Source organism: Cucurbita pepo, chromosome 10, assembly GCF_057944985.1.
Source record: "Cucurbita pepo subsp. pepo isolate OVF chromosome 10, ASM5794498v1, whole genome shotgun sequence".
Taxonomy (NCBI): Eukaryota; Viridiplantae; Streptophyta; class Magnoliopsida; order Cucurbitales; family Cucurbitaceae; genus Cucurbita; species Cucurbita pepo.
Window position 1 is genome coordinate 8327020 of NC_141807.1, and position 72089 is coordinate 8399108.

Below are 72089 nucleotides of genomic sequence, written 5' to 3' on the forward strand. Positions count from 1 at the left end.
CGCTGACCTCCGGACGTCGCTATAGATTAGCTTGACCAGAGGGTCTAGGGGGTGTGCGAGTGCCCTGGGGTCTCACACTCGCACGTGTGAGTCGTGTGTAGGGAAGTACTACACATCCAATTTGTCCGGGACTGGAGGCCACCCCTAAGATGATTAGAGATAGGTCCCTATTCATGATTGCATGTGTTTGCATTACCATGGCCCCTATACTGGGGTCACTTACTGAGTATTTCTTCGAAATACTCAGGCCGTGTGCCATATTGTCTTTCAGGTAAAGGCAAGGCTCCCATGTACGGTTGAGGGTGGCATCGTGATCAGAGACTGTGACGCGTGCATAGGATAGTTGCATATTTAAAATTCCTAGTCTTGGTTAGGATAGGGCGTTTGCATTTCATTCATTTATATTAATTAATTTGTAATCGTTTTATTTTGTCTTTTGAACTCCAGCACGATGTTTGAAACACGTAAGTCCGGCAGTGTTTTCAAATGTTTTAATGTATTCTGAAGTTTTAAATTTTTCTGCTAATAAAGGTGAGCATGCTTAGATTTTTATTCTGCATTAGAGATGAGCATGAGACGTTAGTGGTGACTCTAGATATGTGGAAATTTAGGGTCATTACAATAACTTACGGATGGTAAGGCCACCTACCTGATTAGCTTAGGCTGGTGTCCCCAATTTATCCTTAAGAAAGTTCGATTTGTCTTTTGTATTAAAGTCAACCTATATGATGCTGTAGTGTTAGATTTCATGGGAAAATTGAACGAGTAAGGTCTTGAAATGTCTATATATCAAAACTATTTAACACTTTCCTAATCTTACTTCGCTGTGTTTGTTACATATTTTTTTTTAATTACGTTAGCAATTAGCCAATTTAATCAATTCATCCTTTATGTTTCTTTTTTTTTTTTTAATTATGTTAGTTACTTTTGGCTAATTTAATCTATTCTATTTATTTTATTTTATTTTATTTTATTTTGGTATTGATGGACCTATCTTTCTAAAACATACTAAATAAAACTAAATAATTGGTTAAGAGAGGATATGAGATATAACTTAAGGTTAAATCTCTTTCCATATGAAAATAACTCATTCTCATGTCCATCTTTGCTACCATGTACTAAATTAAAGATTTTATTTCTCTTGGGTCAAAACCATCCTTAAAGCACAAAATTGAAGTTGTAGTTAGTCAATTATAATATTTGACGTGCTAGTTCTCAAACTACTTTAAATGGGTGTAAAGAGAGCATGAGAATAACTTAGTTTCACTAATCTGACACGTGTTGGGCATGTACTGAACACTTGTTAATACAATGGATACATTACAAATTTATAATCCATCGTATCAGACACTTGACTTTGAATATATTTTGAGAGTGAAACATACATTAAGCTTTTTTTTTAAGTATACAAATATATAAACTTATTTATATGAATTTATTTCAAATATAAAATTGATAAATTTTTTGAAATAATTCTTTTTAATTAATGTATCATTGTCACATCGGTGTCCTAGTTTTTTAATAATGACATGTTACTGTTAGTAACAGAAAAAGAAAACGGTAAGATCATGAAGAATTGGGAGAAATCTCTCATCCAATCGAAGAATGACTAAATCAAATCTAATTCAAATAACTAGATCAAATCTAATCCAAATAACTCAATAAAATCTAATCCTAACAATCCCTCCCTTAAACTGAACACGAATAGTAATCAGTTTATATCTACGACCTCATACCAAACTTCCACCAGGTAACTTCATCAATTCCCATGTGCCATTTCTGTTTATGGCTCTAGATCCCTGGCTTGTCTCCAGATCCCTGGCTTGCCTCCATTTCTCACTTTTCAATACTTCTCTAAAGTTTACAAAGTTTGCAGGTTTAGTAAGGGTAAACATCGCTGAGCTTCATCATCTTCTTTACAAAAAAAAAAACTTCTCCTATTGCATAGTCTCTCATCCAGACTGGTGGTCTCTTATTCCTTGCCTTATTCGAGCTAGGAGAGCTTGCTTCAGCCAAAGAGCCAGATGAAATATTTTCCTCTGCAGTATTTTCATCTGCCGCGTCTATATCATTATTTTCATCTGTCGCTTCTATATCCTTATTTTCATCTGCCGCTTCTATATCCTTATTTTCATCTGTCGTTTCTATATCATAGAGTCTGTAAGCTTTTAACTCTTCACTAACTCCCAGCATAACATAACTCAAACTCTTATCATCTACCTTAGTTCTCTGAGCTGCCTCCTCTTTTTGTCTCTGAATCAACTCGAGCTCACAATATTGTTCTTCTTCCTTCCGCTGCAGCTCCAGAACTAATCGTCTGTGCTTTTTCTACTCTTCTTCTATTCTCTTCCAGCATTTTATCTAGCTTTTCTCTCTCTTTTCGTGCTTGTTCTTCTTTTTGTCTTGTAGCAGTAAGAGCGGCTTCTTTCTCTTTCTCAAGCTGCACATCAACATCATCAAACAACTTCGTGCGACCTTCCTCTATTCGCCTCTGTATTTCTAATTTAGTCTCTTCAGAGTTTAGCCTTTCTCCAACATTCTTCTGAATTAGTTCTTCCATCCTCCTAGCTGCATCTTCTTCTAACTTCTTCAACTCTGTTTCACGCCTTTTCATCTCTTCTTCCTCTTTCTTATCTTCTCTATGGAATGATTCCGATCAGTGGATGCACGACTAGGACTGGAATTGGACGATTTGGGGAAAGGAGATAACGAGGAAGTCCTACTTCTGCGTTGGCGGCTGAGGGAACTTGAACAGCTGCTTCTCCTGGAATTGGTAGTGGAATGATAGAGGGAAGAACTTGGATCCCTTCTGCTTCTCTGACTATGGCGATAGGAATTGGAGCGGTGAGTGTACGATAGAGACCTTGAACCACTTTTCCCCATAAGTTTCAATTGAGTTTGAACGGTTGCTACAGGCTGAGATATAGCATGCAATACGAACATTCGATTCAATGACATCTTTGTCTCCATGATTAAGCCTCTCTCAAGATGAAACACCTTGCATGTTCCATTTTGAAACAAAAAGGTAACGCCTTTGCTTGCAATTTACCAATACTCAACAAATTGTTCCTCAGGTCTGGCACATAGAACACTCCTGTGATTATCATTATGATTCCATTCACTTCCAGCCGTACATTACCCTTTCCAGTTACAACCATGCTTTAGTTGTTGCCCAGCTTCACTGAATCTCTGAAACTTCCATCAAAATCTGAAAATATTCCTTCTAACCACACATATGATTGCTACATCCCGAGTCAAGGAACCACATATCTTCTCTATTGGCCTTATGCATATTCATGTAAGCCTCAGCGACATCTCTTTTTGACTCTCTGCATAGTTTGTCTCCTTCCCCTTGCTTTGACATTCCCATTAAAAATGTCCTAGCTTGTGACAGTTATAGCACTCCACTGTGGCCTTGTTGAAGGTTTGTCTGCCTCGTCTGGTATTGCTTTGACATTCCCATTGAAAATGTCCTAGCTTGTGACAGTTATAGCGCTCCACTATGGTCTTGTTGAAGGTTTGTCTGCCTCGTCCCCTTCCTCTGCCTCTAAAGCTTCCACGGTCTTGACTCCTTCCTCCAGCAGACTGCACAAGTGGACTCTCCATCGACATACTTTTATTATGACACACGTAGAAGACTGCTGCTTCTAGTTTTAACTAGTTTAGGGCATGACTCTAATACCAAAATGTTAGGAACAAAAAAAGAAAACTGGAAAGATCAGAAGAATCGGGAGAAATCTCTCATCCAATTGAAGAATGACTAAATCAAATCTAATTCAAATAGCTAGATAAAATCTAATCCAAATAACTTAATCAAATCTAATCCTTACAGTTATCATATCTATTTGGTATCATATTTATGTCTCGTATCTATATCTCATTTTTATTTTTGTGACTCTGAGATATTTTGCTTTTATAAATAGATATCTTCACGAAAATAAGTTTAATTTATGTTGAGATGGAAAATAAAAATTGACACTTAAGGACGTTGATACTTGGGACTTTGATTCCTCTTGGTGTGAAGCTTCCATCTTGCAATAACTTGGGTAGAGAATGTGTTTCACTTAAAATTCACTCAAGAGAAAATAATCAAATAACGAACCATATTTGAGAGATGATAACTTTTTTTTTTTTTAATCTTCGAGAAATAAGAAAGAATAAAAATTAAAACATGGCAGGAATGACATCTTTTTTAATGTTTGTTTTGTTATCCTAAATATATATAAAAAAAATAAAAATAAAAAATCTTATCTATTTTTAGATATAATTTAAGTACCTATTTTATAAAACTCTATCCAAACTTCTACTCATAAATTTAATTATTATTTGTTTATACTATTGGTAATACACTAGTCTCGGTTGTTTGACTAAAACAATGCAACCATTGTCCAAACTAAAGAATTTGATTCGAGGCTATCTCCTAATAGAGTGAGGCTCAATTAGACTTTGTTGTAAGATTCGACCATATCAATTTGAATAGCGTTCTCCAACTATAAATATTGAACTCCAAAGTATTCACGAGCAAAGTAAGTTTGTTGAAACTATCTATAAAAGTGTTCCAAGGTGAGTCGTGGAGAAGATTTGCCTTAAAATATAGTTCCAATTAAGGATGTCAATGATGAAGAAGTGCAAGCTGTTGGAAGGTTTGGCGTGAAAAACAGGGGTGGTAGATATAATTTAATTTACAAGCGTGTGGTGAATGGTCTTTTCAGTCCCATATAGGTCTTGATCCCAAATTTTATAGTATTGTGATAGAAGCTATAAATGACAATAATATAAATTGGTTAGATATTGCAATTGTGAAGAAGTTCCGTCATATGCATCGGACGCTACCGCCATCCTATAAGCTCTTATCTTTTAAGGAATTCATCAAATTCCCTCTTCACAAGTAGCAGTATAACTACTAGATTGCTTTCTTTACTTACAATAAGTCCTCTCTCTATATGTGCTTGTGGGACATTACTCTCTTTTATCTATAAAAATGGCATAGCCATAATGATATAATAATCCTTATATAAGTATCTTTCCTTTCTCTACATATGCTTGTGGGACATTACTCTCTTTTATCTATAAAAATGGCATAGCCATAATGGAAGTATCTTTCCTTTTATACAAAGCCATAATGATAAAATAATCCTTATATAAGTATCTTTCCTTTCTCTATATGTGCTTGTGGGACATTACTCTCTTTTATGTATAAAAATGGCATAGCCATAATGATATAATAATCCTTATATAAGTATCTTTCCTTTTGTACAAGTATCTTTCCTTTTATACAAGTATCTTTCCTTTCTCTATATGTGCTTGTGGGACATTACTCTCTTTTATCTATAAAAATGGCATAGCCATAATGATATAATAATCCTTATATAAGTATCTTTCCTTTTATTCAAGTATCTTTCCTTTTATTCAAGTATCTTTCCTTTCTCTCTATGTGCTTGTGGGACATTACTCTCTTTTATCTATAAAAATGGCATAGCCATAATGATATAATAATCCTTATATAAGTATCTTTCCTTACTCTCTTTTATGTATAAAAATGGCATAGCCATAATGATATAATAATCCTTATATAAGTATCTTTTCTTTTTCTCTCGTACACACGGATACATAACATGTTAAATTAACTCATACTTAAAAAAATATTTTTTCTCTTTTGGAGATGCGGGGTATCGATCCCCGTACCTCTTGCATGCTAAGCGAGCGCTCTACCATCTGAGCTACATCCCCACAATTTATACATCACAAAACCCTGAATTTCCCGTCATCAATAATAGTGAAAATGAAGAAATATTGCTACCCAACATGTCATGAATAAGGAAAAATTGAAAAGAAATAATATATTTAATAATAGATAGTCTTATTTTTGAAGGTGCGGGGTATCGATCCCCATACCTCTCAAATGCAAAGCGAGCGCTCTACCATCTGAGCTACATCCCCATGTTTTTTACATCATAAACCCTAAATGTCCCATCATCAATAATAGTGAAAATAAAAAAAATATCAAAATATTAATAACAAATAGTTTGGTTTGGTGATGCGTGGCATCGATAATTATGAAAATTAAAAAATATAATAACAAATTAAATACTTTATTTTGGAGATGCGGGTTATCAATCCCCGTACAACTCGCATGCAAAGCGAGCGTTCTACCATCTAAGCTACATCTCCACAATTTTTACGTCACAAAACCCTAAACGTCTCGTCATGAATAATAGTGAAAATGAAAAATATCGCTACTCATTATGTCATAAATAAGGAAATATTGAATAGAAATAAAATAGTAATAACGAATAGTTTCTTTTGGAGATGCGAGGTATCGATCCCCGTATCTCTCGCATAATACAATCCCACGATTTTACATAAAAAAACTCTAAACTTCCCGTCATGAATGATATTAAAAATGAAAAACTATCCCCGCTCATTATGTCATTAATAAGGAAAAATTTAAAAGAACTAATATATTTAGTAATCGTTTCCTTTGTTGATGCATGGTTTCAATCCCAGTAATTCTCACATGGGATGCAAACGCTCTACCATCTAAGCTATATCCTCAAGATTCTTACGTCACAAAATCCTAAACATCTCATCATCAATAATAGTGAAAATAAAAAAATAACGCTATTCATTATGTCATAAATAAGGAAAAATTGAATAGAAATAAAATAGTAATAACGAATAGTTTCTTTTGGAGATATGGGGTATCGATCCGATCCCCGTACCTCTTGCATGCTAAGCAAGCAATCTACCATCTAAGCTACATTCCCACAATACTTATATCAAAAAACCCTAAATGTCCCGTCATCAATTCTAGTGAAAATGAAAAAATATCTCCGCTAATTATGTCATAAATAAGGAAAGGTTGAATAGAAGTAAAATATTAATAACAAATAGTTTCTTTTGGAGATGGGAGATATCCCCCTACCTCTAACATGCTAAATGAGCTCTACCATCTAACCTACATCCCCACAATTCATGCATGATAAAACCCTAAATTTCCCATCATAAGCTACATCCCACGATTCCTCATCAATAATAGTGAAAATGAAGAAAATCTAGAGATGCACGGTATTGATCCCCATAACCTCTCGCATGCAAAGCGAGTGCTCTACCATTTAAGTTATATCCCCACAATTCTGATGTCACAAAGTCCTAAACATCTCGTCATCAGTAATAGTGAAAATGAAAAACTATCCCGGCTCATTATGTCCTAAATAAGAAAAAATTGAAAATAAATAATATATTTAGTGATCGATTCATTTGGAGATGCAAGGTATCGATCTCCGTACTTTCCACATCGGAAGCGAGCGCTCTACCATCTGAGCTACATCCCCACGATTCTTACATTAAAAAATCGTAAACCTCCCGTCATCGGTAATTGTGAAAATGAAAAATATCTCCACTCATTATTTCATAAATAAGGAAAGATGTAATAGAAATAAAAATTAGTGATTATTTATGTTTAAAGTATAATGAATTAGTGGAAATACCTACTTATGAATTTTCAATTTTAATATTAGCCTGGATAGCTCAGGGAGAGCGTCAATTTTAATATTAGCCTAGATAGCTCAGGGAGAGCGTCATATTGAAGATTTAAAGGTAACGCTTGATCCACGTTCACTGCATTAGCGATTATTTCTTTTTGAATTTTTAATTTTAATATTAGCGTGGATAGCTCAAGGAGAGCGTCATATTGAAGATTTAAAGGTAACGTTTGATCCACGTTCACTGCATTAGCAATTATTTTTTTTTAAAATCTCAATCTCAATGAATTTGCAGAAGATCAGATCGATTATTTCTTTTTAAAATCTCAATGAATTAGCAGAAGATCTGTCACGTTTTTTATCCAACTGGCATAACTTGACTAAGTTGCATAACTTTACTATGCAATCTAAAACATATGATTATTTATTTTTTATGTTATCTAGGATGGCTTAGTTGGGAGAGCATCAGATTGATTAGCGGAAGGTCTTGTGTTCAATCTGCATTCATTGCACCTTATAGTTTTATGAATTTTTATTTTTAATGTTAGCGGGGATAGATCAGTTGGGAGAGTATCAAACTAAAACCGCACCTGTTTCCATTTGCATAAGCTGACTATTCAATAAAAAATAAACTAGTTATTATTTATTTTTAAAATTTCAATGAATAATGAATTAGCGGAAATACCTTTACACATGAATTTTGATTTTTAATGTTAGCGGGGATAGCTTAGTTCGGACTGAATATCTGAAGGTTACATGTTTAATCCACGTTCACCGCACTTGGTTTACGTTGCATAAAAAATAAACTAGTTATTATTTATTTTTAAAATTTCAACGAATAATGAATTAGCAGAAATACCTTTACACATGAATTTTGATTTTTAGTGTTAGCGGGGATAGCTTAGTTCGGACTGAATATCTGAAGTTACATGTTTAATCCACGTTCACCGCACTTGGTTTACGTTGCATAAGTATATTAAGTTGCATAACTTTATTCAATCTAAAATTAGTGATTATTTCTTTTTAAAATATAATGAATTAGCGGAAATACCTTTACTTATGATTTTTTTTTCAAATATTAGCGAAGATAACTTAGTTTTGAGAGCGTTAGACTGAAAATGTGAGGGTCACGTGTTCGATCCACGTTCACCGCACCTGATTCAAGTCACATAACTTCACTCGTGACTATTCAATTTAAAATTAGTGATTATTTCCTTTTAAAATATCAATGAATTAACTAAATACTTTACTAATGAGTTTTCATTTTTAATGTTAGCCAGGATAACTTCGTTGGGAGAGCGTCACTAAAGATCTCAAGGTCACATGTTTGATCCACGTTCACTGCACCTGATTCAAGTTGACTAAGTTGCATAACCTCGCTATTCAATCTAAAATTAGTGATTATTTCTTTTTAAAATCTCAATGAAGTAGTGAAAATATCTTATTAACGGATGAATTTTTATTTTTAATGTTAGCGGGGATAACTCAGTTTGGAGAGCGTTCAAGTTGACTAAGTTGCATAAACTTTCTATTCAATCTAAAATTAGTGATTATTTCTTTTTAAAATCTCAATGAAGTAGTGAAAATATCTTAACCGATGAATTTTTATTTTTAATGTTAGCGGGGATAGCTCAGTTTGGAGAGCGTCACTGAAGATCTGAAAGTCACGTGAGAGCATCACTGAAGATCTGAAAGTCACATGTTTGATCCACGTTCACCGCACCTAATTCAAGTCGACTAACTTTCATAACCTAAATATTCAATCTAAAATTAGTGATTATTTCTTTTTAAAATTACTTGACTATTTAATCTAAATTTAGTGATTATTTCTTTTTAAAATTTCAGAACTTTCATTTTCAATGTTATAGGGGATAACTTAGTTGGGAGAGCTTAATATTGAAGATTTGAAGGTCAGGTGTTGTTCGAACAACACCTGATTCAAGTAATATAACATACTATCTTATCTAAATTTAGAGATGATTTCTTTTTAAAATTTCAATGAGTTAGCGTAAATAAGCTTAGGTGGGAGAGCTTAATATGGAAGATTTGAAGGTCAGGTGTTGTTCGACCTTCACCACACCTTATTCAAGTAATATAACTTACTATCTTATTTAAATTTAGAGATGATTTCTTTTTAAAATTTCAATGAGTTAGTGTAAATAATTTTACTGATGAATTTTCATTTTAATGTTAGCGTGGATAGCTCAATTGGGAGTGCGTTTGTAGATAGCGTGGATTCCTAATTCTTTATTTAACTATAAATGTTCTATAAGACATTTAGTAAAATGACTCATTTTATTGCATGGAACAATAAAATTGATCTTCCCTTAGAATTGTCAATACATTCTATATTGACAATTCTACTTTCAATGTTGCTAAGTTGAGTCCTTCTGATGTAGGTGATGATTTTTCTTATTTGAGGACGAATCCTAAAGAGGGGGATGATGATAAGAATCACAGTGTACATTCTACTTTCAATGTTGCTGAGTTTAGTCCTTTTGATGTAGGTGATGATTTTTCTGATTCGAGGACGAATCCTTTTGAAGAGGGGGATGATGATAAGAATCACGGTGTTCCAACTGGACCTATTACACAACCCAAGGCCAAGAAGATTCAACAAGCATTCATACTTCATCTACACAATTGGATAGGCTAGGTTCAACCATCATTTCATGTGTGACAAGTTGAGTCGTTTGAGTCAAGACCATTTGAAGATTCAAAAGTAAATATTTGCATGGTTGAAGTAGCGGATGAAGTTGCAAGCATCATTTCATGAGTGGTTAGAAAACTTTATTTCTTATTTTAATTTCATAAAGTTTGTAATGCTCAAATTGACTTCGTCTTATGTGGAGATCTAAAGGGATCGAGATTAAATCACTGCCACTAACTTCTTTTGTGGGGAGACTATAAATACCCACACATTATTATGTAAAAGCATATTTGTGATCAATGAAATTGATCTCTCAAGTTGAGATGATCCCTCGTGTAGAAATTCGAGCATATCTTTGTCATTTCTAAGTTTTATGCAATTCTTGTGGTAGATTGCATCTATGTCATTCAATCAAGCCTTGATCAAGTTCGATTGTGGAGTGACTCGATTTAGAAAAAGGTTCCATAATCTAATTCTAGCTTTATCTCTTGGTTGATCCAAATTTTGTATAAGAAGGAGCATCGATTGCATCGATTCCATCAACAGTCTTCCCATGAGTTTATGGTGCATGACCCATTTTTTAAACCATTCACCTTCTAGCGCCACCATAGTTTTGCATCGTCCATGAGATGCATTGCGACCAACGTAACTCTTAGGTCCTATGAGCAAGTTCAAGTAACCTTCAAGTATTGTTCTACGTCAAAAATAAAGCTTTTTAATTCCTTAGCATCCCGGTTTCCATTTAAGGGGTTGTGTTCTTAGATTTTAAGTTTGTTAAGCCCACATGAACGTGGCTTGAGGTGTGGTTCTCTACAGCCCAACTTGTCAAACTCACTCGGGTGCTCATCAACCATGATGTCGTTCAACAAGAGAGACCTTGAAAACGACTAGATTATCGCATTAACCATTTGAATCACCTGCTCATCTCAACCATGACGTCGTTCAACAAGAGAGACCTTGAAAATGACTGGATTATCGCATTAACCATTTTAATTACCTGCTCATCTCAACCATGATGTCGTTCAACAAGAGAGACCTCGAAAACGACTGGATTATCGCATTAACCATTTGAAATTGAACAAAATATTTATAACATAACTCTAACAAAGGTACGAAGTTCATAAAAGTCTTTTTAGTCTAAGATAGAAACTGTAAAATAAAATGAAATAAGAAAATAATATTCCATTGCCGGGAATCGAACCCGGGTCTCCTGGGTGAAAGCCAGATATCCTTACCGCTGGACGACAATGGATTTTTGGTCTAGATGTCCTGAAGTCTTTTGTTAGATCGCTGAAGAGTTTTAGCATGATCTTTTGCTTAATGTCTAACTCTTCGACACGTCCTTCCCTGTGTGTGTTAGAGTTCTCATAGCTACCGCGACGTTTCAAGCAGTTCGATTGTGTGGCTCTTTCTTCAAAAGAGTCAATATAAAATGTTAGGTCTTTGATTGGCAACCCATCCAGGGGAGTGTCGATTGCATCGATTCCATCAACGATCATCCCATGAGTTTATGGTTCATGACCCATTTTTTATACTATTCACCTTCGAGAACTACCATAGTTTTGCATCATCCATGAGATGCATTGCGGCTAACGTAACTCTCAGGTCGTATGAGAAAGTTCCTGTAGCCCTCAACTCTCAGGTCGTATGATAGAGTTCTTAGAGCTACTGCGACATTTCGAGGTGTTCGATCGTGTGGCTTTTTCTTCAAAAGAGTCAACATCAAACATCAGGTCTTTAATTGGCAACCCATCAAGGGGAGCGTTGATTGCATCGATTCTATCAACGGTCTTCCCATGAGTTTATGGTGCATGACCCATTTTTTATATCATCCACCTTCGAGCGCCACCGTCCATGAGATGCATTGTGGCCAACGTAACTCTTAGGTTCTATGAGCAAGTTCCTGTAACCTTCAAGTATTGTTCTACGTCAAAAATAAAGCTTTTTAATTCCTTAGCATCCTGGTTCCCATTTAAGGGTTTGTGTTTTTGGATTTTCAGTTTGTTAAGCCCAATATGAGCTTGGCTTGGGATGTGGTTCTCTACGACCCCCTTGTCAAACTCACTCTGGTGCTCATCTCAGTCATCTCAGCCATGATGGCGTTCAACAAAAGAGACCTTGAAAATGACCGGATTATCACATTAACCATTTGAATGACCTCAACCTCACTTGTTTAAATTGAACAAAATATCTATGACATAACACTATTAAAGGTTCAAAGTTAATAAAAGTCTTTTTAATCTAAGATACTATTGAACTTGACCATTATAGTGCCTCTCAAACCAAGTTCATAAAAGTTTTTTGAATTTAAGATACTATTGAACTCATCCATTATAGTGCTTCTCAAACCTAGGTAAAGTTTAAATATAATTGGTGACAAAGATGAAACTATAAAATAAACGAAATAAGAACATAAAATTTCATTTTCGAGAATCAAACTCGGGTCTCCTCGATGAAAGTCAGATCTTCTGTGTAATGTCTAACTCTTCGACACATTTTTTTTTATGTGTGTGATAGTGTTCTCAGAGATACCGCCACGTTTCTTGTTGTTTGATCATGTGGCTCTTTATTCAAAAGAGTCAACATCAAACATTAGGTCTTTGATTGGAAACCCATACAGGGGAGCATCGATTGCTTCAATTCCATCAATGGTCTTCCCATGATTTTTTGGTGCATGACCAGTTTTTTATACAATTCACCTTCAAGCGCCACCATAGTTTTGCATCGTCCATGAGATGCATTGTAGGCCAATGTAACTCTCATGTCCTCTGAGCAAGTTCCTATACTCTTGAAGTATAATATCAAAACATATTAGTGTATTTGATATGTTAAATATTAAAATAATTGATGTGTATCATAAACATTAAATAAAAATATATATTTGAAATTTGAATGAGATTCATATTAATTAAACATATATTATGATATTCTACGACATTTTAATATTATTGAAATAAGATATTATATCTTAATGTATTAGGTATTCAAATATATAATTTGACAAAAATTATCACAAGTTCACTTTAAATAGAACCCTAGGGTTAAGTCAAAAAGCATCGAACACTAAATACTGTGACATTTTAGGTGATATTTTGCAGAGGAAGCTCATAAGGTCTTCAAAGAGCATGTGGTCATGTCTGGCATTTTAGGTTAACAACATGGTGAAAAGAAATCAGAAATTTTGATACTGGTAATTAACTACAAACCTCTGAATAAGGTTTTAGAATAAATAAGATATCCAATCCAAAACAAAAATGATTTGATAAAAAGAATTTAGAGTCAAATGTTTTTATAAAATTCGACATGAAATTGTGATTTCAGAAAATTCTAGTTTCCTAAAAGGACAAATATAAAATAGCATTTAATGTCCAATTTAGAAAATATGAGAGGAACGTCATGCCATTTAGGCTAAATAACGCTCCATCCGAATTTCAGAAGATTATGAATGATATTTTCAATCCTTTCAAAAAAATTCGATAGTTTATATCGATGATGTGTTGATATTTTCTAAAACCATTAAGATCAACACTTTAAACATCTACATACATTCATTAATGTAATCAAAAGAAATCAGCTAGTTGTGTCCATACCCAAAATCAAATAATATCAAACTCAGATACGTTTTCTTGGATTTTAAATTTATTTGAGCCTCATTAAAACCCATCCAATGGTCTTTGTCTCAAACTTTGGTGATGACGTATCCTAGAAAAGCAAACTTCAAAAAAAATTTAGGTTCTCTCAATTACGTGTCTTATATCCTTCAAGGTATCAGGCACATTTACAAATGTCTTGATGAGTGTCTTCAAAATAATACAAAGTCTTGATTTGTAAGGGATATCTCTACAACCCAAAAAAATCAATTCATTAGTCAAATAAACTCCCTGCTTACGTCTTATTGACCCAATGGCAGATCTCATAATGAAACGTGACGCATCAAATATCGGATATGGAGGTAACTAAAATTGTCAAAGAGGACAGAGAATCAATTATCATATTTCATTCAAAAGCCTCCAATAATACCCTACAAATTAAAAAAGTAAAATATATATATATATTATTTCCATTGTACTATGTGTACAAAAAATTTAAAGAAAATTTAATTAACAAAACTATTAAAATCTATTCGAGAGTAAAATTTAGTTTTAGAAAAAGAAGGGAAAATTTTTGTTTCAAACAAAAAAATAATTTTTCTAGATAGAAGTAATTTTGTTGTGGTTTGATTTTAAAATTCGACCTATATAAAAGAAGTTGAAAACACTTTGGGGGATTACCTATGGGAGAATTTCTAACAAAGTCTCTCTTCTCTCCTCTGTCTTCTTAAACTGATACTAATCCAACCAATCATTTAAATGGACTCAAAAGTTCAATTACCTATAAAAGAAGTTGAAAACACCTTGTGAAAGTATCTAAGGATACTACGACCTCTAGCTTTGCAAAATTCAGCGTTGCTGGCGCTTATCAAAATCGCTGCCAAAATAAAGTTTAACAAGTGGTTCTATGGTGTAGTGGTTAACACTTTCGACTTTGAATCTAATGACCTGTGTTTAATTCCCGATAGGTAATCCACCAATTTATACAAAATTGGTCCATAGCTGATTCGGTAGGGTCACTTTTGGACCGATAATCTGTAGAAGGGGTCACTAAGGTTGAGATCATACAAAATGGGACCATAGCTCAATGTTAGAGCATTTGATTGCAGATCAAGAGGTCACCAATTCAAACCTAGTTGGGCCCTGTTAGCTTATGGAGCCTGCTGCTCATTTATAGCTTGGTCAACGGTTATATCCGGTAAAGCTATATTTGGTAAAGCTATATCCGGTAAAACTATATTTGGTAAAGATATATCTTATATATGAAATAGCTATATATAGTAGATGGTTAAATCGGGTAAAGCTATATATAGTAAATGATATTTGGTAAAGCTATCCGGTAAAATTATATTTTGTAAAGATATATCTTATATATGAAATAGCTATATATAGTAGATGGTTAAATCGGGTAAAGCTATATATAGTAAATGACTATATATAGTAGATGGTTAAATCTGGTAAACCTATATATAGTAAACTTAACTATATATATATATACCCTCCACTAAAGCTTTGAAAAGTACTTTCTATTCTCTGTAATTCTCTCTTACTGTACATACGTGAAGTCATCAATAGACAAATCCTTTTAGCCAGAGTTCTCCTTGCACTTTTCTCTATCCTGTTTTTTGTGTTCATCTAGATCGAGCGTGTGCGTTGTTGTGCGGTCCCAACAACTGGTATTAGAGCTAGGCGAAATTCACCACGATCTGTGAAGATGGAAAGTTCAAAGATTGGAATTGAGAAGTTCGATGGATTCGATTTCGGTTTCTTGATGATGCAGATTGAAGATGATCTGTACCAGAAAGATCTTCACGAACCTCTGTTGGGAGTGAAGTCGGAATCCATGACCATGGAACAGTTGAAGCTCAAGGATCGACAAGCCTTGGGGCTGATTCGGTTGACGCTATCCAGAAACGTGGCGTTCAACATTATCAAGTAGAAGACAACGTCAGATCTATTGAAGGCGCTGTCAAATATGTATGAAAAACCATCGGCTATGAACAAGGTGTATTTGATGTGGAGATTGTTTAATCTACAGATGTCTGAAGGTGGACCTGTTGCTGATCATATAAATGAATTCAATATGATCATAAGTCAACTGAGTTCGGTGGAAATTAATTTCGAAGATGAAATGAAAGCGTTGATTTTGATGTCATCCTTACCCGAGTCATGGGATATTGTTGTTGCCACAATCAGCAGTTCCCGAGGATCTGATAAACTGAAGTTTTGTGAAATTCGAGATGTAGTTCTCAGCGAAAGTATTCGCAAACGGGAAACTGGAGATTCACCAGGCAATGCTCTCAGTGTTGATCGAAGGGGAAGGAGTAAACCGAAGGGCCCAAACAAAGGGCGTTCAAAATTAAAGAACCGAGAAAAATCTCCAAATAGACCAAACGTAACGTGTTGGAATTGTGGAGAAAAAGGTCACTTTCGGACAGGTTGTACAAGACAAAAGAGAAAGCAGAATCACAAATCTGGAGATGTGATGATTCTATAAATTCAGCAGAAGACATTGGGGATGCTCTAATCCTCAGCGTGGATAGTTCGATTGAATCCTGGATTTTGGATTCAGGTGCATCTTTTCATTCATCTCCAAATAAAGAGTTGTTCTGGAATTTCAAGTCTGAAAATTTCGAGAAGGTGTATCTTGCCGACAACAAAGATTTGGAGATTAAAGAAAAAGGAGATGTCCGCATAAAAACTCCAGCAGAAAATCAGTGGACATTAAAGGATGTCAGATATATTTCTGGTCTCTGAAGGAACCTGATCTCTATTGGTCAGTTGGACAGCACAGGTTATGCAACAAAGTTAGGGAAGAGTTCGTGGAAAATTATGAAGGGTGCTACGGCGGTAGCACGTGGCTCAAAATCTGGAACCTTATACACCACTGCAGGGTGTATGAACATAACTGCTGCTGCTGAGAGTGCTTCAAATTCAAGTCTACAGCACAATAGACTTGAACCTATGAGCGCGAAAGAAATGAAGAGGCTGGCTGCGAAAGGAGTTTTAGAAGATCTGAAATCTGTTGATATGGGTCGTTGTGAGAACTACGTTCTGAGCAAGCAGAAATGAGTTAGCTTCACAAGGACCGCCAGAGAATTGAAGAAAGTGCGATTGGAAATGGAACCAGATGTGGAGCACGGTTCCAAGACCACGAAGACAGTGGGAGTTGAACTTGAGTTGCAGGGAAACTCACCTAGTGATGTTGTAGCAGATACTCAAGAAACTCCTGAGACTACTGCTAAGGAACCAGATGTGGAGCAAGGTTCCAAGACAACAAAGCAAGTGGGAGTGGAGGTTGAGTTGCGGAGAAAATCACCAAGTGATCTTGTAGAAGATACTCAACAAACTCCTGAGGTTGTTGCGGAGGAATCAGCAGTGGAGCAACTGACACCTGAACTGGTGTTGAGAAGATCATCCTGTACTATCAGAGTACCAGATATGTATGTACCTTCATTACACTATCTGTTGCTGATGAAAGGGAACCACAACCCTTTGATGAGACCCTACAGTTGGAGGATACAACCAAGTAGGAGCAAGCCATGGATGATGGGACGTCTAGGCTTCAAAAATGCGTTGTACTGATATTGAGTACGTGGCAATAGTTGAAGCTGGAAAGAAGACGATATGGATGACTGACTATCTGGAAGAATGGGCAAGAAGCAGCACGAAGATTCTTAACAGAAATAGTCATAGTGTCATACAGTTGGCGAAGGAACCCGGTCTATCATTTAAAGAGAAAACACATAAGACGATACCATTTCATTTGCAGGTTAGTGAAAGATGGTGATGTGTTTGGAGAAGATAGAGGGTGCAAAGAATCCAGCAAACATGTTGACAAAATGTGTTGATGTTGGAATATTGAGGTTGTGCAAAGCCTCAATTGATATGGTGCCATGAAGACCATGAAGATGCTCATGGTCGTTTGAGAATGAAATTCTTGGTTGACTAGATCAGTCTCCAAGTGGGAGAATTGTTAGGTTATGGAGCTTGCGGCTTATTTATAGCTTGGTCAACGGTTATATCCGGTAAAACTATATTTGGTAAAGCTATATTTGGTAAAGCTATATTTGGTAAAGCTATATTTGGTAAAGTTATATTCGGTAAAGTTATATTCGGTACAGCTATATTTGGTAAAACTATATCCCGTAAACCTATATATGGTAAATAGATATATATAGTAGATGGTTAAATCGGGCAAAGCTATATATAGTAAATGGCTATATATAGTAGATGATTAAATCTGATAAACCTATTTATAGTAAACTGAACTATATATATATCCCGTCCGCTAGAGTTTTGAAAAGTACTTTCTATTCTCTGTAATTATCTCTTACTGTAAAGTCATCAGTAGAAAAATCCTTTTAGCCAGAGTTCTCCTTGCACTTTTCTCTATCTTGTTCTTTGTGTTCATCTAGATCGAGCGTGTGCGTTGTTGTGCGATCCTAACAGGCCCTTCTATCTTGGATAGAAATTTGTTACACTTTTTGGACCGACACTATGTCTAAGGGGTCACTAAGGTTAAAATCCTACAAAATGGATCTATGGCTCAGTGGTAGAGAATTTGACCAGTCAACGTTTGAACTTGGTTGGGCCCTTTTATTTTGGAGAGACACTTTTTACACTTTTACACTGACACTCTGTAGAAGGGGTCATTAAGGTTGAAATCATGCAAAATGGGTCCATAGCTCAGTGGTAAAGCATTTGACGGCAGATCAAGAGGTCACCCATTCGAATTTGGTTGGTTCCTTTTATCATTTTACTTTGTTTTCAACCTCTTTTAACTTGCAATCCGTGCTTGGAGAACCCACCGAAATGTGAGTTTGTAACCCATCCGTTAGGGTTCTTGGAATGATTCTCTAGATTATCCCTTCCATGTTGGGAGTCGGGCCATGGGTCTTGGGTGAAGGAACCGTTGGTTTACCGCCCCTAAGAGTCAAGGAAGCATCTTGAGGCTAGTTTCACATAGTATCATTGTCTTTCAGATAACAATTCTTTTCTATTTTATATAAATTTTTTAAATATGGGTTTATTTCCAAATGCATGCTAACACCCTTATTGTTGAATAAATGACATGAAACTAGTTTCACATAGTAACGTTGCCTTTTTCTCCTATTGGTGGAAGGATAATAGGTCGATTATACCTATAGGGTAGTTTCAAGCATGACAACGAGACTAATTTTTTTTTTTTTAGTTAAAAATTAGAATTAAACAATCTGCCTAAAACCCTCAGACTAATTTTGCTTCATTTCTAAATGCAAGCAGACAAAGTAGAAAAATGAAAACATGTAAATTGTAAACTCAAACATTTCAAAGAAATAAACAAGTTTTGATGGTACCAATGCTAACCAGAAAACAATCAACCAAATTGATTTCGAACATAGAAAACTTCATGTCTCCATCTTGTAAAGCCAATAAACCAAAGGGCCTAATATAGTAGAGAAATGAAAAAATGTTACCTTCATATGTGTTGTGTTGTGTCATAAGTGATCAATGGATGTTGACTTTGACCAATTCCTACTATTTTTTTTTTCTATATTTTGAAACTATTTTAAACACTTTTTTCTTGTACTCCTTATAATTTTACCTTTTAAGGTTGTAAATATTTGTGCACGGGTGACTATTATGATTATTAGTCAACTGAGTTAAGTGGAAATAAATTTTGAAGATGAAATTAAAGTATTAATTTTGATGTAATCTTTACCTGAGTTTTGGGATATTGTTATTAATGAGATTCAATCTAATGCCATTAGTAATTCACAATGATAATATTCAAAATACTTGACAAAAAAGAATGGTCAACGTAAGATATTTGAAACAAATAAATATTTTGTCCTCTATGATATATCAAATAACTCATTTGAAATTCCTTAATAACAAACCTGAAGTCTTACATTTTTTATAGTGAAAAGTTTCTTAAATAGAAGTCTTATTAGATACTTCTAAGCATTTAGTGATCAACTAGACACAAAGCTAAACATTCTAAAAAAAATTAGGGGTTAAACTTTTAAGTTAACTTAATTTAAGAAACTTATGATTTTTATATTATCAAGAGTTTAATTGAGCTACGTCAATTCAATCTAGTGGACCCAAGAATTGAACCAAACCAAACCAAACCAAACCAACTAGTTAGTAACATGATTTAGTGGAAGCATTTTCACGCAAAGTAGAAGCAATAATGGAGGGTTTGAAATAATATAGTTTTTACCCCATGTTTCTCGAGTGAATATTGAAATAATATAGTTTTCATGTTAAGTTTTGCACAGAAGAAAGAAAGACGGGGATGTAAAGTATTATTTCAATTTGTTTGTAATATACAACATTATATAAATTAACTATAAGAAATATATAAAATTACATGTTCTCCAAGAGCTTCAATCAACACCGGAGGGTTACTTCTGCAACCACTCTAAAGATGCTCAAGATCACAACGAGTTAGATAAAACAGCTCTAGAACTTTGAATCCAATAACTTGAGTTTGACTCATGATAGGATCTCCCTTCTTGTGGAATCTGCATAAAATAGGAAACCCACTCCAAAATAAATTTTTACAAGGGGTTCTATTGTGTAGTGGTTAGCACTTTGGACTTTGAATCCAACGACTTGGGTTCTACTCCCGGTAGGACCTTTGACAACACAAGACATTTTAAAACAAAACGGTGTTACCACTTCTCCCATGAGTGCATAGGTGGCGTTGTCATAATCGTGGCATCCTGCTAACAAATCGTGGTGCAGGCTCCTCATGGTACATAGGAGGTAAAGTCATATGGATCGTGATGAGCATTTTCTCCCATATCTTGGTTTCGCTAACTAAAGTTTTCCAATAACTCCCAAACTTCATTACCTTATATAACCTCTCGGGAAAAGGATTCATAGGATTCATACAACATCTCATAAAATAAGATCTACTAAGAAAACCCGAGAAAAGGTCAAATTTTGAGTTGACTTGGACAGTTCAGTTTGAACTGGCCGTATCATCGTTTTCTTCCTCTGAAGAGAAATAAGATGCACATTTTTTTCATCACCGCCATCTGAAACTCGGTCTGTACAGCCACATTGACAGTGTTTCTCTCCTCGATTTCTTCGTGAAACTTAAAGATGGATATTACAAGAAAGGGCTTGGGATTTATTTGATAACTTCTCGTGGATCGTAGCCTAAGATATTCGCTACCAAAGTTCATCCAAAATCTGATTTATAGCTAGAGATAAAACAAAGGATTTCTTATTGGGTAGTCGATTCTAGGGGTTTCAAGGCTCTATTTCTTCATTAAACCTCTTCCATATCCTATCTTCAGGCTAAAGGAATTGGTTTGGAGGAACGTTTTTTAGTGTAGGACCTTAATTTCCAGAAATCGTTCTCGGTATGCAACTCACTCGAAATGCCAGATTTTTAATCTCATGGGTAGCTTATTCTACGACGTTTTAGCTCTGGATTCCTTCATCAAGTTTACTCAACTTCTTCCTCTGAAGCTAGAGGAATCCTTAATCTGAAGGAAAAGAGATTGGATATAGGAATTTTGACTCTTATCCCCAATTTAATTTTGAAACCTATTTCCTTCAATTTGGCACGCTCTCGAGGTTATTTTTCTTCGTGGTCTTTTATGGAAGCATTCCTTGGAGGTACAGAAACTGATTGGAATCATTCTTTCTCGACGAGTCATCATGTATCCTCGGGTTGGATTTTCAAGTTTTTCTTGAAGTTCTTCAATGGCGGATTGAATTGGGGGAATGGTTTCTAGGCACTTTCAGCACTCTATTTCTTCATAGAACTTGTGGGTAATCTTGTTGAGAAACGGTAGGAATAAGTTTGAAGAGAAATGGTGGAGGATTGCTCTCGAATTTGGAAGAAATCTGAGAGTAGGAGACCCATAATCTAAACGCCTATTGCCTTCGATATTGTTGCTCCTACTTTAGACTTTATAGGAGGAGCTTAAACCGACATTGAGAGATCCAGATTATTCGTTATTTAGAAGTCTGAAGAGAAATGGTGGAGGATTGCTCTCGAATTTGGAAGAAATCTGAAAGTAGGAGAAACACAATCTAAACGTTTATTGCCTTCAATTGGGGGATCGACCTTTCTCGATTTTTATTCCGTATTGTTGCTCCTACTTCCGACTTTATAGGAGGAGCTTGAACCGACATTGAGAGCTCCAGAATCTTCGTTATTTAGAGATCGATCTTTCTAGATAATTTTTTGGTGATATCAACTCCGATCATGGCCTTTCGACCTTGGCTTTGCATACTAGTCGTTGGATGTGATGATCCGTGCGTGTTCGTTCTAGATCATATCAAATTTTGGAGGACATCCAACGGTTGAGATTTGAGTTCGAAAGATTTTGCTCGGATGGTCACGGTAGATGCTCTGATTCTAATTAGAGTGGCATTTCTGTAATTATCCATTCTTCTAGGGTTTTTTTTTGGTAATTTACCACTTTCCGAATATTTTATTATTTTTTTTCTTGAAAAATCCAAAATTTTTCTACAAATTTCTCATCTCTTTTTTTATCATTTTTTCCTTTTTTTTTTAATCTTGAGATTCCTTCTAGATAAGGAATTACAAATCGGGAAAGATTTTTGATAATTGATAAAATGACTTTTTTGCCCTTTTGATTTACTTTTTCGTTTCCAATCCTTTTCAAAAGGCCTTTAACTCCGTGAAATCACTTGTTAGGGTACACGAGTGACTTGACTAAGTCATTTGTTCTTGCTTAATCCTTTAATTTTTTTCCTTTCTATCCATTGGGTCTTTCATGAGTGGCTTATTCTTATTGGAGATAATTTCCTTCATTTTTTGGGTGTTACATATACATACTCGTTACAAACACAAAATAAGAAGCAGACTTAAAAGAAGAACAAAAAATACTAGATTAAAAACAGAGGTTAGTCCATGGCCCACACTCCAAAGTCCACTCTCATCCACGACCAACTCTTAGTTACTTGAAAAAAAATGATAAACATGGAGTGAGTAAAACTTAGTAAGTAGTCTACTAGTAGGTTCTTAATGGCGACCTTAAGCTAGGATATTACTCCTTGTTATGTTTTCAGGATCTTATACTGATCTTGAAAACCTTCTCCTAAAATAACCTTCAATTTTCTCTCCCTGAACACAATTTTCTCCCCCATCAATCTTTTTTTAAACACTTTTGAAAGTTAACGAGTAGTTTTGAAGCTTTTTTTTTTTTTTTTTTTTTTTTTTTTTTGAAAATTCAACTGTATTTTTAAAAAAAAACAAATTAATAGTTTTTATAGATTTTTTTTTTTCAAAGATTAAGTGTAATATTGAAACTTCTAAAAAAATTATGATATTTTTTTTAGATAAAGTGCAAAGTTCAATGGTATTTTTATTAATTTAGCTTATAATTTTTAAAAAAATACAAATTTTTGTTGATTAAGTTAATATTGATTTTATTAAAATACATAACACCACATCAAAATTAATTTATTAGGAATAAAATTAAAACTAAAAAATCAATTTATTTTAAACTAAAAAATTAATTTATTTTAAAACTAAAAAGTATACTTAATTTGACTAAAACATCCCTTATCCCAACTATAAAGAATTTAATTCCAAGCTCTCTTCTTATAGACAAACGATTTATTAACATCTGTTGTAAAATTTCACTTCATCAATTTAAGTAGCGTTCAACTATAAATATCGAATTTTAAAGTATTCCTCGGCAAAGTAAATCTGTTGAAACTATCTATCATAGGTGTTCCAGAATGAGTTGTGGAGAAGCGTTTCCTTCAATTCTAATTTCAATTAAGGATGTCAATGACAAAAATGTGCAAGAGGCTAGAAGGTTTGTAGTGGAAGAAAATAACAAGAGTCATGGACATCGTTTTGTTTACAAGCTGTATCCTGTGTCTTATACATGGTTACTTAAATCTCGTTGAATTGGTGCGCCTTTCACATCAGAGACATTTGTTGAATTGGTGCGCCTTTCACATCAGAGACATTTGTGCCTTAAACCGAGCTCTTTGCAATAGCAAACTTATTAAAAACTCTTTGCTTGCTACAACATTTGCTTAACATAATTGGACCAAAGGACGTTATGGACGACCATAGCTCACTGTATTGGTCTCCAATCATGAAGTGTGACATTGGATCTTTGTGCATACCATATTCATTAACTATAACATGGCAAGAAATTTTTTATGTTTTGACTGGGCATGCCATATTCTGTTGTTCTTATATATATTTAGTTACGTGTGATTAAAGCAAAGAAGTATAGACATGGTTTCCAACCAACCCTTCCTTTATAGTTAGTTCGACGAATGGGTTTTTGTTATCATTTTATCGTTAACCCTTCCGCTCGATTTTGTGTTATGATATCATACAGGGAATGAGAAGCGACCTTACTTGGACAAAATTATATACCGTTTGATAATTATTGTTAATAACAAAGATATATTGAATTATAAGCATTTTAAGTTCAAAAGTAACAAATTACTTGTACATCTTTTACTTATAATCTTCATATTCTTTATATAGTGATAAGGAAGGGAGGGATAGAAAAGATACTCATAATATCATTATGACTATGCCATATTTCATTAATAAAAGAGAGTAATACATCCACAAACACATACATATATATTTCGAGAGAGAGAGGGCTTTATTATAAGTAGAGATAGCATTCTAGTAGTTGTATGCTACTTGGGGACAAGGAACTCGAGAACTTCTTTAAAAGTTCTGCACCTTTGTAATAAAAGACCAAGGAATATCATCGTTATTTATAACTTCTATCACAATAATATAAATTCTGCGAGGACGACGTTCTCTAGTCATACCAACCAGACCGTTCACCACACGCTTGTAAATGAAACGATGTCCACTATTCTCGTTATTCTTTTCAACTCCGAACCTTCCTGCATTCTGCCCTACTAGGATATTGACATCCTTAATTGGTACTAAAGCATCTAAAGGCAACCCTTCCACACGGCTCATTCTAACACCTTTGGTAAATAGTTCCAAGAGACATTGTTAGGCCGATTTTGTTCATGAATACTTAAGAATTTGATATTTATAGTTGTAGTTGAACGCTACTTAAATTGATGAAGTGAAATCTTACAATAGAATCTAATAAAGCGTTTGTCCATTAGAATAGGTTGGAATTAAATTTTTTATAGTTCGAGATAATAGTTGTATTCTTTAAGTCATTGAGACTAGTGTTACTAGTACTTGTTAGTATATTTGAGTATAAATATTAAAATGATTAGTTATTAAATATTGTTTGAATTGAAGCGTTTATAATTCAAATGATCTTCATAACCTAATTCATAAAAAAAAAAATAATAATAATTAGGAAGCATTTGTGTGCTAGATCAAAATAAGATGCATAAAAAGAACTTGCCGTAATTACTTTATTCATGGACCTTTAATCTTAAAAGTAACTTAAAATATTGCAATATTGTGATTCAATAGCAAAATTAGGCACGTACTAAAAAAATAATATTTTTAAAAGATGAAAAAATTCGTGAGCCACCCAAAATATGTATTTAAAGATGAATAATTCACAACAACAATCACAAACAATATTAATTAGCATCTTGTCTTTTGGTTTGTCACATTTTCAAACATGAACAAACCTCAATTTCGAGTCGGTGAGTATTATGGATCATAATCAACAGTACTTTGCAAGTAGCTTTGAGCATTCACAAAAGGTCGAAAGTTGAATTTCTTTAGAATGGTAACCAAATAACCGATGATTATTGTTGAATTTCCAAAAAATACACCACAAATTTCATTTATAGATATAAATGGAATCATTGATATAAAACCCTGATTATATAATTGCATCATCACTAACAAACCCACCTCGGAGTGATCATCTTCACCAGAGGCTACAAATTAAGAAGCCTTCCAGGATTACTCAAAAGTGAACTTTTAAGACAAATGAAGCTATATTTGAGCAAGAAAAATCATGTTACATGTGTCTGGGATACCACGGAGACACCAATGCAAGCAATCGCTACCACCCGAAGTTTCTTTGATATTGTAGTTGGACCTTTGAGACTCATCCCTAAGATGTGAAAGAGTAGTTATATCCAACATTCTTAATTGTGTGCCTCTTACAGTACTCTCAACAAATGGATCGCTTGATCTATTCTACTCTACTTTACTTCCTCTTGATAACGGTGTGGTATTGACACAACTCATATTGCTGATAATCATCACTTACATCGAAAACAAGAGTTTATCGGTCAACTATCATCAAGGACCCATTCACCATTTCCATTCCTACCGACGGAAAAGTTTTATTACATTCATTTCTTTCTCCTTTCTAACTTCTTCATTCTCACATTAAACTTTTTTTTATTTAAAAAAAAAAATAAACGTAAAAAGGGAGAAAGAAGGAAGAAGAAAAGAGAAAACCCTTCATTTTGAAAGCTTATCAAATACTCTTTGACCGATGTAAAGAAAGCTCGAGAATAATTTATTCTCACGTCCCTCTTAGACACTTGTTGGATATATATCCGTCCTTCACATGTCGTATCATAATCATATCATGTCGTAAAAACTTTGTGATTATATCCTTCCCTAATTTATCATAGCCTTAACGTCCTTAGACGTATCATAATTGTGTCGTTACCTGAACGTACCTTAGTCTTAACGTTACAGGAACGTATCCTAACGCTATCGTTCTATCAATCTATCATAATCCTATCCCTTTCTACCCATAACCTAATCGTATTGTTTTATGAATCCATCGTGACCATATCGTTGTTATCAATCTGTCATACCCATAACACTTCGATACGTAACCAAACCATAACGTTTCATGAACATGTCTTACTCCTATCGTTACATTACGTTTAGTGCATCCTTCTCGTATCCTATCTCAAATATGCCATTGAACATATGGTACCGTAAGTATTATCATACAATTCACATATTATAACATATCATAAGCATATCGATTCACAAACATTTCACACATATAAATATATATGACACTTGCAGAACCACGAGCACAGTCAACATCAAATATAACCATATGGATGGTAAGGCAACCTACCTGATTAGCTTAGGCTGGTGTCCCCAATTTATCCTTAACAAAGTTCGATTTGTCTTTTGTATTAAAGTCAACCTATATGAACATGACATCAATTTCAATCATCTCTAAATTTTATGATGCTCTAGTGTTAGATTTCATGGGAAAATTGCACGAATAAGGTCTTGAAATGTCTATATATCAAAACTGTTTAACACTTTCCAAATCTTGATTTTTTGGCTGTTTGTGTGTGTTTTTTTTTTTTTTTTTTACATGTGTTCCTAATCTTACTTCGGTGTGTTTGTTACATTTTTTTTTTAATTATGTTAGCAATTAGCCAATTTAATCAATTCATCCTTTATGTTTTTTTTTTTTATAATTATGTTAGTGGCTTATTTAATCTATTCTATTTATTTTATTTTTTTTGCTATGGATGGACCTATCTTTCTAAAACATACTAAATAAAACTAAATAATTGGTTACGAGAGGATATGAGATATAACTTAAGGTTAAATCTGTTTCCTATGAGAATAACTCATTCTCATGTCCATCTTTGCTACCATGTACTAAATTAAGGATTTTATTTCTCTTGGGTCAAAACCATCCTTAAAGCACAAAATTGAGGTTGTAGTTAGTCAATTATAATATTTGACGTGCTAGTTTTCAAACTACTTTAAATGGGTGTAAAGAGAGCATGAGAATAACTTAGTTTCACTAATCTGACACGTGTTGGGCATGTACTGAACACTTGTTAATACAATGGATACATTACAAATTTATAATCCATCGTATCAGACACTTGACTTTGAATATATTTTGAGAGTGAAACATACATTAAGCTTTTTTTTTAAGTATACAAATATATATACTTATTTATATGAATTTATTTCTAATATAAAATTGATAAATTTTTTGAAATAATTCTTTTTAATTAATGTATCATTGTCACATCCGTATCCTAGTTTTTTAAGAATGACATGTTACTGTTAGTAACAGAAAAAGAAAACGGTAAGATCAGAAGAATCGGGAGAAATCTCTCATCCAATTGAAGAATGACTAAATCAAATCTAATTTAAATAACTAGATCAAATCTAATCCAAATAACTCAATCAAATCTAATCCTAACAATCCCTCCCTTAAACTGAACACGAATAGTAATCAGTTTATATCTACGACCTCATACCAAACTTCCACCAGGTAACTTCATCAAATCCCATGTGCCATTTCTGTTTATAACTCCAGATCCCTAGCTTGCCTCCATTTCTCACTCTTCAATACTTCTCTAAAGTTTACAAAGTTTGCAGGTTCAGTAGGGGTAAACATGGCTGAGCTTCATCATCTTCTTTACAAAAAAAAAAAACTTATCCTATTGCATAGTCTCTCATCCAGACTGGTGGTCTCTTATTCTTTGCCTTATTCGAGCTAGGAGAGCTTGCTTCAGCCAAAAAGCCAGATGAAATATTTTCCTCTGCAGTATTTTCATCTGCCGCTTTTATATCATTATTTTCATTTGCCGCTTCTATATCCTTATTTTCATCTGCCGTTTCTATATCATAGAGTCTGTAAGCTTTTGACTCTTCACTAACTCCCAGCAAAACATAACTCAAACTCTTATCATCTAGCTTAGTTCTCTAAGCTGCCTTCTCTTTTTATCTCTGAATCAACTAAAGCTCACAATATTGTTCTTCTTCCTTCCGCTGCAGCTCCAGAACTAATCGTCGCTGTGCTTTTTCTACCCTTCTTCTATTCTCTTCCAGCATTTTATCTAGCTCTTCTCTCTCTTTTCGTGCTTGTTCTTCTTTTTGTCTTGTAGCAGTAAGAGCGGCTTCTTTCTCTTTCTCAAGCTGCACATCAACATCATCAAACAACTTCGTGCGACCTTCCTCTATTCGCCTCTGTATTTCTAATTTAGTCTCTTTAGAGTTTAGCCTTTCTTCAACATTCTTCTGAATTAGTTCTTCCATCCTCCTAGTTGCATCTTCTTCTAACTTCTTCAACTCTGTTTCACGTCTTTTCTTCTCTTCTTCCTCTTTCTTAAGCTTCTCTATGGAATGATTCCGATCAGTGGATGCACGACTAGGACTGGAACTGGACGATTTGGGGAAGGGAGATAACGAGAAAGACCTACTTCTGCGTTGGCGGCTGAGGGAACTTGAACGGCTGCTTCTCCTGGAATTGGTAGTGGAATGATAGGGGGAAGAACTTGGGTCCCTTCTGCTTCTCTGACTATGGCGATAGGAATTGGAGCGGTGAGTGTACGACAGAGACCTTGAACCACTTTTCCCCATAAGTTTCAATTGAGTTTGAACGGCTGCTACAGGCTGAGATATAGCATGCAATACGAACATTCGATTCAAAGACATCTTTGTCTCCATGATTAAGCCTCTCTCAGGATGAAACACCTTGCATGTTCCATTTTGAAACAAAAAGGTAACCCCTTTGCTTGCAATTTACCAATACTCAACAAATTGTTCCTCAGGTCTGGCACATAGAACACTCCTGTGATTATCATTATGATTCCATTCACTTCCAGCAGTACATTACCCTTTCCAGTTACAACCATGCTTGTGTTGTTGCCCAGCTTCACTGAATCTCTGAAACTTCCATCAAAATCTGAAAAATATTCCTTCTTCCCACACTTATGATTGCTACATCTCGAGTCAAGAAACCACATATCTTCTCTATTGGCCTTATTCATATTCACGTAAGCCCCATCGACATCTCTTCTTGACTCTCTGCATAGTTTGTCTCCTTCTCCTTGCTTTGACATTCTCATTGAAAATGTCCAAGCTTGTGACAGTTATAGCACTCCACTGTGGTCTTGTTGAAGGTTTGTCTACCTCGTCTGGTATTGCTTTGACATTCCCATTGAAAATGTCCTAGCCTGTGACAGTTATAGCACTCCACTATGGCCTTGTTGAAGGTTTGTCTGCCTCGTCCCCTTCCTATGCCTCTAAAGCTTCCACGACCTTGACTCCTTCCTCCAGTAGACTGCACAAGTGGACTCTCCATCGACATACTTTTATTATGACACACGTAGAAGACTGCTGCTTCTAGTTTTAACTAGTTTAGGGCATGACTCTGATACCAAAATGTTAGGAACAAAAAAAGAAAACTGGAAAGATCAGAAGAATCGGGAGAAATCTCTCATCCAATTGAAGAATGACTAAATCAAATCTAATTCAAATAACTAGATAAAATCTAATCCAAATAACTCGATCAAATCTAATCCTTACAGTTATCATATCTATTTGGTATAATATTTATGTCTCGTATCTATATCTCATTTTTATTTTTGTGACTCTGAGATATTTTGCTTTTATAAATAGATATCTTCACGAAAATAAGTTTAATTTATGTTGAGATGGAGAATAAAAATTGACACTTAAGGACGTTGATACTTGGGACTTTGATTCCTCTTGGTGTGAAGCTTGCATCTTGCAATTACTTGTGTAGAGAATGTGTTTCACTTAAAATTCACTCAAGAGAAAATAATCAAATAACGAACCATATTTGAGAGAGGATAACTTTTTTTTTTTAATCTTCGAGAAATAAGAAACAATAAAAATTAAAACATGGCCGGAATGACCTCTTCTTGAATCTTTGTTTTGTTCTCGTAAATGTATATAAAAAAAATAAAAAATAAAAATCTTATATATTTTTATATATAATTTAAGTACCTATTTAATAAAACTCCATCCAAACTTCTACTCATAAATTTAATTATTATTTGTATACAATTGTTAATATGTAAGAAAATACACGTACAAAATGTCTATACTATTGGTAATACACTAGTCTCGGTTGTTTGACTAAAACAATGCAACGATTGCCCAAACTAAAGAATTTGATTCGAGGCTATCTCCTAATAGAGTGAGGCTCAATTAGACTTTGTTGTAAGATTCGACCATATCAATTTGAATAGCGTTCTCCAACTATAAATATTGAACTCCAAAGTATTCATTGGTCAGATATTGCAATTGTGAAGAAGTTCCGTCATATGCAATTACCGCCATCCTATAAGCTCTTATCTTTTGAGGAATTCATCAAATTTCGTCTTCACAAGTAGCAGTATAACTACTAGATTGCTTTCTTTACTTACAATAAGTCCTCTCTCTATATGTCCTTGTGGGACATTACTCTCTTTTATCTATAAAAATGGCATAGTCATAATGATATAATAATCCTTATGTAAGTATCTTTCCTTTCTCTATATGTGCTTGTGGGACATTACTCTCTTTTATCTATAAAAATGGCATAGCCATAATGATATAATAATCCTTATATATAAGTATCTTTTCTTTTTCTCTCGTACCCACGGATACATAACATGTTAAATTAACTCATACTTAAAAAAATAATTTCTCTCTTTTGGAGATGCGGGGTATCGATCCCTATACCTCTCGCATGCTAAGCGAGCGCTCTACCATCTGAGCTACATCCCCACAATTTTTGCATCACAAAACCCTGAATTTCCCGTCATCAATAATAGTGAAAATCAATAATAGTGAAAATGAAGAAATATTGCTACCCAACATGTCATGAATAAGGAAAAATTGAAAAGAAATAATATATTTAATAATAGATAGTCCTATTTTTGGAGGTGCGAGGTATCGATCCCCGTACCTCTCGCATGCGAAGCGAGCGCTCTACCATCTGAGCAACATCCCCATGATTTTTATATCATAAACCCTAAATGTCCCATCATCAATAATAGTGAAAATAAAAAAAATATCAAAATATTAATAACAAATAGTTTGGATTGGTGATGCGGGGATCGATAATTGTGAAAATGAAAAAATATAATAACAAATTAAATACTTTCTTTTGGAGATGCGGGTTATCAATCCCCGTACAACTCGCATGCAAAGCGAGCACTCTACCATCTAAGCTACATCTCCACAATTTTTACGTCACAAAACCCTAAACGTCTCGTCATGAATAATAGTGAAAATGAAAAATATCGCTATTCATTATGTCATAAATAAGGAAATATTGAATAGAAATAAAATAGTAATAACGAATAGTTTCTTTTGGAGATGCGAGGTATCGATCCCCGTATCTCTCGCATGCTACAATCCCATGATTTTACATTTTACATAAAAAAACTCTAAACTTCCCGTCATCAATGATATTGAAAATGAAAAACTATCCCCGCTCATTATGTCATTAATATGGAAAAATTTAAAAGAACTAATATATTTAGTAATCGTTTCCTTTGTTGATGCATGGTATCGATCCGAGTAATTGTCACATGGGATGCAAACACTCTACCATCTAAGCTATATCCTCAAGATTCTTACGTCACAAAATCCTAAACATCTCGTCATCAATAATAGTGAAAATAAAAAAATAACGCTATTCATTATGTCATAAATAAGGAAAAATTGAATAGAAATAAAATAGTAATAACGAATAGTTTCTTTTGGAGATATGGGGTATCGATCCGATCCCCGTACCTCTTGCATGCTAAGCAAGCAATCTACCATCTAAGCTACATTCCCACAATACTTATATCAAAAAACCCTAAATGTCCCGTCATCAATTCCAGTGAAAATGAAAAAATATCTCCGCTAATTATGTCATAAATAAGGAAAGGTTGAATAGAAGTAAAATATTAACCATCTAAGCTACATTCCCACAATACTTATATCAAAAAACCCTAAATGTCCCGTCATCAATTCCAGTGAAAATGAAAAAATATCTCCGCTAATTATGTCATAAATAAGGAAAGGTTGAATAGAAGTAAAATATTAACCATCTAAGCTACATTCCCACAATACTTATATCAAAAAACCCTAAATGTCCCGTCATCAATTCCAGTGAAAATGAAAAAATATCTCCGCTAATTATGTCATAAATAAGGAAAGGTTGAATAGAAGTAAAATATTAATAACGTATTTCCCATCATAAGCTACATCCCCACAATTGTTGCATCATAAAACCCTCAAATTCCCATCATCAATAATAGTGAAAATGAAGAAAATCTAGAGATGCAGGGTATCAATCCCCATACCTCTCGCATGCAAAGCGAGTGCTCTACCATCTAAGCTATATCCTCCAATTCTTATGTCACAAAGTCCTAAACATCTCATCATCAGTAATAGTGAAAATGAAAAATTATCCAAACTCATTATGTCCTAAATAAGAAAAAATTGAAAAGAAATAATATATTTAGTAATGGATTCAACTGGAGATGCAAGGTATTGATCCCCGTACTTTCCACATGGGAAATGAACGCTCTACCATTTGAACTACATCCCTACGATTCTTACATCAGAAAACCCTAAACGTCCATTCATCAATAATTTTGAAAATGAAAAAGTATCTCTGCATATTATGTCATAAATAAGGAAATATTGAATAGAAATAAAATATTAATAATAAATAGTTTCTTTTGGAGATGCGATGTATCGATCCTCGTACCTCTCGTATGCTAAGTCGTACCTCTCTTATGCTAAGCGCAGCTACATCCCCACAATTCTTGCATCACAAAACCCTAAATTTTTCATCATCAATAATAGTGAAAATGAAGAAATATCGCTACTCAACCTGTCATGAATAAGGAAAATTTGAAAAGAAATAATTTTCAATAATATATTTAATAATAGATAGTTTTATTTTGGAGATGCATGGTATCTATCCCCGTCCCTTTCGCATGCAAAGCAAGCGGTCTACCATTTGAGCTACATCCCCACGATTCTCACGTCACAAAATCCTAAACGTCTCGTCATCAATAATAGTGAAAATGAAAAACTATCCTGGCTCATTATGTCCTAAATAAGAAAAAATTGAAAAGAAATAATATATTTAGTGATCGATTCATTTGGAGATGCAAGGTATCGATCTCCGTACTTTCCACATCCGAAGCGTGCGCTCTACCATCTGAGCTACATCCCCACGATTCTTACATTAAAAAATCCTAAACCTCCCGTCATCAGTAATTGTGAAAATGAAAAATATCTCCGCTCATTATTTCATAAATAAGGAAAGATGTAATAGAAATAAAATACTAATAACATAGTTTACATATGTGTCACTTGTGTTATTTTAATGTATTTATTTACTTGGTAAATGTCTTTCATACTACGATCTCTTGAAGGGGCATTTTGAGAAATAGCACTAGACCAAATGCCCTCCATATGTGTCACTTGTGTTATTTTAATGTATTTATTTACTTGGTAAATGTCTTTCATACTACAATCTCTTGAAGGGGCATTTTGAGAAATAGCACTAGACCAAATGCCCTCCTTGTTGTTATACCACTTGAAACGTATGTATGAAGCCTTAGGCCTAGGTATTAAGGTCGTATTGCAGGAAACACATGAAGTCCTCAGATGTAGAATTTGTCTTGGAGAATAAAGTCTTGGGATGGGATGTAAAGAAAGACTATGAGTATTAAGAGCATGATGGTAAGTGTAAAATGTCGAATATGAAGTCTTTAGATAAGAAAAGATTTAGACATAGGGGCATTTCAAGAATTGAACTCACAACCTCTTGCACCCCAAGTGAGAATCATACCACTAAATCAAATGCCTTTTCTTAAATACCCAATATTTTTAGCTTCTACTCAAATATATTTTTCTCTTAGTAGTTGGAGGGCTATAAAACGAAAAGTTGAATCGTTATAATATACAAGGGTTATCAAATAAACCAACAACCCAACAAAAGAAACAAACTAATCAAGTTTGGTTGGATTGATTCGGTTCAGTTCATTAGTTTGTTTGATTTAATTTTTCTATTTTGCCTCGTATGACAAGAAAATAAAGTTGTATTGAATGCACCTTAGTTTCATTTATGACAAACTCACAGTTGGAGTCTATAAGCATTTCATGAATTTAGGATTGACTAATTCGACACGAATTCATGGATTTAGGGAAATTTTTGTGTAATTATCAACTACAACTTATGTTTTCAAATTTTTAGGACATAATTTAGGTAGTTGTTTTTATGAGTCGTAAACTTGTTTCTTTGCATAATATGGATTTAGTTGAACTATTATTATCGAAAAGATGGAGAAAGAAATTGTCTTTGAATTGACTAATAGACCTAGGTTCATCGTTGTTGTCTTTTAACTTGTGATTTTGCAAAAAGCTTAACTAATATGAACTGTCATATCACAAGAATATACCCTACACATCATTCAAGATGGCAATAAAATGGAGTTAAATTGAACGCACTTTAGTTTCATATCTGGCGTGTTCAAGATAAAACATAATTGTATTAATGATATTGAGCCTGGAGTCTATAAGAATTTAATGATCTTAAGAGAAATTCCTGTTTTACTAGAGGATACCAACTTTATTTATGGTACTAGGAGTTCAAGAATCTAGATTTGAATCTAGTTAAGTAATAGTAAGATTTAAAAGTTTTGAATTCTAGACCAAATTTGTACCTAATTATTTCTTTTTATGACTAATTATAAATTAAGAGAAAAATATTTTTGTAAAGATAGATTTATCTCTAAAGCTTTCGTGACGAAACCATGTTCAGACTAGCAGTTTAAAGTTAGGAGATGCAGTCACAGGTGTGATTATTTTGGATGGGTTCGTAATAGAACTTACCGTTGAGATGAGGGAGCCTTCAAAGGTTGTGCACTCACAGATGGTGTTGTTATGTAGCGTTAGTCTGTCTTTGTGTTTGAGTTTTTTTGTATTTTTTTTTTTTTTTTTTTTTTGTAATTGTATCCCAAACACTTTTTTTTTTTGTTTGGATAAACTTGATCAACAACATCTTATAATTTAATTTAATTTTATATTTAATGTTGTGTTGTTTTCTCAATCTCATTTTAATTTTACAATATTTTCTTATTTTATATTAATTTACTTTTATTTTTATTTGTTTTCACTCTCAATTTTAGTTTCTATTTGAATTTTGAACCCTTAAAAGTTGGGTTGTGACAGATTGGTATCAGCCAGATTTTAAATTATATAGATTTTTTCTTAGGATAAAGAGTCGTATATCTCTATGACTCAGCTCGATGACACGTCTCTCCACGACCAAGTAAGCAGTATATGATATGTTGTAAAACTTGTATGAATTTATTGTATGTTTTGATTTTCGTGGTAGTTATAAAATGTCTTCGGACGTTAAAGAGTGAACGTTAACTATATAAGACAATACTGGATCAACGTTATAGTGTCTAGATATGGTGAGGAGGAAAAGAGTGGTCATGAGATATCTGACTAGCCTAACGAAAACAGAGAGTTGTCGTTGCAAGGGCGAGACCTCTAATCCATGAAATTTTGGTACTAGAAATGAAGAAACTGGAGATGGTCCCCAAACGTCTGTATGGACCATTTCCAATCGCACTTTCTTTGGTTCCCTGGCAGCGTCAACCAGATTAACCCTACGGCGTGACAATCCTTGAGCTTCCACTCCTCCGTGGTCATGGTATCCAGCTTCACCCCCAAAATGGGTTCCTGAATATCTTTCTCGTACAGATAATCTTCAATCTGCATCTTCTAGAAACTGATATCGAATCCATCAAACTTTTCAATTCCAGTCTTTGAACTTTCCATCTTCACAGATCGTGGTGAATCTCTCCTCGCTCTGATACCAGTTATTAGAATCACACAACAATGCACACACTTGATCTAAATGAACACAAAGAACGTGATAGAGAAAACATAAGAAGAAATATTGACTAATGGTTTTGTATTAATGACTTCTGGTATGCAAAGAGAGGATATGGAGAATGAGAAATGTACATTTAGGAAGCACTGACTAATGGGTATACATATGATTTCAGTTTATTATATATAGCTTCACTACATGTAACCGCCTCCTATATATAATTATTTAGTATATATATCTCTATCAGATTTTTACTATAAATAGTCAGCCTTCATATCCAACCTTCTAGAGCCCAAATAGTCAGGGATTGACATCCTGCTAGAACACAAAGTCATGTACATGCCCCTAGAAAAATGCCTAGTAGTAACGGAGTCTAACCCAACGATCATTCAGACAAACATCCATCAACCAAGAGGGGTGAAAATGATGACGATAGTACAGTTGAGAAAGAATCTTAGCCATGATGAATCTACACTTGCTGCCATTGTTGTATTTGAAAAGGGGAGCTCAAGTGTGCCAACCTCAACAAAAACTTTATTGCCACTACATGAACACCACGACCCAAAACAAGAAGGTCAGATATTGGGTTTTAACCTCACCAAGAGAGATAAATCACAAGATTAGTTTTATGTCGCCTACCACAAATAGATGTCATGTGGCTCAGCCTGAGCTAGTTGAATTCTACAAATAGCAAAATGTCATGTTCACAGTCAGGTTTATTTGACCTGCAAACGCTCTTGTCAGTGATCACTCAAATGCTTGGCAAAGCCACCAAGCCAACACCTCTACTAAAGAAGGGAGACAAAAACAAACCACTAAAGCAACACATGTTCATGCAAAAATACCATCCAAACGGATGTAGAGAAGGGTCGACCACGATAATTTCAAAGCAAATAGAGAGTTATGATAAGTTAAGGTCAGATCAACTTTGAGTTCAAAGCAACAAGAACCAAAGACTGGTGCGAAAATTCTATGGACTAGTCGAAGTTATCCACAAGATTAGGAAGACATCATAAAGGATTCAATTGCTTCTATCGATACAGACTAACCCTGTTGTCTACGTCAGTAACTTGAAACGTTATTATTCCGACCAAGAAAACATCAAGTAAAAGAAGGTGGTATGACATCATGCAAAGAAGAAATTGTTTCAAGCGAAGAAAGTAGGATAAACACCAACAGAGAAGACTTGATGAGTTAACAAACCGAGAAGTGATTTTCAATAGCTCCTAGTAGGTTGGAAAAGACTCCTCAATACTGAGATCAGCTAGAAGTGCGTCGGGAGACCTAAAGTCAGCCTCATCCTACAACGTTGAGTTTATGAAGAGCCGGTTGATAGAGATATTGACAAATTGTGTAAGGGCAGATGTCGCGGTCATGATTGGCCGAGGCATGTTGCCTGTGGCTGCATGTTAGATGTCTCAGCTATTCTTGTAAACGATTTGTGATTCATGGTGGCATGCTCATTCCAAACACCTTTTACTTGCTTTCATCTTAGATAGGCTTTTACTATTATTGTTGTGCCAATACGGGGTGTATGATTAGCCTTCAAAATCATATCTACACCCATCAGGACTAAAATGTCCCAAAATGTACTATAGGAGAACGTGACCAGTTGTTGTTTCTTCACTTTTAGCTTATAACATTGCTTTATTTGAAATTGTTTTTAGCATATTTCCTTGCTCACGTTTTCTAAAATATTTCTTCTAAATGTGATTCGAGCATACACTGCTATTGTTTGTTCAGTCTAAATTTTGCATGGTTGACTTGTTCATTGGATTAGAACAAATGTCACATAATCATTGTCTCACTACTGCAAGAGTGCGATTGTGACACTTGTCTTCCGTTCAGTTGTGGGCCGCATCTTCTGACTAGTTACGTGAGTTTGGCCTGGAGCATACGTGTAGGTTGAAAAAGAAATGATTGGATGCGGATTGCAAATGGGGGTTGGGCCACGGAAGGTTTTTTTTCTTACCACATATCGACTTTGGGCTAGTGAGTCTTGAATTTGGGTTTGTTTGAAAAAATTTGGTTAGTTTTTTAGTTCAAACGAACCCAAATTAAACCTACTAGTTCCTTCTTCATTGCACGACTCACTCCTATTCTCTGTTCTGCCTCTTCTTGCTCTCTGAAACTTCTTTAAAGGCTATTGTTCACCGATTATTTGGGAGCATCTTCCTTAAAAGGATTGTGACCACAGATGACCTATGTAGAAAATTTATACCCCCTTTCTTAAAACCTTTAGCGGACAACATACCCAAAACAGATGCGCTGACCAGACTGCGCTACACCTCGTCTCACCACCCCCCCGGAGCAAATGGATCCACCCAATCGATGAACACTCAAACCAAACTCGCCCATCCTTTTTAGCATAGGGACGCGAGAACCAATCTGAGTAATCTATAGTGGGGAGACCCCTTAAAGCAACAAGCGAGAATGGCTAGGTTGATAGCAGGGTTAAAGAAAAGGCGAGTATGAAAAGACGTATCGCATAACCGTCCCTGTAAGCAGCTTCATTCTTTCTTGATCTATGAACCGACTTTATGAAAAAAATCAGTCTCTCGGTTGAAAGTGTGACTGTTGGGTATAGATAAGCAGGACCTCTTGGTTCGAGGGAAACCGGAGATGTTGGTTAAGAAAGCTAAGCAAGCAAGTACAGGACGTTCAAAATGCACATACAAATTGATTGACATGATCCCTCTCCCTCTCTCTTTGGCTAGTTGGCTAGTTGCACGATAAGCGGAAAAGCATACCAGGTAGGGAAAGAAAGGCTGCTCGATCTCCTGTAAGGCACACCCTCAACGGCGAGCTCACCAGGCAATGCTATAAGTTCGATAGAAGTCCAAGATTTCATCTACTACGGACAAGGAAGCTCTTGGAGGAGCTAACATGAAATGAGAAATACATTCGATTACGGCAACTAATAGATAGCGAACTTTTTGGTAGAAACTGAATGATCCCTTGGCTCGGGCAAGAAAAGAAAAAGGTAGTCGTACTCCTACCTTCCGTCGGACGATAGAAAAGTTTGAGCTGAAAGATTGAATCACACCTGGTAAGAAAGGCGCGCTTAGTAGGTTTCTCCAAACGTATAAACAAAAAGAGGAAGCAACCGGTCCTAAAGAGGTCAACGCATACGTGCTTTTTCCTTTCGTTTAGCGAGATAGCTTACCAGCTCTTTCGGCTCATAGCAGTAGTATGAAAAGCGAAATACTCATCCTGAGTTGAGTCCGCATTGCCATACGAATCAATATCGGCCAAACCAAGAGCTACTATTTTTTCTTTAACGAAAGCGGATCTAACAGTTTCGATAAAACCAACCTCTTTTAAAGAAGGAGTCGCTCTGCCTTGATCACCGTGGATATATGCAGCTCCCGCTTTACCTTTGCCTATCGTGAAAAGGAAAGTTCCCTCACGATAGGCCCTCCCAGCTCCCGAACGTCTTTCTATCAATCGAGAGAGGTATAGAATAGTACAACAAACCAACAAGACAAGAATGGACTCATAAGATGGGCGGTCACGGAAACGATTTCATTTGTGTTATCCGCCAAGGAAATGATCAAGGAATTCTCTATACACGGCTGAGAGATGACCGTATTGTTGCACATCCTGAATAAAGTACCGTAGGCAAGCGAAGCTTTTGAAAATGAAAGCGTGTAGAACTCAGATCCACTTTCTCTTCGATTCGTAAACTTTGGATCTGATCATAATTTCGTCTCCGGGTGACTTAGAGAGAATTTAGGCCTAGCGTGCATCTGATTCGGTCAACAATAAGGTACAAAGAGGATTGATAAAATGGGCTTGAAGTTCCATTGTCGTTAGGTCGAAGATCTCTACTAGGTTTAGTGCACTTTGGTAGTTGCGAATGTTGCCGTAATCGAATGTCTTTCTCATTCGACATTCTCTCTTACCAAGCACTCATACTCGCCAGGGTTGAGGAGACAGTCCCTGAGCTAATTGGGTTTCGAGATTGCGTATACGCAAAAAGAGCTCGCTTTCAACTTTCTCCTCGGTGTTTTATGCTCGGTTCTAGTTCAGGAAAGGGTCTCATCTCTTTCATTGGAGCACATTGATGCCAAAGGAGTCTTCGGAACCGGTGGAGAGGCTATGATGACTTCAAGCTATTCAAATAGCATGGCTGATACCACAAAGAAAGGGTATCTAAGTCATACTACTGGAATAGATTTTTCATAATAATTATCTCGATATATGATACCAAAAACCTGCCTGGTGACTGATAAGGTAAGGGGTTTCAAAAGACAAAAGAATGACAATTCTACGTGTGATAGAAAAGAAGATCTTTTTTTTTTTAGTGTGCGTGGTTCGCCTGCCTTCCTGACCACAGATAGGCTTTGGGGATTTGCACTTCGGCCCCTTAGAATACCACATCAAGGTGACAGGATTCAAACCTATGGCTCTCTGAAACTTCTTCATCGGTTATTTGGGCGCATCTTTCTTAAAAGGATTGTAACGACAGCGGACAACATGATGGGGCTTTGCACTTCGGCCCCTGAGAATATAGCACATCAAGGTGACAGGATTCGAACCTATGGCTCTCTCAAACTTCTTTATCGGTTATTTGGGCGCATCTTCCTTAAAAGGATTGTAACGACAGCGGACAACATGACGGGGCTTTGCACTTCGGCCCCTGAGAATATACCACATCAAGGTGACAGGATTCGAACCTATGTCTCTCTCAAACTTCTTTATCGGTTATTTGGGCACATCTTCCTTAAAAGGATTGTGACACAACAGATGATCTATTTGAGTATTCTCATCTTCTTGGTTCAATGTTTAAAAACTACATTTTAAATCATATTATCTTCATAATTCATTTTGATATAATTTTGTTGGGGGCATTTTGAGAATCGAATGAGAATCGAACTTGCAACCTCTCACACCCAAAACGATAACCATACCACTTAGACCAAATGCCTTTATAGTAGATTTATAATTCTTAGTTGCTAGTCTATATATTTTTCATGCCTCAATATATGAAAAATTTATAGATGTTGAAGATGCATTGCCACGCATTCCTGTGGGTCAGGCCACATTGATAACTATTTTGTTTTTTTGTTATTTTTTTCTTTCAAAATTGTGCTTTTTTTCTTTTGGAGTGGCATTTTGAGAATCCAACTCGAGACCTCTTGCACCCAAAGCAAGAATCATACCACTAGACCAAATGCCCTTATTAATGACTATATATTAAGTTGTTTATGGAATGTATCATCATTATTTCATTTATTTTCTTTGTTAATGAAATCCATGAGCAATTATTATTATATCTTTTAGATCTTTTAGATCTAGACCGCTGTTAAATTATTTACATAGGGTTTATGATAATTACTGTAGAGAGAAGAAAAAAGAATAGAAGTTATTTAAAGAATAGAAGTTAATTACTGTAGAGAAGTTAATTAAAGAATAGAAGTTAATTATTGTAGAGAGAAGAAAAAATAATAGAATTACTATAGAGAGAAGAAAAAAGAATAGAAGTTATTTTTATTTTTTAGAAGTTAATTACGGTAGGGATAGAAGAAAAAAGAATAAGAAAAAAGAATAGAATTACTGTAGAGAAGAAAAATGAATAGAAGTTATTTTGGAGTTCTTATTTTTTATTTTTTATTTTTTCGTGTAAGTTTTAGTTTGATAGTTACATTTGAGACATATATTACACAAGTAAATGATATTAAGAGCTATATCATTAAATGATAATATACTTGGTTGAGACATATATCGTAGAGTACACAAATAAATGATATTAAAAGAGCATTATCATTAAATGATAATATACTTGGTTGAGACATATATCGTGGAGTACACAAGTAAATGATATTAAAAAAGAGAATTATCATTAAATGATAATACACTAGGTTGGCTCATCTTTTGATGACACGAACATAGGGGCATTCCGAGAATTGAACTCGGGACCTCTCACACCCTAAGCGAGAATCATACCACTAGACCAAATGCCCTGCAACATTTTTAGCTCCTACTCAATATATTTTTTTCCCTCAAGTTTGAAATCTATTTTCTTGAGAAAAGTTGATGGTCTAGTATTTTACTTGTAAGTAAGGCTTGTAATATTGAATGGTTCTAATATGCAAGTGTTATCAAATAAACTACAACCCAACAAATGAATCAAACTAATCAGTTTGGGTTGGGTTGGATTTATTCGGCTCAGTTCATCAGTTTGTTTGATTTAATTCTTCTATTTTGCTTCGTATGACAAGAAAATGAAGTTGTATTGAATGTACCATAGTTTGATTTATGACAAATTCATATGAAATATAATTGCATTAATAGTACTAAGAGTTGGAGTCTATAAACATTTCATGAACTTAAGTGCAACTCATGCTTCACTAAAGACGAGATAAACTTTAGTTAACTAACTGGAACTTTAAATTACTCATGTTAGCTCCTATCTTTAGGATTTACTAATTGGACAGAGTTCTTGGATTTAGGAGATTGTTTTATGTAATTTTCAACTACAACTTATGTTTTCAAATTTTTAGGTCATAATTTAGGTAGTGGTTGTATATTATGGATAAACACTAGAGTTTCTATCCCGTTCACCACAACTATTATAGTTTTTGTTTGAAGGCTATAATTGTCATCTATGTTGTATGGCAATAAAATTTGTTTAGATGAAATTTTAGTTAAAGTTGCATATTTTACTTCTTGCGAGTAAAAAATTTGTTTCTTCGCATAATATGAATTTAGTTACAAAGTTTTTAGGAATAAGATGGAGAAAGAAATTTTCTTTAAAATAATAATTAGACCCAAGTTCATCTTTAGAAATTTTCTTTAAAATAATAAATAGACCCAAGTTCATCTTTGTTGTTGTCTAATTGTGATTTTGCAAAAAGCTTAACTAATATGAAATATCGAGGTAAATAAAGAATATATCCTACACGTCATTCAAGATGACAATAAAATTGAGTTAAATTGAACGCAGTTTTAGTTTCATGTTTAGTAGGTTCAAGATGAAGCATAATTGTATTAATGATATTAAAGAGAAATTCGTGTTTTATTAGAAGAGACCAACTTCATTTAAGGTACTAGGAGTTTAAACTACTTCCATTGTAATTTCAATCACTCCACAATGATTACAAATTTAGGGTTGGCTAATTGGACGTCAATTATCAACATTAGGTTATAATTTAGGTAGTAGCCATTATAATATTGATAACTCTGTAAGAGTAGAGTTATATCAAGTCTTTTTATAGTTAATATTGCACCCTTATTCACAATTTTCTCATTTATTACCCATTTATTCTACTTAGTGAGCATGAAATCGTTTATTGCGGTCTAACATGAAAAAAAAAATGATTTGGCATAAATCGATCTTAATTGTATATTTAGTTGAATTATATGGTAAACTTTCAGACATTTATGCTAAACCATGTGGGAGTAGCAAATTTGGAAACAAATGGGGGATGACATGAAAATTTTAAATCCACATCATCAGTCCAAGTGGGTCATTGACTACCCAATCAGGAACATCCTATGTGGACTAGTTATTCCTTTTAAGCCCTAAAGGGGAACCCATGCTCAATATAAAAGGAAAAGGAAGACCAAGAGGAGAGAAGCCACATTTTGGGGGAGAAAATCGAATTACAAAGCAGCATCCTCTGCTGTGAAACCAGAGAAGAAGAAGAAAACACTAATTCAGCAGCTGTTGACAGCAGAAAGAAAAGGAGACCAACAAGAATTGATTAGGGCAAAGAGGTGGACGTGAGAGCTCAAGAGAAGGGAACTTCCATTGACGAACGGCAACAAACCGAGATAACTCTCTATTTTCTTATTCCATCAATTTTACATGATGAAGATGCGGATTCCTCTGTTTAATTCAGTTTGTATGGAGAGCTAAACTTAATAGGGGAGGCGAGAGAGTTTTATATAGTTTAAGTATGTTGACGATATGATTTTAGTTTATTAAAGAGTTGTTGTTAATAGCCCTAAGCAATGCTCCTAACGTTCTATTAACCACCTTAGTTTGCTCGTTAATCTGAAGATGACATGTAGTTGAAAACAATAATTTGTTACCCAATTTATGACTTAATATTCTTATAAATAATAGCCCTAAGCAATGCTCGTAATATTTTGTTACCCAATTTATGAATTAGTATTCCAAAAGTGACTTAAAAATTTAATATCCCTATCTTTTTTTGTGCAGCAAACATTGGCAACATTGACTACAAAACTTATAAACATCGTGCTTCATGGCAAAGGTCATATGGATCGTGATGAGCATTTTCTCCCATATCTTGGTTTCGCTAACTAAAGTTTTCCAATAACTCCCAAACTTCATTACCTTATATAACCTCTTGGGATAAGGATTCATATAACATTTCATAAAATAAGATCTACCGATGAATTTCATAGCATTTGAAGGTCATCTAGGTCATGAACCGAAGGTAAATTACCTTAGGGGCACTATGGTCATTTTACACTGTTTCTTGGTTTACCTACTTATCCTTATCCAATGACCACCAAATTTCATATCTGACCTCAACATACTATAATATGCTCAGTATTAAAATTTGATAGGCAGCGGAGCTCATATAGTGGGTTATTTTAACGTTACTTAAATCTCGAGCTATTTGATCGGTTCAGGGTCTTAACTCACGGTTCTATGGGTTTTTCTTTCATATATCCTTAACTCATACTTGGTTTAGGGTTCATATGAAAATCCAAGCGATTTCTACAAGTATTTCTTAACAAAAAGTCCAAGGTAGCTACTTGCCTCGTCGTGGACGTTTGGGACGTCCATTCTTGAGCTTCCAGTATCTAAATTACTTCAAAATTTCCTTCCACGTACTCCTTACTGTGTCTAGTTTCTGAAACCATAAGATTTTCTATGCGAATCGGTCTGGAATGGGGTTAAAATTGAGAAAACCCGAGAAAATGTCAAATTTTGAGTTGACTTGGTCAGTTCAATTGAACTGGCCATATCATCGTTTTCTTCCTTTGAACAGGAAGAAGATGCGCATTTTTCGCGTCGCCGCCATCTGAAACTCGGCTTGTATAGTCACATTTACAGCGTTTCTCTCCTCGATTTCTTCGTGAAACTTAAAGATGGGTATTACAAGGAAGGGCTAGTGATTGATTTGATACCTTCTCGTGGATCGTAGCCTAAGATATTCGCTTCCAAAGTTCATCCAAAATCTGATTTATCGCTGGAGATAAAACAAAGGATTTCTTATTGGGTAGCCGATTCTAGGGGTTTCAAGGCCCTATTTCTTCATCGAACGTCTTCCATATCCTTTCTTCAGGCTAAAGGAATTGGTTTGGAGGAACGTCTTTGAATGCAAGACGTTAATTTTCAAAAATCGTTCTCGATATGCAACTCACTCGAAACGCCAGATTTTTCAATCTCTTAGGTAGCTTATTTTACGATGTTTCCTCTCTCGATTCCTTCATCAAGTTTACTCAACTTCTTCCTCTGAAGCTAGAGGATCCTTAATTTGAAGGAAAAGAGATCGTAGATAGGAATTCGACTCTTATCCCCAATTTAATTTCGAAACCTATTTCCTTCAATTCGACACGCTCTCGAGGTTACTTTTCTTTGTGGTCTTTTATGGAAGCATTCCTTGGAGGTGTAGAAACTGATTGGAATCATTCTTGCTCGACGAATCATCATGTATCCTTGGATTGGATTTTCAAGTTTTTCTTGAAGTTCTTCAATGGTTGATTGAATTGGGGGAATGGTTTCTAGGCTCTTTCAGCACTATATTCCTTCATAGAACTTGTGGGTAATCTTATTGAGAAACTGTAGGAATAAGTTTGAAGAGAAATGGTGGAGGATTGCTCTCAAATTTCGAAGAAATTTGAAAGTAGGAGACCCATAATCTAAACGTTTATTGCCCTCGATTGGGGGATCGACCTTTCTCGATTCTTATTCCGTATTGTTTCTCCTACTTCAGACTTTATAGGAGGAGCTTAAACCAACATTGAGAACTCCAGATTCTTCGTTATTTAGAAGTTTGAAGAGAACTGGTTTACGTTGCATAAAAAATAAACTAGTTATTATTTATTTTTAAAATTTCAAAGAATAATGAATTAGCAAAATACCTTTACACATGAATTTTGATTTTTAGTGTTAGCAGGGATAGCTTAGTTCGGACTGAATATCTGAAGGTTACATGTTTAATCCACGTTCACCGCACTTGGTTTACGTTGCATAAGTTCATTAAGTTGCATAACTTTATTCAATCTATAATTAGTGATTATTTCTTTTAAAAATATAATGAATTAGCGGAAATACCTTTACTTATGATTTTTTTTTTCAAATATTAGCGAAGATAACTTAGTTTTGAGAGCGTCAGACTGAAAATGTGAAGGTCACGTGTTCGATCCACGTTCACCGCACCTGATTCAAGTCACATAACTTCACTCGTGACTATTCAATTTAAAATTAGTGATTATTTCCTTTTAAAATATCAATGAATTAGCTAAATACTTTACTAATGAGTTTTCATTTTTAATGTTAGCCCGGATAGCTTCGTTGGGAGAGTGTCACTAAAGATCTCAAGGTCACGTGTTAGATCCACGTTCACTGCACCTGATTCAAGTTGACTAAGTTGCATAATCTTGCTATTCAATCTAAAATTAGTGATTATTTCTTTTTAAAATCTCAATGATGTAGTGAAAATATCTTATTAACCGATCAATTTTTATTTTTAATGTTAGCGGGGATAGCTCAGTTTGGAGAGCGTTCAAGTTGACTAAGTTGCATAACCAGACTATAAAATCTAAAATTAGTGATTATTTTTTTTTTAAATCTCAATCAAGTAGTGAAAATATCTTAACCGATGAATTTTTATTTTTAATGTTAGTGGGGATAGCTCACTTTGGAGAGCGTCATTGAAGATCTGAAAGTCACGTGAGAGCATCACTGAAGATCTGAACGACCCGTGTTTGATCCACTAAATATTCTATCTAAAATTAGTGATTAGGTCACGTGTTAGATCCACGTTCACTGCACCTGATTCAAGTTGACTAAGTTGCATAACCTCGCTATTCAATCTAAAATTAGTGATTATTTCTTTTTAAAATCTCAATGAAGCAGTGAAAATATCTTAATAACCAATGAATTTTTATTTTTAATGTTGGCGGGGATAGCTTAGTTTGGAGAGGGTTTAAGTTGACTAAGTTGCATAACCTGCTATTCAATCTAAAATTAGTGATATTTCTTTTTAAAATCTCAATGAAGTAATGAAAATATCTTAACCGATGAATTTGTATTTTTAATGTTAGCGGGGATAGCTTAGTTTGGAGAGCGTCACTGAAGATCTGAAAGTCACGTGAGAGCATCACTGAAGATCTAAAAGTCACGTGAGAGCATCACTGAAGATCTGAAAGTCACGTGTTTGATCCACGTTCACCGCACCTAATTCAAGTTGACTAACTTGCATAACCTAAATATTCAATCTAAAATTAGTGATTATTTCTTTTTAAAATTCTTGATTATTTAATCTAAATTTAGTGATTATTTCTTTTTAAAATTTCAGAATTTTCATTTTCAATATTCTAGGGGATAGCTTAGTTGGGAGAGCTTAATATTGAAGATTTGAAGGTCAGGTGTTTTTCGACCTTCACCACATCTGATTCAAGTAATATAACTTACTATCTTATCTAAATTTAGAGATTTCTTTTTCATCTCATCTAAATTTAGAGATGATAACTTACTATCTTATCTAAATTTAGAGATGATTTCTTTTTAAAATTTCAATGAGTTAGCGTAAATAATTTTACTGATGAATTTTCATTTTAATGTTAGCGTGTATAGCTCAATTGGGAGTGCGTTTGTATATAGGGTGGATTCCTAATTCTTTATTTGACTATAAATGCTCTATAAGACATTTAGTAAAATGACTCATTTTATTGCATGGAACAATAAAATTGATCTTCCCTTAGAATTGTCAATACATTCTACTTTCAATGTTGCTAAATTGAGTCCTTCTGATGTAGGTGATGATTTTTTTGATTCGAGGACGAATTCTTTGGGGGATGATGATAAGAATCACAGTGTACATTCTACTTTCAATGTTGCTGAGTTGAGTCCTTTTGATGTAGGTGATGATTTTTCTGATTTTAGGACGAATCCTTTTGAAGAGGGGAATGATGATAAGAATCACGGTGTTCAAACTGGACCTATTACACAACCCAAGGCCAAGAAGATTCAACAAGCAGTCATACTTCATCTACAAAATTGGATAGGCTAGGTTCAATCATCATCTCATGTATGACAAGCTGATTCGTTTGAGTCAAGACCATTTGAAGATTCAAAAGTAAATATTTGCATGGTTGAAGTAGCGGATGAAGTTGCAAGCATCATTTCATGAGTGGTTAGAAAACTTTATTTCTTATTTTAATTTCATAAAGTTTGTAATGCTCAAATTGACTTCGTCTTCTGTGGAGATCTAAAGGGATCGAGATTAAATCACGGCCACTAACTTCTCTTGTGGGGAGACTATAAATACCCACACATTATTATGTAAAAGCATATTTGTGATCAATGAAATTGATCTCTCAAGTTGAGATGATCCCCCGTGTAGAAATTCGAGCACATCTTTGTCATTTCTAAGTTTTATGCAATTCTTGTGGTACATTGCATCTGAGTCATTCAATCAAGCCTTGATCAAGTTCGATTGTGGAGTGACTCAATTTAGAAAAAGGTTCCATAATCTAATTCTAGCTTTATCTCTTGGTTGATCCAAATTTTGTATAAGAAGGAGCGTCGATTGCATCGATTCCATCAACAGTCTTCCCATGAGTTTATGGTGCATGACCCATTTTTTATACCATTCACCTTCGAGCGCCACCATAGTCTTGCATCGTCCATGAGATGCATTGCGACCAACGTAACTCTTAGGTCCTATGAGCAAGTTCAAGTAACCTTCAAGTATTTTTTTACGTCAAAAATAAAGCTTTTTAATTCCTTAGCATCCCGGGTTTAATTTAAGGGGTTGTGTTCTTGAATTTTTAGTTTGTTAAGCCCACATGAACTTGGCTTGAGGTGTGGTTCTCTACAGTCCAACTTGTCAAACTCACTCGGGTGCTCATTAACCATGATGTCGTTCAACAAGAGAGACCTCGAAAACGACTGGCTTATCTGGCTTATCGCATTAACCATTTGAATCACCTACTCATCTCAACCATGACGCCGTTCAACAAGAGAGACCTCGAAAATGACTAGATTATCGCATTAACCATTTGAATTACCTGCTCATCTCAACCATGATGTCGTTCAACAAGAGAGACCTCGAAAACAACTGGATTATCGCATTAACCATTTGAAATTGAACAAAATATCTATAACATAACTCTAACAAAGGTACGAAGTTCATAAAAGTATTTTTAGTCTAAGATAGAAACTGTAAAATAAAATGAAATAAGAAAATAATATTCCATTGCCGGGAATTGAACCCGGGTGTCATGGGTGAAAGCCAGATATCCTTACCGCTGGACGACAATGGATTTTTGGTGTAAATGTCCTGAAGTCTTTTGTCAGATCGCTGAAGAGTTTTAGCATGATCTTTTGCTTAATGTCTAACTCTTCGACACGTCCTTCCCTGTGTGTGTTAGAGTTCTCAAGGCTACCGCGACGTTTCAAGCTGTTCGATTGTGTGGCTCTTTCTTCAAAAGAGTCAATATAAAATGTTAGGTCTTTGATTGGCAACCCATCCAGGGGAGTGTCGATTGCATCGATTCCATCAACGATCTTCCCATGAGTTTATGGTTCATGACCCATTTTTTATACCATTCACCTTCGTGAACTACCATAGTTTTGCATTCTCCATGAGATGCATTGCGGCTAACGTAACTCTCAGGTCGTATGAGAAATTTCCTGTAGCCCTCAACTCTCAGGTCGTATGATAGAGTTCTTAGAGCTACCGCGACATTTCGAGGTGTTTGATCGTGTGGCTTTTTCTTCAAAAGAGTCAACATCAAACGTCAGGTCTTTAATTGGCAACCCATCAAGGGGAGCGTCGATTGCATCGATTCCATCAACGGTTTTCCCATGAGTTTATGGTGCATGACCCATTTTCTATATCATCCACCTTCGAGCTCCACCGTCCATGAGAGGCATTGTGGCCAACGTAACTCTTAGGTTCTATGAGCAAGTTCCTGTAACCTTCAAGTATTGTTCTACGTCAAAAATAAAGCTTTTTAATTCCTTAGCATCCTGGTTCCCATTTAAGGGTTTGTGTTTTTGGATTTTCAGTTTGTTAAGCCCAACATGAGCTTGGCTTGGGGTGTGGTTCTCTACGACCCTCCTTGTCAAACTCACTCTAGTGCTCATCTCAGTCATCTCAGCCATGATGGCGTTCAACAAAAGAGACCTTGAAAATGACCGGATTATCACATTAACCATTTGAATGACCGCAACCTCACTTGTTGAAATTGAACTAAATATCTATGACATAACACTATTAAAGGTTCAAAGTTCATAAAAGTCCTTTTAATCTAAGATACTATTGAACTTGACCATTATAGTGCCTCTCAAACCAAGTTCATAAAAGTCTTTTGAATTTAAGATCTATTGAACTTATCGATTATAGTGCTTCTCAAACTTAGGTGAAGTTTAAATATAATTGGTGACAAAAGATGAAACTATAAAATAAACGAAATAAGAAAATAAAATTTCATTTTCGAGAATCGAACTCGGGTCTCCTCAATGAAAGCTAGATCTTCTGTGTAATGTCTAACTCTTCGACACGTTTTTTTTATGTGTGTGATAAAGTTCTCAAAGATACCGCCGCGTTTTTTGTTGTTTGATCATGTGGCTCTTTGTTCAAAAGAGTCAACATCAAACATTAGGTCTTTGATTGGAAACCCATACAAGGGAGCGTCGATTGCTTCGATTCCATCAATGGTCTTCCTATGAATTTTTGGTGCATGGCCAGTTTTTTATACAATTCACCTTCAAGCGCCACCATAGTTTTGCATCGTCCATGAGATGCATTATAGGCCAACGTAACTCTCAGGTCCTCTTAGCAAGTTCCTATAGTCTTGAAGTATAATATCAAAACATATTAACGTATTTGATATGTTAAATATTAAAATAATTGATGTGTATCATAAACATTAAATAAAAATATATATTTGAAATTTGAATAGATTCATATTAATTAAACATATATTATGATATTCTACGACATTTTAATATTATTGAAATAAGATATTATATCTTAATGTATTAGGTATTTGACAAAAATTATCAAGTTTACTTTAAATAGAACCCTAGGGTTAAGTCAAAAAGCATCGAAGTATTACACTAAATACTGTGAGATTTTAGGTGATATTTTGCAGAGGAAGCTGATAAGGTCTTCAAAGAGCATGTGGTCATGTCTGGCATTTTAAGTTAACAACATGGTGAAAAGAAACCAGAAATTCTGATATTGGTAATTAACCACAAACCTTTGAATAAGGTTTTAGAATAAATAAGATATCCAATCCAAAACAAAAATGATTTGATAAAAATAATTTAGAGTCAAATGTTTTTATAAAATTCGACATGAAATTGTGATTTCGGAAAATTCTAGTTTCCTAAAAGGACAAATATAAAATAGCATTTAATGTCCAATTTAGAAAATATGAGAGAAACGTCATGCCATTAAGGCTAAATAACGCTCCATCCAAATTTCAGAAGATTATGAATGATATGTTCAATCCTTTCAAAAAAATTCGATAGTTTATATCGATGATATGTTGATATTTTCTAAAACCATTAGGATCAACACTTTAAACATCTACATACATTCATTAATGTAATCAAAAGATATCAGCTAGTTGTGTCCATACCCAAAATCAAATAATATCAAACTCAGATACGTTTTGCTAGATAGAAGTAAATTTTGTTGTGGTTTAATTTTAAAATTCGACCTATAAAAGAAGTTGAAAACACTTTGTTACCTAGGAGAATTTCTAACAAAGTCTCTCTTCCCTCCTCTGTCTTCTTAAACTGATACTAATCCAACCAATCATTTACATGGACTCAAAAGTTCAATTACCTATAAAAGAAGTTGAAAACACCTTGTGAAAGTATCTAAGGATACTACGACCTCTAGCTTTGCAAAATCCAGCGTTGTTAGCGCTTATCAAAATCGCTGCCAAAATAAAGTTTAACAAGTGGTTCTATGGTGTAGTGGTTAGCACTTTCGACTTTGAATCTAATGACCTGTGTTTAATTCCTGATAGGTAATCCACCAATTTATACAAAATTGGTCCATAGCCGATTCGGTAGGGTCACTTTTGGACCGATAATCTGTAGAAGGGGTCACTAAGGTTGAGATCATACAAAATGGGACCATAGCTCAATGTTAGAGAATTCGATTGCAGATCAAGAGGTCACCAATTCAAACCTAGTTGGGCCCTGTTAGGTTATGGAGCCTGCTGCTTATTTATAACTTGATCAACGGTTATATCCGGTAAAGCTATATTTGGTAAAGCTATATCCGGTAAAACTATATTTTGTAGAGATATATGTTGTAAAGCTATATATTAAATAGCTATATATAGTAGATGGTTAAATCGGGTAAAGCTATTTATAGTAGATGGTTAAATCTGGTAAACCTATATATAGTAAACTGAACTATATATATATACCCTCCAGTAAAGCTTTGAAAAGTACTTTCTATTCTCTATAATTCTCTCTTACTGTACATACGTGAAGTCATCAATAGAAAAATTCTTTTAGCCAGAGTTCTCCTTGCACTTTTCTCTATCATGTTCTTTGTGTTCATCTAGATCGAGCGTTTGCGTTGTTGTGCGATCCCAACAACTGGTATCAGAGCTAGGCGAAATTCACCACGATCTGTGAAGATGGAAAGTTCAAAGATTGGAATTGAGAAGTTCGATGGATCCGATTTCGATTTCTGGATGATGCAGATTGAAGATTATCTATACCAGAAAGATCTTCACGAACCTCTGTTGGGAGTGAAGCCGAAATCCATGACCATGGAACAGTGAAAGCTCAAGGATCGACAAGCCTTGGGGCTGATTCGGTTGACGCTATCCAGAAACGTGGCGTTCAATATTATCAAGTAGAAGACAACGTCAGATCTATTGAAGGAGCTGTCAAATATGTATGAAAAACCATCGGCTATGAACAAGGTGTATTTGATGTGGAGATTGTTCAATCTACAGATGTCTGAAGGTGGACCTATTGCTGATCATATAAATGAATTCAATATGATCATGAGTCAACTGAGTTCGGTGGAAATTAATTTCGAAGATGAAATGAAAGCGTTGATTTTGATGTCATCCTTACCCGAGTCATGGGATACTATTGTTGCCGCAATCAGCAGTTCCCGAGGATCTGATAAACTTAAGTTTTGTGAAATTTGAGATGTAGTTCTCAGCGAAAGTATTCGCAAACGGGAAACTGGAGATTCATCAGGCAATGCTCTCAGTGTTGATCGAAGGGGAAGAAGTAAACTGAAGGGCCCAAACAAAGGGCGATCAAAATCAAAGAACCGAGAAAAATCTCCAAATAGACCAAACGTAACGTGTTGGAATTGTGGAGAAAAAGGTCACTTTCGGACAGGTTGTACAAGACCAAAGAGAAAGCAGAATCACAAATCTGGAGATGTGATGATTCTATAAATTCAGCAGAAGACATTGGGGATGCTCTAATCCTCAGCGTGGACAGTTCGATTGAATCCTGGATTTTGGATTCAGGTGCATCTTTTCATTCGTCTCCAAATAAAGAGTTGTTCTGGAATTTCAAGTCTGGAAATTTTGAGAAGGTGTATCTTGCCGACAACAAAGATTTGGAGATTAAAGGAAAAGGAGATGTCTGCATAAAAACTCCAGCAGGAAATTAGTGGACATTAAAGGATGTCAGATATATTCTTGGTCTCTGAAGGAACCTGATCTCTATTGGTCAGTTGGACAGCACATGTTATGCAACAAAGTTAGGGAAGAGTTCGTGGAAAATTATGAAGGGTGCTACGGTGGTAGCACGTGGCTTAAAATCTGGAACCTTATACACCACTGTAGGGTGTATGAACATAGCTGCTGTTGCTGAGAGTGCTTCAAATTCAAGTCTACAGCACAATAGACTTGAACCTATGAGCGCGAAAGGAATGAAGAGGCTGGCTGCAAAAGGAGTTTTAGAAGGTCTGAAATCTGTTGATGTGGGTCGTTGTGAGAACTACGTTATGAGCAAGCAGAAACGAGTTAGCTTCACAAGGACCGCCAGAGAATTGAAGAAAGTGCGATCGAAAATGAAACCAGATGTGGAGCAAGGTTCCAAGACCACGAAGACAGTGGGAGTTGAGCTTGAGTTGCAGGGAAACTCACCTAGTGCGATCCTTTTCTCTATCATGTTCTTTGTGTTCATCTAGATCGAGCGTGTGCGTTGTTGTGCGATCCTAACAACTGGTATCGATCCTAACAACTGGTATCAGAGCTAACGACTGATATCGATCCTAATAAGATGGTGATGTGTTTGGAGAAGATAGAGGGTGCAAAGAATCCAGCAAACATGTTGACAAAATGTGTAGATGTTGGAATATTGAGGTTGTGCAAAGCCTCAATTGATATGGTGCCATGAAGACCATGAAGATGCTCATGGTCGTTTGAGAATGAAATTCTTGGTTGACTAGATCAGTCTCCAAGTGGGAGAATTGTTAGGTTATGAAGCCTGCAGCTTATTTATAGCTTGGTCAACGGTTATATCCGGTAAAGCTATATTTGGTAAAGCTATATCCGGTACAGCTATATTTGGTAAAACTATATCCGGTAAACCTATATATGGTAAATAGCTATATATAGTAGATGGTTAAATCGGGTAAAGCTATATATAGTAAATGGTTATATATAGTAGATGGTTAAATATGGTAAACCTATATATAGTAAACTGAACTATATATATATATCCCGTCAGCTAGATCTTTGAAAAGTACTTTCTATTCTCTGTAATTCTCTCTTACTGTACATACGTGAAGTCATCAATAGAAAAATTCTTTTAGCCAGAGTTCTCCTTGCACTTTTCTCTATCATGTTCTTTGTGTTCATCTAGATCGAGCGTGTGCGTTGTTGTGCGATCCTAACAGGCCCTTCTATCTTGGATAGAAATTTGTTACACTTTTTGGACCGACACTATGTCTAAGGGGTCACTAAGGTTAAAATCCTACAAAATGGATCCATGGCTTAGTGGTAGAGAATTTGACCGGTCACCCGTTTGAACTTGGTTGGGCCCTTTTATTTTGGAGAGACACTTTTTACACTTTTAGACTGACACTCTGTACAAGGGGTCACTCAGGTTGAAATCATGCAAAATGGGTCCATAGCTCACGGGTCACTAACACCCTTATTGTTTAATAAACGACATGAAACTAGTTTCACATAGTAACGTTGCCTTTTGCTCCTATTGGTGGAAGGATAATAGGTCGATTATAACTATAGGGTAGTTTTAAGCGTGACAACGAGACTAATTTTTTTTTTTAGTTAAAAATTAGAATTATAACAATCTGCCTAAAACCCTCGACTAATTTTGCTTCATTTCTAAATTCAAGCAGACAAAGTAGAAAAATGAAAACATGTAAATTGTAAACTCAAACATTTCAAAGAAATAAATAAGTTTTGATGGTACCAATGCTAACCAGAAAACAATCAACCAAATTTATTTTGAACATAGAAAACTTCATGTCTCCATCTTGTAAAGCCAATAAACCAAAGGGCCTAATATAGTAGAGAAATAAAAAAATGTTACCCTCATCTATGTTGTGTTGTTTCATAACTGATCAATGGATGTTGACTTTGACCAATTCCTACTATTTTTTTTTTCTATATTTTGAAACTATTTTAAACACTTTTTTCTTGTACTCCTTATAATTTTACCTTTTAAAGTTGTAAATATTTGTGAACCGGTGACTATTATGATTATTAGTCAACTGAGTTAAGTGGAAATAAAATTTGAAGATGAAATTAAAGTATTAATTTTGATGTCATCTTTACGTGAGTTTTGGGATATTGTTATTAATGAGATTCAATCTAATGCCATTAGTAATTCACAATGATAATATTCAAAATACTTGACAAAAAAAAAATGGTCAACATAAGATATTTGAAACAAATAAATATTTTGTCCTTTGTGATATATCAAATCACTCATTTGAAATTCCTTAATAATAAACCTGAAGTCTTACATCTTTTATAGTGAAAAGTTCCTTAAATAGAAGTCTTATTAGATATTTCTAAGCATTTAGAGATCAACTAGACACAAAGCTAAACATTCTAAAAAAGATTAGGGGTTAAACTTTTAAGTTAACTTAATTTAAGAAACTTATAATTTTTATATTATCAAGAGTTTAATTGAGCTACGTCAATTCAATCTAGTGGACCCAAGAATTGAACCAAACCAAACCAACTAGTTAGTAACATGATTTAGTGGAAGCATTTTGACGCAAAGTAGAAGCAATAATGGAGGGTTTGAAATAATATAGTTTTCACCCCTTGTTTCTCGAGTGAATATTGAAATAATATAGTTTTCATGTTAAGTTTTGCACGGAAGAAAGAAAGACGGGGATGTAAAGTATTATTTCAATTTGTTTGTAATATACAATAATATATAAATTAACTATAAGAAATATATAAAATTACATGTTCTCCAAGAGCTTCAATCAACACCGGAGGGTTACTTCTACAACCACTCTAAAGGTGCTCAAGATCACAACGAGTTGGATAAAACAACTCTAGAACTTTGAATCCAATAACTTGAGTTTGACTCATGATAGGATCTCCCTTCTTGTGGAATCGGCATAAAATAGGAAAACCATTCCAAAATAAATTTGTACAAGGGCTTCTATGGTGTAGTGGTTAGCACTTTGGACTTTGAATCCAACGACCTGGGTTCAACTCCCGGTAGGACCTTTATGAAATGACCTTGATGTGAAAACACAGAATAAGGAACGAACATTTTAAAACAAAACGTTGTTATAATATTGTGCATAGGTGGCGTTGTCATAATCGTGGTGGCTCATGATATTGTGCACGTAGTATATGTATTAGAGACCAAGGGTATAAGCCCAGCATGATATTGTGCACGTAGTATATGTATTAGAGACCAAGGGTATAAGCCCAGCATGATATTGTGCACGTAGTATTTATTAGAGACCAAGGGTATAAGCCCAGCATGATATTGTGCACGTAGTATTTATTAGAGACCAAGGGTACATCTGGGGAATCTATTATTTTTGATATTGTGCACGTAGTATTTATTAGAGACCAAGGGTACATCTGGGGAATCTATTATTTTTGATATTGTGCACGTAGTATTTATTAGAGACCAAGGGTACATCTGGGGAATCTATTATTTTAGGGATACCACTTTAGTTATCACGTAGTATATGTATTAGAGACCAAGGGTATAAGCCCAGCATGATATTGTGCACGTAGTATTTATTAGAGACCAAGGGTACATATGGGGAATCTATTATTTTAGGGATATCACTTTAGTTATCACGTAGTATTTATTAGAGACCAAGGGTACATCTGGGGAATCTATTATTTTAGGGATACCACTTTAGTTATCACGTAGTATTTATTAGAGACCAAGGGTACATCTGGGGAATCTATTATTTTAGGGATACCACTTTAGTTATCACGTGGAATCTATTATTTTAGGGATACCACTTTAGTTATCACGTAGTATTTATTAGAGACCAAGGGTACATCTGGGGAATCTATTATTTTAGGGATACCACTTTAGTTATCACCTAGTATTTATTAGAGACCAAGGGTACATCTGGGGAATCTATTATTTTAGGGATACCACTTTAGTTATCACGTAGTATTTATTAGAGACCAAGGGTACATCTGGGGAATCTATTATTTTAGGGATACCACTTTAGTTATCCTAGGAGGTAAAGTCATATGGAGAGCATTTTCTCCCATATCTTGGTTTCACTAACTAAAGTTTTCCAATAACTCCCAAACTTCATTACCTTATATAACCTCTCGGGAAAAGGATTCATACAACATTTCATAAAATAAGATCTACTAAGAAAACACGAGAAAAGGTAAACTTTTTAGTTGACTTGGACAGTTCAGCTGAACTGGCCGTATCATCGTTTTCTTCCTCTGAACAGGAAGAAGATGCACATTTTTTGCATCGCCGCCATCTGAAACTCGGCCTGTACAGCCACATTTACAGTGTTTCTCTCCTCGATTTCTTCGTGAAACTTAAAGATGGATGTTACAAGAAAGGGCTTGGGATTTATTTGATAACTTCTCGTGGATCGTAGCCTAAGATATTCGCTACAAAAGTTCATCCAAAATCTGATTTATCGCTCGAGATAAAACAAAGGATTTCTTATTGGGTAGCCGATTCTAGGGGTTTCAAGGCCCTATTTCTTCATTGAACCTCTTCCATATCCTATCTTCAGGCTCAAGGAATTGGTTTGGAGGAACGTCTTTGAGTGTAGGACCTTAATTTCAAGAAATCGTTCTCGGTATGCAACTCACTCGAAACACCAGATTTTCGATCTCGTGGGTAGCTTATTCTACGACGTTTCAGCACTGGATTCCTTCATCAAGTTTACTCAACTTCTTCCTCTCAAGCTAGAGGAATCCTTAATTTGAAGGAAAAGAGGTCGTAGATAGGAATTTTGACTCTTATCCCCAATTTAATTTTGAAATCTATTTCCTTCAATTTGGCACGCTCTCGAGGTTATTTTTCTTCGTGGTCTTCTATGGAAGCATTCCTTGGAGGTACAGAAACTGATTGGAATCATTCTTGCTCGACGAGTCATCATGTATCCTCAGGTTGGATTTTCAAGTTTTTCTTGAAGTTCTTCAATGGCGGATTGAATTGGGGGAATGGTTTCTAGGCACTTTCAGCACTCTATTCCTTCATAGAACTTGTGGGTAATCTTGTTGAGAAACGGTAGGAATAAGTTTGAAGAGAAATGGTGGAGGATTGCTCTCGAATTTGGAAGAAATCTGAGAGTAGGAGACCCATAATCTAAACGCTTATTGCCTTCGATTGGGGGATCGACCTTTCTCGATTCTTATTCCATATTGTTGCTCCTACTTTAGACTTTATAGGAGGAGCTTAAACCGACATTGAGAGCTCCAGATTCTTCGTTATTTAGAAGTTTGAAGAGAAATGGTGGAGGATTGCTCTCGAATTTGGAAGAAATCTGAGAGTAGGAGAAACACAATCTAAACGTTTATTGCCTTCAATTGGGAGATCGACCTTTCTCGATTCTTATTCCGTATTGTTGCTCATACTTTCAACTTTATAGGAGGAGCTTAAACCGACATTGAGAGCTCCAGAATCTTCGTTATTTAGAGATCGATCTTTCTGGATAATTTTTTGGTGATATCAACTCCGATCATGGCCTTATCGACCTTGGCTTTGCATACTAGTCGTTGGATGTGATGATTCGTGCGTGTTCGTTCTAGATCATATCAAATTTTTGAGGACATCCGACGGTTGAGATTTGAGTTCGAAAGATTTTGTTCGGATGGTCACAGTAGATGCTCTGATTCTAATTGGAGTGACATTTCTGTAATTATCCATTCTTCTAGGGGTATTTTGGTAATTTACCACTTTACTAATATTTTATTATTATTTTTCTACAAGTTTCTCATCCTTTTTTATCATTTTCCCCTTTTTTTTTGAATCTTGAGATTCCTTTTAGATAAGGAATTACAAATTCGGAAAGATTTTTTATAATTGATAAAATGACTTTTTTGCCCTTTTGATTTACTTTTTCGTTTCCAATCCTTTTCAAAAGGCCTTTAACTCCTTGAAATCACTTGTTAGGGTACACGAGTGACTTGACTAAGTCCTTTGTTCTTGCTTAATCCTTTAATTTTTTTCCTTTCTATCCATTGGGTCTTTCATGAGTGGCTTATTCTTATGGGAGATAATTTCCTTCATTTTTTGGGTGTTACACATACATACTCGTTACATACACAAAATAAGAAGCAGACTTAAAAGAAGAACAAAAAATACTAAATTAAAAATAGAGGTTAGTCCATGTCCCACACTCCAAAGTCCGCTCTCACCCACGACCAACTCTTAGTTACTTGGAAAAAAAAATGATAAACATGGAGTGAGTAAAACTTAGAAAGTAGCCTACTAGTAGGTTCTTAATGGCTACCTTAAGCTAGAATATTACTTCTTGTTATGTTTTGAGGATCTTATACTGATCTTGAAAACCTTCTCCTAAAATAACTTTCAATTTTATCCCCATGAACACAATTTTCAACCATCTATTTTTTTTAAACTTAACCGTAGTTTTCAAGCTTTTTTTTTTTTTTTTTTTTTGAAAATTCAACGGTATTTTTGTAAAAAACAAATTAATAGTTTCTATAGATTTTTTTTTTAAAGATTAAGTGTACTATTGAAACTTCTAAAAAAATTATGAGTATTTTTTTTAGATAAAGTGCAAAGTTCAATGGTATTTTTATTAATTTAGCTTATAATTTTTAAAAAAATACAAATTTTTGTTGATTAAGTTAATATTAATTTTATTAAAATACATAACACCACATCAAAATTAATTTATTAGGAATAAAATTAAAACTAAAAAATCAATTTATTTTAAACTAAAAAATTAATTTATTTTAAAACTAAAAAGTATACTTAATTTGACTAAAACATCCCTTATCCCAACTATAAAGAATTTAATTCCAAGCTCTCTTCTAATAGACAAACGATCTATTAACATCTGTTGTAAAATTTCACTTCATCAATTTAAGTAGCGTTCAACTATAAATATCGAATTTTAAAGTATTCCTCGACAAAGTAAATCTGTTGAAACTATCTATCAAAGGTGTTCCGCAATGAGTTGTGGAGAAGTGTTTCCTTCAATTCTAATTTCAATTAAGGATGTCAATGACAAAAAAGTGCAAGAGGCTAGAAGGTTTGTAGTGGAAGAAAATAACCAGAGTCATGGACATCGTTTTGTTTACAAGCTGTATCATGTGTCTTATTCATGGTTACTTAAATCTGGTTGAATTGGTGCGCCTTTCACATCAGAGACATTTGTGCCTTAAACCGAGCTCTTTGCAATAGCAAACTTATTAAAAACTCTTTGCTTGCTACAACATTTGCTTGACATAATTGGACCAAAGGACGTTGTGGATGACCATAGCTCACTGTATTGGTCTCCAATCATGAAGTGTGACATCGGATCTTTGTGCATACCATATTCATTAACTATAACATGGCAAGAAATTTTTTATATTTTGACTGGGCATGCCATATTCTGTTGTTCTTATATATCTTTAGTTACCTGTGATTAAAGCAAAGAAGTATAGACATGGTTTCCAACCAACCCTTCCTTTATAGTTAGTTCAACGAATGGGTTTTTGTTATCATTTTATCGTTAACCTTTCCGCTCGATTTTGTGTTATGATATCATACAGGGAATGAGAAGCGACCTTGGACAAAATTATGTACCGTTTGATAATTATTGTTGATAACAAAGATATATTGAATTCTAAGCATTTTAAGTTCAAAAGTAACAAATTACTTGTACATCTTTTACTTATAATCTTCATATTCTTTATAATCTTCATATTCTTTATATAGCGATAAGGAAGGGAGGGATAGAAAAGATACTCATAATATCATTAATAAAAGAGAGTAATACATCCACAAACACACACATATATATTTCGAGAGAGAGAGGGCTTTATTATAAGTAGAGATAGCATTTTAGTAGTTGTATTGCTACTTGCGGACAAGGTACTCGAGAACTTCTTTAAAAAGTCTGCACCTTTGTAATAAAAGGCCAAGGAATATCATCGTTATTTATAACTTCTACCACAATAATATAAATTCTGTGAGGACGACGTTCTCTAGTCATACTAACCAGACCGTTCACCACACGCTTGTAGATGAAACGATGTCCACTATTCTCGTTATTCTTTTCAACTACGAACCTTCCTGCATTCTACACTACTAGGATATTGACATCCTTAATTGGTACTAAAGCATCTAAAGGCAACCCTTCCACACGGCTCATTCTAACACCTTTGGTAAATAGTTCCAAGAGACATTGTTAGGCCGATTTTGTTCATGAATACTTAAGAATTTGATATTTATAGTTGTAGTTGAACGCTACTTAAATTGATGAAGTGAAATCTTACAATAGAGTCTAATAAAGCGTTTGTCCATTAGAATAGGTTGGAATTAAATTCTTTATAGTTCGAGATAATAGTTGTATTCTTTAAGTCATTGAGACTAGTGTTACTAGTACTTGTTAGTATATTTGAGTATAAATATTAAAATGATTAGTTATTAAATATTGTATAAATTAAAGCCTTTATAATTCAAATGATCTTCATAACCTAATTCATAAAAAAATAAATAAAATAATTAGGAAGCATTTATGTGCTAGATTAAAATAAGATGCATAAAAAGAACTTGCCGTAATTACTATATTCATGGACCTTTAATCTTAAAAGTAACTTAAAATATTGCAATATTGTGATTCAATAGCCTATTATGAAATTAGGCCCGAACTAAAAAAATAATATTTTTAAAAGTTTGAAAAATTCATGAGCCAACCAAAATATGTATTCAAAGATGAAGAATTCACAACAACAATCCCAAACAATATTAATTAGCATCTTAAACAATATTAATTAGCATCTTAAACAATATTAATTAGCATCTTGTCTTTTGGTTTGTCACATTTTCAAACATGAACAAACCTCAATTTCGAGTCGGTGAGTATTATGGATCATAATCAACAGTACTTTGCAAGTAGCTTTGAGCATTCACAAAAAGTCGAAAGTTGAATTTCTTTAGAATGGTAACCAAATAACCGATGATTATTATTGAATTTCTAAAAAATACACCACAAATTTCATTTATAGATATAAATGGAACCATTGATATAAAACCCTGATTATATAATTGCATCATCACTAACAAACCCACCTCGGAGTGATCATTTTCACCAGAGGCAAATTAAGAAGCCTTCCAGGATTACTCAAAAGTGAACTTTTAAGACAAATGAAGCTATATTTGAGCAAGAAAAATCATGTTACATGTGTCTGGGATACCACGGAGACACCAATGCAAGCAATCGCTACCACCCGAAGTTTCTTTGATATTGTAGTTGGATCTTTGAGACTCATCCCTCAGATGTTGAAGAGTAGTTATATCCAACATTCTTAATTGTGTGCCTCTTACAATACTCTCAACAAATGGATCGCTTGATCTATTCTACTCTACTTTACTTCCTCTTGATAACGGTGTGGTATTGACACAACTCATATTGCTGATAATCATCACTTACATCCAAAACAAGAGTATAGCGGTCGACTATCGTCAAGGACCCATTCACCATTTCCATTCCTACCGACGGAAAAGTTTTATTACATTCATTTCTTTCTCCTTTCTAACTTCTTCATTCTCACATTAAACATTTTTTATTTAAAAAAAAAACGTGAAAAGGGAGAAAGAAGGAAGAAGAAAAGAGAAAACCCTTCATTTTGAAAGCTTATCAAATACTCTTTGACCGATGTAAAGAAAGCTCGAGAATAATTTATTCTCACGTCCCTCTTAGACACTTTTTGGATATATATCCGTCCTTCACATGTCGTATCATAATCATATCATGTTGTAAAAACTTTGTGATTATATCCTTCCCTAATTTATCATAGCCTTAATGTCCTTAGACATATCATAGTTGTGTCGTTACCTGAACGTACCTTAGTCTTAACGTTACAGGAACGTATCCTAACGCTATCGTTCTATCAATCTATCATAATCCTATCCCTTTCTACCCATAACCTAATCGTATTGTTTTATGAATCCATCGTGACCATATCGTTGTTATCGATCTGTCATACCCATAACACTTCGATACGTAACCAAACCATAACGTTTCATGAACATGTCTTACTCCTATCGTTACATTACGTTTAGTGCATCCTTCTCGTATCCTATCTCAAATATACCATTGAACACATGGTACCGTAAGTATTATCATACAATTCACATATTATAACATATCATAAGCATATCGATTCACAAACATTTCACATATATCAATATATATGACACTTGCAGAACCATGAGCACAGTCAACATCAAATATAACCATACGGATGGTAAGGCCACCTACCTGATTAGCTTAGACTGGTGTCCCCAATTTATCCTTAAGAAAGTTCGATTTGTCTTTTGTATTAAAGTCAACCTATATGAACATGACATCAATTTCAATCATTTCTCTAAATTTTATGATGCTCTAGTGTTAGATTTCATGGGAAAATTGCACGAGTAAGGTCTTGAAATGTCTATATATCAAAACTGTTTAACACTTTCCAAATCTTGATTTTTTGGCTGTTTTTTTTTTTTTTTTTTTTTTTTACTTGTGTTCCTAATCTTACTTCGGTGTGTTTGTTACATTTTTCTTTTTTAATTATGTTAGAAATTGGCCAATTTAATCAATTCATCCTTTACTTTTTTTTTAATTATGTTAGTCATTATTTTTGGCTAATTTAATCTATTCTATTTATTTTATTTTATTTTATTTTTTTTGCTATTGATGGACGTATCTTTCTAAAACATACTAAATAAAACTAAATAATTCGTTAAGAGAGGATATGAGATATAACTTAAGGTTAAATCTCTTTCCCTATGAGAATAACTCATTCTCATTTCCATCTTTGCTACCATGTACTAAATTAAGGATTTTATTTCTCTTGGATCAAAACAATCCTTAAAGCGCACAAAATTGAAGTTGTAGTTAGTCAATTATAATATTTGACGTGCTAGTTTTCAAACTACTTTAAATGGGTGTAAAGAGAGCATGAGAATAACTTAGTTTCACTAATCTGACACGTGTTGGGCATGTACTGAACACTTGTTAATACAATGGATACATTACAAATTTATAATCCATCGTATCAGACACTTGACTTTGAATATATTTTGAGAGTGAAACATACATTAAGCTTTTTTTTAAGTATACAAATATATAAACTTATTTATATGAATTTATTTCTAATATAAAATTGATAAATTTTTTGAAATAATTCTTTTTAATTAATGTATCATTGTCACACCGGTATCCTACTTTTTTAAGAATGACATGTTACTGTTAGTAACAGAAAAAGAAAACGGTAAGATCAGAAGAATTGGGAGAAATCTCTCATCCAATTGAAGAATGACTAAATCAAATCTAATTCAAATAACTAGATCAAATCTAATCCAAATAACTCAATCAAATCTAATCCTAACAATCCCTCCCTTAAACTGAACACGAATAGTAATCAGTTTATATCTACAACCTCATACCAAACTTCCACTAGGTAACTTCATCAATTCCCATGTGCCATTTCTGTTTATTGCTCCAGATCCCTGGCTTGCCTCCATTTCTCACTCTTCAATACTTCTCTAAAGTTTACAAAGTTTGCAGGTTCAGTAGGGGTAAACATGGCAGAGCTTCATCATCTTCTTTACAAAAAAAAAAACTTCTCCTATTGCATAGTCTCTCATCCGGACTGGTGGTCTCTTATTCCTTGCCTTATTCGAGCTAGGAGAGCTTGCTTCAGCCAAAGAGCCAGATGAAATATTTTCCTCTGCAGTATTTTCATCTGCTGCTTCTATATCATTATTTTCATCTGCCGCTTCTATATCCTTATTTTCATATGTCGTTTCTATATAATAGAGTCTGTAAGCTTTTGACTCTTCACTAACTCTCAGCAAAACATAACTCAAACTCTTATCATCTAGCTTAGTTCTCTGAGCTGCCTCCTCTTTTATCTCTGAATCAACTCGAGCTCACAATATTGTTCTTCTTCCTTCCGCTGCAGCTCCAAAACTAATCGTCGCTGTGCTTTTTCTACCCTTTTCTATTCTCTTCCAGCATTTTATCTAGCTCTTCTCTCTCTTTTCGTGCTTGTTCTTCTTTTTGTCTTGTAGCAGTAAGAGCGGCTTCTTTCTCTTTCTCAAGCTGCACATCAACATCATCAAACAACTTCGTGCGACCTTCCTCTATTCGCCTCTGTATTTCTAATTTAGTCTCTTTAGAGTTTAGCCTTTCTTCAACATTCTTCTGAATTAGTTCTTCCATCCTCCTAGTTGCATCTTCTTCTAACTTCTTCAACTCTGTTTCACGCCTTTTCTTCTCTTCTTCCTCTTTCTTAAGCTTCTCTATGGAATGATTTCGATCAGTGGATGCACGACTAGGACTGGAACTGGACGATTTGGGGAAAGGAGATAACGAGGAAGACCTACTTCTGCGTTGGCGGCTGAGGGAACTTGAACGGCTGCTTCTCCTGGAATTGGTAGTGGAATGATAGGGGGAAGAACTTGGGTCCCTTCTGCTTCCCTGACTATGGCGATAGGAATTGGAGCGGTGAGTGTACGACAGAGACCTTGAACCACTTTTCCCCATAAGTTTCAATTGAGTTTGAAGGGCTGCTACAGGCTGAGATATAGCATGCAATACGAACATTCGATTCAAAGACATCTTTGTCTCCATGATTAAGCCTCTCTCAGGATGAAACACCTTGCATGTTCCATTTTGAAACAAAAAGGTAACGCCTTTGCTTGCAATTTACAATACTCAACAAATTGTTCCTCAGGTCTGGCACATAGAACACTCCTGTGATTATCATTATGGTTCCATTCACTTTCAGCAGTACATTACCCTTTCCAGTTACAACCATGCTTGAGTTGTTGCCCAGCTTCACTGAATCTCTGAAACTTCCATCAAAATCTGAAAAATATTCCTTCTTCCCACACTTATGATTGCTACATCCCGAGTCAAGAAACCACATATCTTCTCTATTGGCCTTATTCATATTCACGTAAGCCTCAGCGACATCTCTTCTTGACTCTCTACATAGTTTGTCTCCTTCTGCTTGCTTTGACATTCCCATTGAAAATGTCCTAGCTTGTGACAGTTATAGCACTCCACTGTGGCCTTGTTGAAGGTTTGTCTGCCTCGTCTGGTATTGCTTTGACATTCCCATTGAAAATGTCCTAGCTTGTGACAGTTATAGCACTCCACTATGGGCTTGTTGAAGGTTTGTCTGCCTCGTCCCCTTCCTCTGCCTCTAAAGCTTCCACGACCTTGTCTCCTTCCTCCAGCAGACTGCACAAGTGGACTCTCCATCGACATACTTTTATTATGACACACGTAGAAGACTTCTGCTTTTTGTTTTAACTAGTTTAGGGCATGACTCTAATACCAAAATGTTAGGAACAAAAAAAGAAAACTGGAAAGATTAGAAGAATCGGGAGAAATCTCTCATCCAATTGAAGAATGACTAAATCAAATCTAATTCAAATAACTACATAAAATCTAATCCAAATAACTCGATCAAATCTAATCCTTACAGTTATCATATCTATTTGGTATAATATTTATGTATCGTATCTATATCTCATTTTTATTTTTGTTACTCTGAGATATTTTGCTTTTATAAATAGATATCTTCACAAAAATAAGTTTAATTTATGTTGAGATGGAGAATAAAAATTGACACTTAAGGACGTTGATACTTGAGACTTTGATTTCTCTTGGTGTGAAGCTTGCATCTTGCAATTACTTGGGTAGAGAATGTGTTTCACTTAAAATTCACTCAAGAGAAAATAATCAAATAACGAATCATATTTGAGAGAGGATAACTTTTTTTTTTTTTTTAATCTTCGAGAAATAAGAAAGAATAAAAATTAAAACATGATAGGAATGACATCTTCTTGAATCTTTGTTTTGTTCTCCTAAATGTATATAAAAAAAATAAAAAAAATAAAAATCTTATATATTTTTATATATAATTTAAGTACCTATTTAATAAAACTCCATCCAAACTTCTACTCATAAATTTAATTATTATTTGTATACAATTGTTAATATGTAAGAAAATACACGTACAAAATGTCTATACTATTGGTAATACACTAGTCTCGGTTGTTTGACTAAAACAATGCAACCATTGTCCAAACTAAAGAATTTGATTCGAGGCTATCTCCTAATAGAGTGAGGCTCAATTAGACTTTGTTGTAAGATTCGACCATATCAATTTGAATAGCGTTCTCCAACTATAAATATTGAACTCCAAAGTATTCACGAGCAAAGTAAGTTTGTTGAAACTATCTATAAAAGTTTTCAAAAGTGAGTCGTGGAGAAGATTTGCCTTAAAATCTAATTCCAATTAAGGATTTCATTAAAGAGGAGATAAACTTTAGTTAGGTAAGGGGAACTTTAAATTACTTCATGTGGAGCTTCAATTACTATATGCTAGTTACAAGCTTTAGGATTGACTAATTCGACACGAATTCATGGATTTAGGGAAATTTTTGTGTAATTATCAACTACAACTTATGTTTTCAAATTTTTAGGACATAATTTAGGTAGTTGTTTTTATGAGTCGTAAACTTGTTTCATTGCATAATATGGATTTAGTTGAATTATTATTATCGATAAGATGGAGAAAGAAATTGTCTTTGAATTGACTAATAGACCTAGGTTCATCATTGTTGTCTTTTAACTTGTGATTTTGCAAAAAGCTTAACTAATATGAACGGTCATGTCACAAGAATATACCCTACACATCATTCAAGATGGCAATAAAATGGAGTTAAATTGAACGCACTTTAGTTTCATGTCTGGCGTGTTCAAGATAAAACATAATTGTATTAATGATATTGAGCCTGAAGTCTATAAGAATTTAATGATCTTAAGAGAAATTCCTGTTTTATTAGAGGATACCAACTTTATTTATGGTACGAGGAGTTCAAGAATCTAGATTTGAATCTGGTTAAGTAACGGTAAGATTTGAAAGTTTTGAATTCTAGACCAAATTTGTACCTAATTATTTATTTTTATGACTAATTATAAATTAAGAGAAAAATATTTTTGTAAACATAGATTTATCTCTAAAGGTTTCATGACCAAACCATGTTCAGACTAGCAGTTTAAAGTCAGGAGATGCGGTCACAGGTGTGATTATTTTGGATGGGTTTGTAATAGAACTTACCGTTGAGATGAGGGAGCCTTCAAAGGTTGTGCACTCACAAATGGTGTTGTTATGTAGCGTTAGTCTGTTTTTGTGTTTGAGCTTTTTTGTATTTTTTTTTTTTTTTGTAATTGTATCCCAAACACTTTTTTTTTTGTTTGGATAAATTTGATCAACTGTCTTATAATTTAATTTAATTTTATATTTAATGTTGTGTTGTTTTCTCAATCTCATTTTAATTTTACAACATTTTCTTATTTTATATTAATTTAATTTTATTTTTATTTGTTTTCCCTCTCAATTTTAGTTTCTATTTGAGTTTTGAACCCTTAAAAGTTGGGTTGTGACAGATTGGTATCAGAGCAGCCAGATTTTAAATTATATAGATTTTTTCTTAGGATAAATAGTCGTATATCTCTATGACTCAGCTCGATGACACATCTCTCCGCGACCAAGTAAGCAGTATATGATATGTTGTAAAACTTGTATGAATTTATTGTATGTTTTGATTTTCGTGGTAGTTATAAAATGTCCTCGGACGTTAAAGAGTGAACGTTAACTATATAAGACAACACTGGATCAACGTTAGTGTCTAGATATGGTGAGGAGGAAAAGAGTGGTCATGAGATATCTGACTAGCCTTACGAAAACAGAGAGTTGTCGTTGCAAGGGCGAGATCTCTAATCCATGAAATTTTGGTACTAGAAATGAAGAAACTAGAGATGGTCCCCAAACGTCTGTATGGACCATTTCCAATCGCACTTTCTTTGGTTCCCTGGCAGCGTTAACCAGATTAACCCTACGGCGTGACAATCCTTGAACTTCCACTCCTCCGTGGTCATGGTATCCAGCTTCACCCCCAAAATGGGTTCCTGAATATCTTTCTCGTACAGATAATCTTCAATCTGCATCTTCTAGAAACTAATATCGAATCCATCAAACTTTTCAATTCCAGTCTTTGAACTTTCCATCTTCACAGATCGTGGTGAATCTCTCCTCGCTCTGATACCAGTTATTAGAATCACACAACAACGCACACACTTGATCTAAATGAACACAAAGAACGTGATAGAGAAAATGTAAGAAGAAATATTGACTAATGGTTTTGTATTAATGACTTCTGGTATGCAAAGAGAGGATATGGAGAATGAGAAATATACATTTAGGAAGCACTGACTAATGAGTATACATATGATTTCAGTTTATTATATATAGCTTAACTACATGTAACCGCCTACTATATATAATTATTTAGTATATATATCTCTATCAGATTTTTACTATAAATAGTCAGCCTTCATATCCAACCTTCTAGAGCCCAAATAGTCAGGGATTGACATCCTGCTAGAACACAAAGCCATGTACATGCCCCTAGAAAAATGCCTAGTAGTAACGGAGTCTAACCCAACGATCATTCAGACAAACATCCATCAACCAAGAGAGGTGAAAATGATGACGATAGTACAGTTGAGAAAGAATCTTAGCCATGATGAATCTACACTTGCTGCCATTGTTGTATTTGAAAAGGGGAGCTCAAGTGTGCCAACCTCAACAAAAACTTTATTGCCACTACATGAACACCACGACCCAAAACAAGAAGGTCAGATATTGGGTTTTAACCCTACCAAGAGAGATAAATCACAAGATTAGTTTTATATCGCCTACCACAAATAGAGGTCATGCGGCTCAGCCTGAGCTAGTTGAATTCTACAAATAGCAAAATGTCATGTTCACAGTCGGGTTTATTTGACCTGCAAAGGCTCTTGTCAATGATTACTTAAATGCTTGGCAAAGCCACCAAGCCAACACCTCTACTGAAGAAGGGAGACAAAAACAAACCACTAAAGCAACACATGTTCACGCAAAAATACCATCCAGACGAATGTAGAGAAGGGTCGACCACCATCCAGACGGATGTAGAGATATTGACAAATTGTGTAAGGGCAGATGTCGCGGTCATGATTGGCCGAGGCATGTTGCCTGTGGCTGCATGTTAGATGTCTCAGCTATTCTTGTAAACGATTTGTGGTTCATGGTGGCATGCTCATTCCAAACACCTTTTACTTGCTTTCATCTTAGATAGGCATTTACTCTTATTGTTGTGCCAATACGGGGTGTATGATTAGCCCTCAAAATCATATCTACACCCATCAGGACTAAAATGTCCCAAAATGTACTATAGAAGAACGTGACCAGTTGTTGTTTCTTCACTTTTAGCTTATAACATTGCTTTATTTGAAATTGTTTTTAACGTATTTTCTCGCTCACGTTTTCTAAAATATTTCTTCTAAATTTGATTCGAGCATAACTACTATTGTTCGTTCAGTCTAAATTTTGCATGGTTGACTTGTTCATTGGATTAGAACAAATGTCACATAATCATTGTCTCACTACTGCAAGAGTGCGATTGTGACACTTGTCTTCCGTTTAGTTGTGGGCCACATCTTCTGACTAGTTACGTGAGTTTGGCCTGGAGCATACGTGTAGGTTGAAAAAGAAATGGTTGGATGCTGATTGCAAATAAGGGTTGGGCCACGGAAGGTTTTTTTTTACCACATATGGACTATGGGCTAGTGAGTCTTGAATTTGGGTTCGATTGAAAAAATTTTGTTCGTTTTTTAGTTCAAACGAACCCAAATTAAACCTACTAGTTCCTTCTTCCTTGCACGACTCACTCCTATTCTCTGTTCTGCCTCTTCTTGCTCTCTGAAACTTCTTTAAAGGCTATTGTTCACCGATTATTTGGGAGCATCTTTCTTAAAAGGATTGTGACCACAGATGACTTATGTAGAAAATTTGTACCCCATTTCCTAAAACATTTAGCGGATAACATACCCAAAACAGA

At 34.6% G+C, this 72089-nt stretch overlaps 5 non-coding genes and 1 pseudogene across 5 annotated transcripts; 1 reads left to right on the forward strand and 5 right to left on the reverse strand.

The window, feature by feature from the left end:
* Positions 1-1730: 1730 nt before the first annotated feature.
* Positions 1731-2970, reverse strand: LOC147790569 (uncharacterized; annotated as a pseudogene).
* Positions 2971-5657: 2687 nt separating this feature from the next.
* On the reverse strand, positions 5658-5730 carry TRNAA-AGC (transfer RNA alanine (anticodon AGC)). Its single transcript has one exon. It is a non-coding gene; the product is annotated as a tRNA-Ala (tRNA).
* A 5584-nt stretch (positions 5731-11314) lies between these two features.
* Positions 11315-11386, reverse strand: TRNAE-UUC (transfer RNA glutamic acid (anticodon UUC)). The gene has a single exon. It is a non-coding gene; the product is annotated as a tRNA-Glu (tRNA).
* A 30803-nt stretch (positions 11387-42189) lies between these two features.
* TRNAP-AGG (transfer RNA proline (anticodon AGG)) lies at positions 42190-42261 on the reverse strand. The gene has a single exon. It is a non-coding gene; the product is annotated as a tRNA-Pro (tRNA).
* A 7438-nt stretch (positions 42262-49699) lies between these two features.
* Positions 49700-49771, reverse strand: TRNAE-UUC (transfer RNA glutamic acid (anticodon UUC)). Its single transcript has one exon. It is a non-coding gene; the product is annotated as a tRNA-Glu (tRNA).
* Positions 49772-57102: 7331 nt separating this feature from the next.
* On the forward strand, positions 57103-57175 carry TRNAQ-UUG (transfer RNA glutamine (anticodon UUG)). Its single transcript has one exon. It is a non-coding gene; the product is annotated as a tRNA-Gln (tRNA).
* The last annotated feature ends 14914 nt before the right edge of the window (positions 57176-72089 follow it).